The sequence below is a fragment of the Triticum urartu genome, chromosome 4 (genome assembly GCF_003073215.2).
Source record: "Triticum urartu cultivar G1812 chromosome 4, Tu2.1, whole genome shotgun sequence".
Taxonomy (NCBI): domain Eukaryota; kingdom Viridiplantae; phylum Streptophyta; class Magnoliopsida; order Poales; family Poaceae; genus Triticum; species Triticum urartu.
The window spans coordinates 358,124,153-358,196,241 of NC_053025.1; positions in this window are offsets into that span (position 1 = coordinate 358,124,153).

The window sequence follows — 72,089 nt, forward strand, 5'->3', positions numbered from 1 at the left end:
TTTGAGAGGAGATGGTGCTGGTGAAGATGTTGATGGAGATTGACCCCCTCCCGATGAGAGCATCGGTGGTGATGACGATGGTGACGATTTCCCCCTCCCGGAGGGATGTTTCCCCGGCAGAACAACTCTGCCAGAGCCCTAGATTGGTTCTGCCAAGGTTCCACCTCGAGACGGTGGCGCTTCATCCCGAAAGCTTCCTTCTCATTGTTTCAGGGCAAAAGACACCTTATAGCAGAAGATGGGCATCAGGGGGCTTCCCGGTGGCCCACGAGGTAGGGGGTGCGTCCAGGAGGGTAGGGCGCGCCCTCCACCCTCGTGGACGGTGGGCGGCCCCCCTCTGGTGCTTTCTTTGCCCAATATTTTTAATATATTCCAAAACTGACTTTCGTGGAGTTGCAGGACTTTTGGAGTTGTGCAGAATAGGTCTCTAATATTTGCTCCTTTTCAAGCCCAGAATTCCAGCTGCCGGCATTCTCCCTCTTCATGTAAACCTTGTAAAATAAGAGAGAAAATGCATAAATATTGTGACATAATGTGTAATAACAGCCCATAATGCAATAAACATTGATATAAAAGCATGATGCAAAATGGACGTATCAACAGTCCGCCGTGCAAGCAGACGGGGAGGCGTGCATGTAGGTGTGTGAATTGACGGGGAGGCGTGGAAGTAGCTGTGTGAAATGATGGTAGGAATGGCAGACGTCCGCCGTGCAGGCTCACCGGGAGGCGAGAAAACTTTTGACCACAGCCTGCCTCGCTCCCACTGGTCCGTATAAATTGCCCACTCGAGCTGCCGGCCATAATAGTCGGCCGCACCACCGGTCCACAGTGGTCACCAACGTCTGGACTCTGGAGTGTATGATGATGCCGCCGAAGCGCACCATCAGAGGTAGTGGTGACGCTGGGACTGGTGAAGCACCCGTTCAATGCGCGAAGCTGGCCATAGAGGTTTCTGTCGCCGCCGACAAGGTCTCGCGCGGGCAGCAGCATGACCTTGACTTCATCGGTGCCGTCGTGCCCCCCCAGCCAGAGCCGGAGGTCAACAACAACTCCGATAACAACTACGACTCCGACGGAAAACCGGTTAGTCATATATATACCCATTTGTGTGGCAAACATGTTAGATGCACGTAGTGTATTGATTGTTTGAATGTTATCCGTATAGAGTTAGTTATTAATTGTTTGTTCTATACAAATAATTTTTGCTAATAATCAAACTAGGGTTAGCTTGCGTCCTTATAATTCGTGGCCAGATCTTGAGAATTGATTTTGAATGTCCTACATATATGTTTGTGCCTTTTTTTCTTCCTGATCTTGAGAATTGATTGCGAATGTCCTACTTGTTATGCCATTTTTTCTTTCAGATTGGTATGTACACACATGAGGCTCCGACCAGCGCCACCACCGGATGTAGATCTTGGACCCGGCTGTGTGGCCAGAAGCGCCCCTGGACCTGAGGAACCAGTAGAATCTTCGGCGGACCGCATCAGCGATCTCCCGGATGGAATCCTTGGGGAGATCATCTCCCTTCTCCCCACCAAGGATGGCTACCGCACACAAGTCCTTGCATCTCGGTGGTGCACTCTATGGTGCACCGCGCCTCTTAATCTCGACTGTCGTCAGCTATCTGTCGACGATGATTCTGAACTCCCCGGATCCATCATCTCCTCCCACGAGGGCTCCATTCAATGCATCTGCATCCTGGCATGCTACCTGCTGGACATACCCTGCACGGTGGCCGCCTGGCTGACATCCCGTCAATTCAATAAGCTCCAACAGCTTGAGTTCTACCATGACTATGTATGTAACATACCACGAAGCAATGTATCTATGCCCTCACCACATATGTCCATCATGTGGTTTTCCTCCTCTCTCCACACTGCCACCTTTGCCTGGTGCAATCTAGCAGACAATCTGGTACAAATTCTTTGACTCCCACTGCTAAAAAAACTTGCACTTGTGGTGGTTGATCTATCGGAGGCTGCACTTCACAACATCGTCCACTCCAGCTGCACAGCATCATCCGCTCCAGCTTCTCATCATCGAAGATGCCCCTTCACTTCAAATGTTTGCTCCTTGATTCTAGTATAGTACCTTCGCAAATAACTATGGTCTCTGCGCCTAAACTGGAGACCTTGGGTGCAATTCGTGATCCTTTTAGATGGTTCAAGATGGTGTTTGGCTGCACACCTATTGAGGTACTGTATATTATTCACGTAAACTTTTGTAATCTTCCTTTTTCATTTGTGTGCATAAGCTAAGTATCATCTTGGAGTACACTTTTGGTACTAATATTATGTTCTATCCTCAATGAAGAGCTTGTCCATCCTATCAGTGGTGGTGGATTCTGTCAAGACCTTACATATCATTATGTGGTGTTTTGATCTGAACATGATTGTTGGCTTGTTGCAATGCTTTCCATGTCTGGATAATTTGTATATAAAGGTGATGAGTTCACACACATTGAAAGCCCATATGTAATGTACTATAATTAATCATCGTGCTATCACTCTTTCAACATAATCTTTTTAGACATTAACTGTTTTCAATCTTCATCTCTATTTAGGCACTAACACATGGAGAAAAAGGTATAACCAATTGATGGTTGAAGAAGCACCGGGATTTTCTCAGATCTCATGACATTCACTTGAAGATAGTAACACTGGAAGGATATGAATCCAACAATGCATGCACTAGCTTTGTCACATTCTTCATGTTGAATGCGAGGGCACTATTGTCCGTGAGGATTAAGTTTTTCGACAAGAAATTTCTTACGGCTCCAAGTGTTGAACAACATAAAAAGAAGTTTCAGGTGGACCTAAGGGCTTCTGATCGTGCTCGGCTTCTATTTACAACAACTTGTCATCATCTACCAGTAGAATTTCTGGCCGGGGATCTTGATTTTATGGATCAGACCGATCCATTTGATTGTGCCTGCCAAAAACTTTGGTTTAGTTACATGCCATTGTCCTGTTCAATCTGGATTTTGTCTAAACCTGATGAGCAATTAATCCTCGTGCTTTTGTACTGTTTGTAAGCTGGAGTTAGATATTGTTTCCCTTTTCAACTCGGGTTTGATCCATATTTTCTTTCTTTTTACTGGGCCAATGGCTTGCCATTTCTTTCATTAAGACATAAATATTACAAGCATTCACAACATTGGGAAAAAACATCACTCTCGCGGGATCCTCAAGATCTTTGTTCATTATAGAACCCAAAAGTTCTTAGCGCCCACCAGCACCCAAAAACTTATTTTCAGCTAGCACACCAAATGGGATGTAATTCTTAAGGAGAAAAGTAGCATGGTAGTGATAGATTTGTTTTTGTCATTCGGGACCAACGAGGAAAAAGCCTATCGAGGGCGGTGTCAACTCGACAACGAAGATTGAGAAACCTGGTTTTAAAATTACTGTAAATCCAAAACTCGCGCTCAAAATCATGAAACTCGGCATGGTGTTATGACACAATAGCAACATGTTGTGGTAAAAAATTAGTCCAATTTGGGACAAGTTTTGGTACAAACTTCTTACAAACCGGAGCTTCTCTCAAAAAGGCTGATGGTTCCGAGAGGGACCTTGTCACCTATGTGTGCGAAACGACATACGCTGTATTTTCCCGCCTTGATTTATTTTATAGAGGCAACATGCAACTATATATAGTAGTGTCGTCCTAAAATATGAAATTATTCACGGTTCGTTTTGCCTTTTTATACATTATTTGAGTTTCCTAGGCATTTTGGAACGTACTTTTGTGTGTGCAAAGATCATGTGTGTACTAGCCACATATGTAATTCGATGTTTAATCTGTTTATGGAATCAAGTCCTTATAAGTTATAAGTACATATGTTGTTGTTCTGTGTGCAATGACATTGCACATGGACCATACTAGGGAACCCGTCGGTGATGATTTCATCAATCGCTGACAATTGTATACCACCAAGCGTTTTCCCACAACACACACGGCTTATTAGCAGCAATCGTCTATGTTATTATCGATCTTCGCAGACATTTCTGATTACAGACCTATTTGCCACGCATCACACACATCTTGTTATATTGAACCATTTTTGTTCTCTTGGCTCAAAGCAAACAGTTCATCCGAGTGAACCACATGTCGTATATCGCACACACCTTCATCTGGTTGACCGTTTCTTTTATGTTGCCTAATCGCAAACAGTTCATCCGAGTGAACTGTATGCTGTATATCGCACACACCTTCATCTGGATGCACATTTCTTTTGTTCCTCATCATCACAAACAGTTCATTGAACTGAACCATATGCCTTGCATTGCACACGCAACTAAAATCTGAACCGTTTTTGATGCATCCTCCATCGCAAATGTTTTGCACATTTTTTGATGGTTTTTTTTACATCCCCGTTTGTGATTAGTGCATCGCACTGATCGTAGTGTCGCGTTAGCAGCATCCTGTAGTAGTGTCTACATCTCTGTCAGGTGGAATACCTGGCAGTTCCTCTGGAAAGACATCCAGAAAGTCACGGACTACCGGGAGATCTTCAAGGTCTAGAAAAGGGCTGGCATTAAGAGAATAGAGTTGACACTTTGCAACTCTGGTGGAGACAGTGACTATCTTGCCTTATGGGTGTGTAAGTTGATCAGACCTAGTGTAGCAATCAATCTTGGGATAATGAGCTTTCATCCAGTCCATACCCAAGCTGATGTTAATATATGTCGACTTGAGGGCTATAAGTGATGCAAGAAATACAAGTCTGTCAACAAGGATTTCATTACCATGGCTTACACTAGAAGTTTGCCATTTGGATCCAGGAGTTTGAATGACTAGTGGAGAGGGCATATCACAAAATGAAATTTTGTGCAAGTTAGCATAGCTTTCAGAAATGAAGGAGTGAGATGCTCCAGTATCGAACCGAACCGATGTTGGATGACAGTTGACAAGGAGTGTACCAAGAATGACATCCAGATCATCATGAGCGTTTTAGTTGAGATGTGATGCACACGTCCACGTTCAGTGGGAGCTGACTTGAAACTATTCATCTTGAGTGATGGCTTACCACGGCCAACAGACTTCTTAGGCCGGGATGGAGCATAGTTGTCTTGAGAGCAGTCATGTGCATAGTGTCATGGCTTTCCGCATGTGAAACAAGTCCCTGGAGTACTATGTGGACCCGCATTGGAAGGCGGTCTACCAACAGGCTTGGGTGGAGAATACTACTGAACTGAGTGAGGTGCCACATAAGATCGCCTCGGTGAATATTCGGGTGGAATAGCGAAGTTCGGAACCCAAATCCAACGCTTCTGAGAGCTAGAGCCGGAGGAAGAACCCAAATCACGGGTGTGGTTATGATACTCCTCGTAAGTGAGTCGAGCTATGTCTGCATTAATGGCCTTATTCATAAGAGCCTGGAATGTATTGCAATGGTGCAGGTGAAGATCACAACGCAACTTGGGGTTGAGACCCTTCCGGAACCTAGCCTGCTTCTTGGCATTCGTGGACACCTCCTCTGTAGCATAGCGGACGAGGTTCTCAAACTCTCTACTGTAAGCATAAACAACCATCTTACTCTAGGTGAAACTACAGGACTCTTCTCTCTTGTGATCAATGAGTGCTTGAGGAATGTGATGCTCGCAAAAAGCCTCAGTGAAATCTCTCCAGGTAGGTATCTAGCCAGCTGGAAGCATAGCCTCATAGTTCTGCCACCAAAGACTAGCAGGACCCTCCAGGTGATATGTAGCATAGGTCACCTTGTCACATTCAGATATGCTCACGGAACGCAGCTTGTGAGTGATACTACGGAGCCATTCATCTGCATCGAGTGGCTCAATGGAATGATGGAAGGTGGGTGGGTTCAGGCTAATGAAGTCGGTGATGGAAACCAACTCATTACGCTGATGGGCGGTGTTCTGCTCAATACGTGCCAACAAGAGGTTAGACCCACTCTTGTTCCTCTCAATCTCTAACATGAACTTTGCCAACAAAGAGTGGTCGGGAGGATCCTCATCCCTACCATCTCCGTGGTTCATGCTACGAGCACCAAAAACTTCGCTTAACTTACGACATCCTAAGAACGAAACCAAGGACGGAGTCAGCATCAACTAAAGGGTGTAGAATGTAGCACAAGGAAATTAGTATCTCTCAAACTCCTAGGACAATTCCGGCAACATAACTGCAGTAAAATGCTCAAAATGAGACATCCTGCAAACGATGGGGTAGTACCATACTCGATATCATCACTGAAGGTTCTGTGATAGTACTAAACAGACTACACCAGAAGTACTTGAAAACAGAAGTATGACTTTGAGCAACCAATCCTATGAGACTACGGGGTAGTAACTCATGATCCTGATGGATGGAAGAGAAAGCCTAGTTCCTTAACCCCGTAGGAAAGATAGGATGACTCTGATCAGAAGGGCATAAGGTATAAGGAGTAAAAAGAGCCTTACGTTCCCTTCCACAATCAATTCCCTTATATAAATAAAGAATTTCTAGACTCAACTTCGATCAGTCTGGCTTAGTAATCCTACAAGCAGTCAGGCTCTGATACCAAAGCTGTCGGGACCCTGATCCTAAGTCACACCAGTCTAGCATGTAACACATCATATCACTTTGCGGCCTCACGCACGGTATTCCCGTGGCTGGAGCCTTACCTTGGCCGGGACCGTTCGCACGTTTTGGCTCACGTATATGATTGTGTCGCTAGCATCCATATGACAGAGAACCCGGGCCGACATGACTAGTCGTAAACCCAAGGTGGCACAAACTTATAGGGATAGGCTACATAACCTAGCAATGAACGTGTCGGTCATCAACGTATGAACCCAAGTCGTAGCAAGCAACAAGGACTTAAAGGAATAACGCGTGACATTTCCCTGATGGGAGAGATGCAGGAACAAAGAAGGATACATGCCGTCCAACCCAAGTGTTCTGGAGCAGTGGCGAACTACCATGGCTCAGTGGAAGCACTAGGAGACATTTCCCCGTAAGGAAGGTGTCGGACCCCACACATAGCAATACACATTACACGTATGCATAACATGCATGATATGTGTAGATATAACATGGAATCACAACAAAACTCAACAACTCATATAGATAAAGGCCCATAAGAGCCATCATAGTATTTATTACAAACAGGGGTCAAATGACTCATCAAATAGAGCATACGAGCAACGGAAGCATAACATGTCTGAGTACAGACGACTACAAATGAAAAAGGCTGAGAATCCTGACTATTTACAAGACCCTCCCAAGGGTACAAGATCGTAGATGAGGTAACAAGCTATTCGTCGAAGTCCAAGTGTAACTACTTGTGAGACAGAAGTCTCATCTGCAAAACATAAATTAAGCAAACGTGAGTACAAAGGTACTCATCAAGACTTACATCAGAGTCTATCATACATGAATTAGTATCAAGAAGGCAATGTGCAGTTTGGCTGCAGCAAGCCAGCTTTGACTCGGTGGCTATACTGAACTATGACTATCAGTAAATTCCTTTAGGTGAGGAAGTGCAGACGAGTCGACTAATCACCACACAATACACTACTATGGATTCTTTCCCGTCTCCCTACAAGAAAGCCATCCATAGCACTCACACTTGTCTTGAGCATTTTAGCGTAACCACTTCAAGTTGTCTATGTAACACATAAGCATCCAAGTAGTCTATATCCGTGGACACGGTTATTCGAATAGATCATGATAACACTTCAGGGGTGTACTTCTTCACACACGCTCTCGCCACTTACCGCCATGTACACGTCATGTATCTCGGCAACCTTCAAGGAGAAGCCTGGTGAGGGTGTCGGCCACGACCTGACTAACCACGCTAGTCTCTAGTCCGGGTTTATCGCCAATCCGAGGTCGAACCCGCAAAGGAATTCCGATCAAAGTTTCCATCACGGCCCCAAATGATGTGAGAAGGGTTCCCAAGCCCACCATATGGGTTCCACTTGGTACACCGTGCCACTATGCCTAGTCTGTCCCAAGCCCACCCTGCCGGGTGCCACTCGGTAGAAAAATAGCACTACCGACAAACACCAGAAACTATTTGCAACTCCTGGATAGAGATCAAGTCGGTTAATAAGTCGAAAGGGGCCCGTAAGCATTCCAACATGTGGTAGTAACTAGTCATGGACAACATACACAGAACTTAGTTCTTAAGGACGGTTCCAGTGAGACAACCCACCATGTACTCCTACGTGGCCTCTCACCACTACCTTTACCAAATCATGTTCACACGCTTAACCTCAGCATTAGAACATGGAATAACACTCCAATTCATTCCCAATGAATCAGACCTGACACAATTCTAAGCAATAGCAGGCATGGCATGGTAGGAACACAACATGGCTCAATCAACTCGTACACGTGCTAGTGGTTTCAACTATTTTCTGTGGCAATGGCAGGTCATGCAGAGGAATAGGTTCAACTACCGCATCATAAAGTAGCAGTTGAATCGTTGTTGTCCTAATGCAATAAAAGAGAGCAGGAGCAAGAGAGTGGGGTTGTATCGGAATGAACAAGGCGGTTTGCTTGCCTGGTAGATCAACATGGGGCACTGCTCCTCTGACAGTTACTTTGGAACGGTCTCCGGAGCAAGACCTATCGAGAAGGACATTGCCGGCAATCAGTATACAACCATATGCAACAATATGATGCATGATCATGGCATGTAGATCTGATGTGGTTTGTGCTAATGCATCTAGCATTCATTTTGGATAAAGTTCATTTGAACGAAAGGTTCAAATGCAAGTCTAGTTCAAGCCTCTTTAAAAGCCATTATCATGTTTCACTTATACAGTAGGTATAATTTGGTTTTTCATGCATGAAACTGGTACATATGGATAGATTTAATTTTTCTGATAATTTTTCATATATAAATTAGTTCAATCTGAGCTACGGTTGAATTTATATGAATTTTTGAATTTTTGCTAATTTTCTAGAATATCCAAAATAGAAATAATCTAGAAAATCATTTGTTGCGTTAGCACAGCATCATGCCTACGTCAGCAGGTCAACAGCGCTGACCAGTTAAACTTGACGTGTGGGGTCCACACGTAAGTGACACAGAGTTAACAGGGAGGTTATCTTAGCCTAACTAATGATTAGGGGCGCGGGGCCCATCTGTCAGTGTGAGGGGTTTAGTTAACTGGTGATTAGCCTTAAGCTAATCACCTGGCAGGCCGGGCCCGCATGCTAGGGCTCAGGCGGTTGGGCTCGTAGCCAGCGACCTGTGGTCACGTCGGAGTCCGTGTTGCCAGCCACGGGAGCAGCGTATGAGGGCACCGGGCCGTAGCCCGGGCTCGCCCGCATCCAGGGGAGTTGAAGGGAGGACATAGGGTGGCCGGAGCTCACCGGAGCAGAGCTCGTGGTGACGGCCGGAGTTCAGCTTTGAGCGACGCAGCAGCTAGGGCGGGCAAGCAAACATGGGAGCAAGGGGGGATGGTGGCGATGGTCATAGCGGATCCAGAGGCATCGTCGGCGCGCTCGGGGAAGGTCCGGTTCGGCCGGAACGATGACGATGATCTCAAGCGGCTGACAATGAAGACGCCAGCGGGGATGGCTCCATGGGCTCTCGGCGACACATGGCTTGACGGTTTGGTAGCAGGCGATGTGGTGGAGCTTGGGGACAACTCGGGCGGCACGAAGATGACGGTGGCTACCTCTGCGAGGGGCGTCATGCGGCGAGGTGCTCGGCCATGGAGGCGGGAAGCGAGGCAGAGGCGAGGGGAAGACTGAGGGGGGTCATCCCGATACGGACGGTAGTGGCGACGTCAGCCAGCTTGTCACGCTGCACGGGAGGGCAGGCAGGCAGCTCGCGTGGTGCGCGGAGCATGCGTGCTCGCCGGGCACGCACCTCGCCTACACGCGCGAGGTGAGGGACGGCGCGGTGTCCTGTTGGGGTGGGCCAGAGTAGCAACAGGCCAGGTAAGTCAGCCCAGGTAAAGTCCCTCTCTCTCTCCCTTTTCCTATTTCTGTTCTATTTTCTATTCGTGACATTTCTTTTTATTTAGTTTAGGCACTAAATCATTTTATAAATTTCTAAAACTTTTTGTGGGCACTAGTACAATTATCCCAGAGGCCCTCACAAGTTTCTAGAATTATTGGATTAACTCAAATGCCCAAAATAAATATTTCTGAGCTACTAATAATATTTTTTAGAACTTTACCTCTGACCAATATTTTTAGAGAAATACGGGAACATTTTCTTGGACCTAGTTGAAGCATTTTTTATCTTGGTTATTTCCAAAATGATTTCTGAGGCTTCCAAATGTCCCCAATCTAACTTTAATTGAAATTTAAACATGTCGCAAGCAAGATGACAACACTTATCATTACTAGAAGCTAGGGATGTGACAGATCCTATACGAGAGGGACTCAAACATACCACCAAGGATAGAGCCGCATATTGAAGACACTTTTGCAAGGTGGATATCATTACATCGTACCATATACAACTTAAATGGGGATACATACAAAGGCATACAATTTCCGCATGAATACATCAAACATCATACAAAAGAGCATCATCTGACTACGGATGAAAAACAATCGGAAAACAAGAACGACATCCACCCTGCTAGCCCAGGAAACCGACCAGGAACCTATCCCTCGATCGAAGAAGATGTAGGAGAAGAACTCCAAAACAAGCAAACATCGCTCTCATGTCATATCATTGCATTACATGTACATGCATCTATTGTTGTAGTAATTGGTGAGCGACGAGGACTCAGCAATCCCATTACCATGGGTATCAAAACTAGCAAAGCTTAATGTGTATAGAATGGTTAACTAGAGAGGTTGCAGCAAGCACAATGCTTGTATGGTGGCTAATTTATGAGTACAAGAATAAGAAGAGTAAGTACGCATAATGGTCACAAAGTAGTAATGATCAAGAAGTGATCCTAAACTACTTACGATTCAATCATAACCCCACCGTGTTCTGTTCTCAAACTTTCTCGAAAAGAGACGGTCACGGTTATGCACATGGTTGGTGTATTTTAATTAGGATTTCATGTCAAGTTCTCTACAACCGATGGTTATAAATATCCAAGTGCCACATAACCATAGGCCCGGCTTCGCATACGATTTAACCCTGCAGGGGTGTTCCAACCTGGTCCATCACAAACCTACAGAAGCTGTGGTGGAAATACCTCAACCTCAAGAAAAAATCGATCATCCTCGAGTCAGGCCAAAGTATCCTCGGAATCCCTGTGCATAAGACAATTTGACAATGGTAACACAAGTACAACATGACCTCCCAAGGTGTCGACACCCTGATAGGAGCCGGCATATCTCGTTCTTAGGACACAACCGGATGAGCGGTACGTACATTTACCAAAAAACCATAGTTGCCCACGAAGGTACCACAAGTGGATCTCGTTTGGTCCAGCACCATCATCACTGGTCCCCTGTATTATGTGGAATAAGGAATTCTCGGGTTCATGACACCCTATGAGTTAATTAATTAATTCAGAATTATTATGTTGTCAAATGTTAAAACCAATGTTGGGCCTTGCTGGAAGCGGTAATTCAAAGTGAACTGTCAAGAGGGTCCCATTCCCCTGAGTGTGTTAGGAATGATAATCAAGGATAATTACCCACCATTACCGAAACTAGGGTGGCATGAGTGGAACACCCCACCTAGCAAAACACCGAGCCTTCCACCCAAAACCAAGTATATAGATATATTAATTAAATAATAGATATTGTGATATCCCATGAAATCCATGTCCCAACATGGAATAACCTACAACACACTTGCAACTAGCAACACTATAAGAAAGGGGCTGAGCAAAGTGGTAACGTAGCCAAACAACGGTTTGCTGGGTAAGGGTGGTTACAGGCGTTATCATGGAATATGGGAGGCTGACATGTATGTGGTAGGAAGCGCGATGTAGCGATAGCAACGAGAATACTAGCAAGCAAATGTAGTAAAAATATCCAAGGTTATGGTCATCTTGCCTGAAATCCCACTTGGAAGAAGAATGAGTCCATGATGTAGACGAACCAACATAGTCGAACGCATTCTCACAATCGCAACAAAACCGGGAACTATCGAGAAGAAGCACAACCGGAAGGAAGCAAGCAGCACGGTAAACACACAAGCATAAACATGGCATGATGCACTACCAAGTATTATGCATGACAGGATTAAATGATGTTACTCATGGCAAAAGATGATGCATAGAAGAACCCCACATCAAAGCAAGTTTAAATGAGGCCAGAAACAACACATAACTATTTCGGAAGGTCCCCATATGCAAATTTCGAATTTTCTACTGTTCTGAACAAAGCCTTATGTTAAAGTTGCTAAACAACAAGTTTAAGTGCACCATGATGATCTACACATTTTTCTACTCAAGTTACATATGTAGACCATTTAATTCGGAGCTACGGTCTAAAAGATATGAGCTAAACAAGTTTAACCTGGAATTGATGCAAAATGCATGTAAACACAATCACAGACACTCCAAAACATGGATGCAACCAGACATTATGAAAGTACATGCAAATCTAAGCAATTTTCATATAGAACATGATCAAAACGGAGCAACGGTTCAACACATACACACAAGACATGTTATAATGACAATCTGCCCAAAATAGCAACTAGGCATATTGCAAGCATCAAATCAACATGCTACAGGAAACATATGGACACAAACTTGATATGAACTTAAAGTACAGATAACATACTTCAAATCATCTTTACGATTCAGGTTCATAAGCATCATGGTTAATTTACTATGATCCATGCAAAATGCAATGTTCTGCTACAGGTTAGGACTTGCTGAAAAACTGGTCATATATGACAGTAGAGTTACAATGATGCATGTTGGAGGCATGAAATAAATATGCTATAGTGCTATAACATGGCATCAAATGGAATAGCATCCTAGTACATATCATGGAGCTCAACTCATACAACATGGAATATACATAGGAGCAACAAGTTCATGGGAATCAACAAAACAATATGCAACCGTGATATAGCAGATATTAGACTGGGTGAAAATCTTGGAATGCAAAATAGCAACATCATGATGCTGATTTGGAGGCACATACCAGCAATCATAGCAATTCTAAAATTTATGTGGATGACATGGGCATGTAGTGGAGATAGTATACTCCAAGTTGCTCCTTGGGCACAACTTCATATGATTCATAGATTAATTACAATGTTTTTTACGAAATGGAACATGCTGTTAATAGGTTGACAGTTTTTGGATGATGGCAACTTGAGAGAAAAAAGAGACATGCTACAACAAGTTTACATGGCAACCAAGGGCATGGCATCATATTACACATTACATGGACCAAGTCACATGAAAGAATCATATGCATCTGAGCAATGGATTAGTGGAAAACATCATGGAAACTTGACAAGTTTTATAACAGGTAGTTTCAGACTTAGTAGTTCAACAAGTGTAAAACAGCAACAATATCATAGCATGTTTGCAAGCTTGTTACAGTGCCTAAATATGTTTATCAAGGCATGGGAAAAAATACTAGCAGCAAGTATACATGAAACTGCACCAAACACAAGTAGAAAGTTTATTCATATGATGCTTGCATTAAATCACATGAAAATAACAAAATGACAAGTTTTAACAGTTTCAACATTGAACATCAGGATGCACTTTTGCAACGAATATTATGACATGAAGATGAACCCTATCATGAATGCAAAAGCCACAATCAAGTAGGGAACAAAGAGTATATGATTTTACATACATAAATCATTCCAATCGGATAGATATGCACAGTGGTACACACACCACAAGAATTCAAAATGATGATATTTCAGAAAAGGACAGCAAGAAAACAAGGGCGCGCGGGATAGCTACTTAACACACTGGGCGAGGCGACCGTTTGGGCCGGCAGATGGGCCCTGTCAGCAGGCCGGCCGACACGGGCGCCGGCGGCGCTTGAGGCGTCGTGTCCCTGCCGATCCGACTAGATCAAGGCAGGGATGAGCAAGGCGGCAGCAATGCAGGTCATAGGGCGGCTCAAAGGGAGCTGGATCTGGGCGAGAGTACTTCTCTGGCTAGATCCGGGCCTGAGGCGGACGTGGGCGGGTTCAGCGTGGAGCTCCGACGGGGGTGACGAGGTAGCTCATGGTGGCGGCTCTCCCCAGAAGGAGACCGAGAGGAGGGGTGAGGTGAGGAAAGTGTGGTGAGGGGGAGAACAAGGAGGGGGGAAAGGGCTTGGTCGGAGGTCATCGCCAGCGGCGGTACGACGAGGCGGTGGGGTCGCGTGGCAGCGGGCAAAGCCGGGAGGCTCGAGCAGGGACAGAGGAGTGCTCGGGCTCGTGAGGTGTGGCTTCCGATGGCTCGGGCCTAGAAGGGGGGCCCAGGGTGGGCCGTGGATGGGCCTGCAGGGCCGCGGCACTAGCGGAGTTGAAGGGGTGACGTGGAGGCGCCCTGTTGGCTGCGGCCCTCGGTTGGGCGGCAGCTGGCCCGTCGAATAGCGCCAAGTGGCGGTGGAAGGTTGGCCAGCATGGAAAATGAGGCAAGGACGGGGTGGTGACTACTGAGAGGTGGGAGGAGGCTAGGGGTAGAGTTTAGCCAAATTTGGAAGGAGGGGGTTTCCTTAGATAGCCGGGGTTAGGGTTTGAGAGTTTTGCGGGGTGTTCGGAGCCCTCCGTTCGCGACCGTGCGGCTCCGATGAGAGGGCGGTTAGGTGGGCTGCAGATGGGCTATGTAGGGAGTCTTGTGGCTGAGTAGAGAGGGAGGATGGCAGCTCGACATAGTTTTCGGATACCGAAAACGTTTGACGTTTGGTCGACTATAGTACCGCTATACTTATCCGTTAGGGCATCAAACGGACTCTGAATGCGATTAAATTTGGCACGCGGTCTACCGACAGTAAAACGAGCCCGTGCGCCAACTTCCAACCCATTCCAAGAACATTTTATCCCACTATAAAATAAAATTTCGGAGGTGCCGCTGGCGCGTGCGAGAGTGGTTGGACATAGAACGGACAACAGAATGAACCGGGAGGAGCTGACAACTACGAATGAATGCAAGTTTTGAAAAACATGCGGATGAAATGCACATGATGACATGGCAAGGTGCAACATGAAAGCGAATGACATGGCGATGGCGGGGAATAACTGGAAGACATCTGGAGCATCGGTCTCGGGGCGTCACAACTCTCCTCCACTAACAGAAGATCTTGACGTGAGATCTTAGGAAGGCAACGGGAGAGGAAGAGGAAGATGAAGAGGTAAAGCAAAGATCAAGAGAGAACATGAACGAAGTCCAGAGCACTTGGGTAGAAAAGAGGAACAAGGAATATGATGAGAATCAAAAGCTGAAGGAACAAGATAGACTATGAAACCACTCTGGTTATGACAAGATAGAAAAGGAATATACACGAAAGAATTTGGATAGCATCTGGGTAAAAAAGCAGAGGTTGACAAGATGCAAGACTGGAAAAGAGGATGCAACACTCCGGTAAAATGGATTAGCAAGGAAAGAACAAGCTCTTTGTGAAACAAGGTGATGGGTGAAAAGTGCAACACCACAATGCCACCGGAACGAAAGGTTAGAAGCAAAATTGTTTGAAGGAATAGAAAGGGGAAGCAAAAGACAACTTCCACCATAACTGAATTGAGGAGCATCCTTATAAGGAAGGATTCAATGGAGTTGTTGGAAATTCAACAATGAAAAGAATAAGCTTGTTGTGGGTAATGGAAAACATCTCAAAATTATGAGGTGATAACCGGCCACAAACGGAAACGATTGTTAAATGTGAAACAACATGTCCGAAACATAAGGAAGAATTAGTTGCACTTTGGTATGCAAGAGGAGGGATACTTGAGCTCCAACACGATTCTTTACGGACTTGAATAATGAATAAATCCTTGACGAGAATGAGTTAAATCCTTTATGAACCACCATGAAGAACACCGGTAAAAAAGGATTAAAGAAACGAAAGTTGTAAAGAATAAGATGAAGCCTTGGAATGATTTATATGGAGCTCCACGATGAGATAACCGAGAAAACTCGGAACTCCGGAAAAGAAAAGATGGACAACTTAGAACTGAGAGTTTATTCATCATGAACAAGCTCCAAAGGAAGGAATTACTTCACCATGATGAAATAAGAATAAGAATTACATTATGCTTATCCTCATCAAATTTAATTGATGACAAACGGATTTGGCATGCAACTTATTCCTCTTGAAAAGGATTGAGAGACATATAGCGCAAACTTCGAAAGGTCTTCAACAAACCACCGCAAGAAATGAGAACGATAAAAAAAGAGAATGAATTGCCGGGAATAATTAGAAGTGTAAATATGCTTGAGGGGATTTAGATACAAGAGAACGAAGAGATCGCGAGTTGATTAAACAAAACTTGAATGAAGCACTGGAAGAATTTGAGAACATGTTTGGGATATAACCCCGCTGTATAACTAGTCCTAAAATGGCCGGGTTAGACCGTTGGCGACATAAGGAGATGGGCCTTTGAAGAGACAAGACAACCAAGATGTAGCATTAAGGAGGCGGTTCACAAGATAGGATGGCTTAGGCTTAAGTTCAGAAGATGGCCCAGAGGAGTAACCCGCCATGTATTGATCTACCTTGTAATGCAAGGTGACTTGGAGTATGGTTCGGTCACGTATCGTAACCCGACCCGGACTCTTGTAAGCTGGCAGCCTTGACCTGTATATAAATATGAGTCCCCGACAGAGAATAATCAGGTTAGAATCGATCGATACCTAGGTCAAGCGAATCTGCTCCCTTGTATTCGATTGTGAGGGGCCGAACCAGGGTAAACTCGTGCCTCTTGTCCCACTCAACCACGATAAGCAAATCACTATTGCGATGGTTTCACGCTTAAGTCCTTTTACTAGGACAACTGTCGTGGCAAAACAATGACAGTTGGCGCCCACGGTGGGGCCAGAGCACGGTGGTTTTGATTTCTTGAAGGGCTCTTTTCTAGGGATCGAGGGATACGCCATTGGCAGGATGACCAAGAGTCACCGCAGCAAGCTCTACATTGATGATGATGGCTAGGGCCCCGAGGGTTACTCAATCGAGTACGGGTACCGGGCCCCCTTCGGCGGAATCCACGTCTTCATCAACAAGATTGCCGGGTCAGAGCTTGAGCCAGACTTCTGCACCGACATCATCGAGTCGGCTCGGTGCACGCAACCCGCCCGGGTCTAAGCTGGGCGGAGGTTTGCTTTCATGGGCTTCACGTAAGGATGGAACTTGCGGAAAATTCCGCGTCTGGAGGAGAGATCTCGTATATTCAGGTGATGACTCCTCAACCAGCTTGACAAAATCAATCTATCAGCTTTAGGATGGCGGGTTTGGGGGCTATTCCGATGGTCACAGTATTCCGGACCCTTATGAGCCACCGTGTAGGGATGCTATCTTCTTCATGGCTGGCACATGCCCGGCTCTCAATTCTTCAATGGCGGATGCAACGGCCTCTGACTTGGCGGATGCAAGTGTTGGTGGATCTGGTTTAGCTAGGCCGGTAGCTCAGGTGTTGTTGGATCTCATGGGCACCTTGACAACTTTATTGGCAACGGAGGTCACTTCAGCATATTAGGCAGAGCGCAGCGCGGAAATTGCAAAGATTCATGAGGAGATATCCAAGGACCAAGAGGATATTGTGGCTAAGAATATCCAAAAAGTTGTGCTGAAAGATGAGATTGACGGAGAGGCGGATCGTGTGAAGGCAAAAGCCCGATGCTCAAATCTGGACCAGAACGCATCCAATGCAGTGTTCCAGAGAAGGCACCAGAGTCATCTGCCATTGATGTATGACACGAGGCAATTTTTAACACTCTTGGAGCAGGTCCAAGTACTCCCGGTGCATGGGTGAATCCCTAGTTAAACCCAAACATGGCAGGAAGTCGGGCAGCGGCTCAACCTCATCAGCCTGAGCCGGCATAGATGGAAGAGCAGGCACCTAACATGCCCCCAATCAAACGCTGCCTCAACGTTTCCTGACGCCACCATGGAGTTTTTCTAACTCTATGGATAACATGTTAGCAGCAATGACTCGACTGGCGGCAATTCCTATTGCTAGCGAGTCACCGGCTGTGGTGGAAACTCATAATGCGGTTGAGCTCCTGTAGACAACCATTGCTCAGCAGGCCGCCTACTCATACAGTCGTGATAGTGTGCACTCACTACAAAAAATACACTTCCGTGATGATACATGTTTGTCACAGTAGGTCACGTTTTCTGTCATGCATGTACATCGATGACGATTTATTGACAGAATCAAGATAGTCATACATGTGTTGTCGTAGAAGTGTTCCATGACATTACCAAAATTATCATCACGGAAGTGTCTACTTCCTTGACGATAAAATCCTGCGTCACAAAAGTTCTTTCGTCAAGGGTGACCGACACGTGGCATCCAGCGTAACGGGTCCCCGTTAAGCTATCGAGTTCTGGTTTGGATCCGATAACACATTAACATCCCAGACCAATGGGGATTTTCCACGTGTAAAATTCTGAATGGCTAGAGTAACCACGTGTCGGCTCACCGTTGGGACAGATGTCATCCACTCATTGGACCGAAGGCGCCTATGATTCATCGACAGGTGGCACGGCCCAACAGAGGTCCATTCTAGTGAAAAGACCGGCCCGTTTGAATGGGTCAAAAGGTGGCGGGCCAGCCCACAGAAATCCTGTTAACGACATGTTTGCATATAGCCCATTTATAGCCCGCTAACTCACGACCTACCGAAATTTGGGCCAGTAGCGTCATCTGGGCCATCCAATATGATACCAGCCCGTTGTAACTTCCGGTCCATGTATGGCCCATGACGTCTTTCAGCCCATAGGAGGCCCTTTGTAACTCTAGGCCCATTAAAGGCCCGAGATGAAACTGGCCCATAATGAACAATGTATCGCTTTATACCCATTATTTCGTCGGCCGTTTCCAGCCCGTGTTAACTATCGGCCTTCTAAGGGCCCATTTATTCTTGGGCTCAATTTTAGAATTCGGTAAGTTACGGTCCGTTCCTGGCCTGTTCCATTTGTGGGCCAAATTTAGCCTGTGGATACATTTAGCTCGGTTGTGGCCTATTAACCTATTGGGCTATTTTCACAGCGTTATCAAATATGGCCTATTAACGGCTCGTTATGGTCCATGAATAGTATGACACATGTTTGGCAAAATGATTATACATCCCGTATAAGGCCCATGGATCCTACGGCCCATAGAAGGCCAATGGATCCTACGGCCTGTAGAAGGCCTATGGATCATACGACCCGTAGAAGGCCCATGGATCCTATGATCCGTAGAAGGCCCATGGATCCTACGGCCCATAGAAGGCCCATGGATCCTACGGCCTGCAGGAGGCCCATGTTTACAACAGTCCATGTGTTGCCCTGGTTATTGCGGCCTAGTTACCCAAAATAGGTTATTGTGGCCACTAGAAAAACGCAGAAAAAGAACTGCAGTGAATACAAGCAAACAACTAAACAAGACAATAAGGAAATAAATAAGCAAGCAACTAATGGTAGGCTATTTCAGCTATTACACATATTACATCCACTGGGCATCAAAGTTCGCCGCCAGTGCAAATATATAAAACAAAGCAGCATATTACACACATTGGCCGTCTAAATTGGCAACCAGTGCAAATAAACGCGACAGCAAAACAAGTCCATAACTGAAACAACTTCAGAAGAGCTCGAGAAACATTATCCTGGGTATCCACACATGCTGGCAACGAGCTTAGCAAGCTTATTAGCTTTGTCCTGTTTGGCGCTAAAATCCTCCAACGCTTGTTGTTGCACCAAAAATTATGCATCTGAATGCTCCAGGGACTTCCATAGTACTTCCTCTTCTTTTCGCAGCTCAGATGATCGATGTCTTTCAGCTAGTAGTTGGGACTCAATAAATTGAAATGATTCAGACAGTGAGTTTGAATAGCTTGTGCCAGCGGTAGTGGCCAGTAACTCGAACACTAAACCAAGACAGGACTTTGGGGTTGTCTCACTGTCTTCAAGATAGTTTTCCTTAGTTGTTTTATTAGCTTTGTTGGAGACCAACAAGGATGTCTCACTCTCATGAACCTTATGTGCACTACTTCCTTTACCATTTCTTAATAAGGCATTCTTCCCCAATATTCTGTCAGCATTCTAAAAGAAGAAACAAGCAGACACATAACAGGTTTAGCATGTACTAGTATATGAAACTCATTTTGGTGAACCATTTCATTAGTAAGGTGGACAAGATTAAACTACAAAGTCTTGTATTGCCAAGTAGTACATTATAAAAGCATCAAACAAACATATATCTATGTCCTATGGTCACTTCATTGTCTTTCTAAATCAAAATAAAGACATGGTTCAAATCATACCAGTTCAAGAGAAAGCAGCACTAAAAGAATACAAAGTGTGGGAAACTACACGACACAACAAGATTTCAGATGGGTACCACGGGTCTACATGTACAACAACACTATTTGCTCTGTTGTGATGCTAGTAATGTGCATGATATGAGAAGTCAACTACATGCACAAGTGAAATTGAAATCAACATAGCTATTTATAAGATCAAACCTGTTAAAGAAACATGCAAAAACATACTTGTTCTTCCATTGGAGTTTTGATTGGATCCTTCAATTTAAAATAAGTTTGTATGAGTAAATAGAGTGATACAAGAGCAAAGCAGTATGCACAATAGCAATGGAATCTTAAATGAGAACATTTGTTCTTCAGGTTTAATCACTTGTTCTACATGAAAAGAGTACAGTAAGATATAAGCATATAGTACTTAAAAGAATGAGCACATAGACCTTACCACATTCTTGGTTCGGGACTAGTACAGAACAAGGCGTTCACAGTCATCGTCCAGTAAATCTGTCTCGGGAGAACGTAAGGGAATTTGATGAGTTTCTTTGCTAGTGAAGTACATTATCTTCAGGTAATTCCGATACTGCCACCAAGCATTCTTGAATATAGCAAAGGTATTAGCACAGGTACCTCATCCCGAGTTTCCAAATCGGTCCTTCTCTATAGAGAAAAATGGGAAATTTTGTTATATTATAACCATCATGGAGGTAGAATGTATGGGACAAAGCAAAGTAATTGCCATGAATAACATTACTTACACATAACTCCTAGAAAAACACCTGCAACTGGCATTTTCCTTCATCTTCAATATAATATTTCCATGATTGGAAGATACACACACAAGATTTAACGACATCAAATGTCATATATGCTTAACTACGAATGGTTGGTTGTGTTTCCTCCAAAGGTATAGGTGTACTAACTGGTGGAGTTGGGGTTCGCCGTGGTAGTACTGGCGCTTTGGGCACTGGAGCTGCCTTACTAACTGCTCTTGGTTGGCAGCTCTATGGTAGATATGGAGTTGTGTCAACAGGAACTGGGTTACTATCTGCTGGGGTTGGGGTTAGATTGGGTGAAGCTAGTTCTCTGTCCATCGCAGTAGGGGTACAATCAGCGAGTCTGGGTTATGTGTGGTAGGGCTGGTTCTCGTGCATGTACAACCGGGGTGCGTCCACTAATAGGTAAGATTGTTTTATTTGAAGACCGTGTTTTTACTCCGCTAGATACTGCCATCACCCACTCCAATTGAAATGGCTGATAAACAGGAAACGTAGTTGAATGTATAGACATTGCATGAGAGATAGATGCAATAGATAGTGTGGAAAAAAGAGGGCATGAAATAGTTGACATGTATATTGTTTAACTAAAATGGATAGCATGACATAATTTCACATATATGATGTTTATCTAAACTGGATAGCATAGCATAACATAATTCAAAGATATGATGACTAACTAAATAGGACTGCATGACATAATTTACATACATGTTATCTAAGTAATCAGGATCACATGATTTAATTCACATATGTGATTTATATGCTAAGCAGAGGCCATTCACATATATGTTGTATGAACTAAGAACACGGTGTTGAATATCGTGTATATGATGTCTAAACTATGCAATGCAAGACACCACATGCATGATATGAGCAGTATAACCGTGCCAAGTTAGAGCATACACCTTGGTGGGGGAATAGGACTGGTCATGTGTCTCTGAATCCATCTCTCGGGAGCTATCAGGACCCAGCAAGAGATCTGCTTCGACATGTAGCATTTTCTGCTCTGAAGGCCTTGTTTTCACTCTAGATTTTTCCATCACCCACTCAAATGGCTGATTCACAGGAAGAGTAGTTTAATGTACAAACATTGTCAACAAATGGAAATGTAATGAAGAAAAGGATGGCCAAGATATCATTCAAATATATGATGCCTGGTTAAACAGGATGGCATTGCGCATTTCACATATATTATGGTTGGCTAAAAGACATGAGACTGCATAATTCCCATATATGATATAGAAACTAAACAGGTGGCATTACAAAACATATCTAAACTAAGAAGATGACATATATGATGTAGAAAGTAGGCACTGGAAGGAAACATATGCATGATATGACTAACATCATGATGCCAAGTTAGAGCAAACACCTTGGGGGTAAATAGGAGTGGTCAGCTGCGTCTGAATCCGCCTTAGAATATATATCTTCCTCTGTGTTACAACCTGGAGAGGGGGAGGGTTTGCCATTGAAACCACCAGGGAGCGATGTCTGCATGACATTGTATTGCCACACAAAACTCTTCTCTTTTTCTCTACATGTTCAGCATGACTGTGTACAATATCTGGCATGCATACGAAAAAAATATAGTGAGATTATGTAAGGAGAGCATGCAGAAATCTAGTGTGATGGTAACAACCAGTGGATGGATCCAAAAATAATGACAGCAGGCTGATGATTGCTTTAATTTATTTAAAAGATAGATGATGATTGCTTTACTATTTGTTTCCCACCCAAGATGAATGACATAGGCATACCCTAGGTGAACCAGATATTGGACATAGATACTATTCATTGCTGCCTCAATATGTGCCCCACAACTAATTTAGAACTAAAGTTTGAACATTAATTTGGACCTGACTTGGAGTCTAAGAGGTGAACAGGACGATAAAGTAGCAGGTAATATTAAGCAATGCATACAATAATTAGAACCAAAAGAGTGCGACCTCTCTTGTGGACCCGTGTACTCCTCAGGTTCATCTGCTGAGTTGATGTTGATGCCGTTGTGGTCGGTGTCGGTGGAGGGGAAGGAGATCTGAGGCGACGAACGATGGTCAGGAGTCGTGATGTCTGGTTTGGTGGATGCTTCTATCGAAGGAGCAGCTCAGCTGAGGCGGACGACATCGTGCTAGGAGCAGGACAAATCACACAAAGTTTTCTTCGACACCTACCCGTAACTGAAGTAATTCTGTAAGGGCTCCTTTGGCTTCCGTGATTCTAAAAATGCAGGGATAGGAAAAACACCGTAATAGGAGAGGAATGCACATGGGAAACAAAGCATTTGTAAACACATGATTTTCTGTCAACTTGGGTGTTTGGTTCACAGGAATTGGAAGAGCAGGGGACTGCAAAGAAATAGGGCCAAATTAAAGTGAAACCATATGAAAGTGTGTACAGTTAGAATGTTATTCTGCCACTAATGCACTTGGTCTTGTTTTCATGCATAGGACTTTGAAAAGTAGGTCCTGTGGTTGTTTTGCTACATTCCTTTCAACAAAATGCATGAATAATTGAATAGTAGAGTGCCATTAGAAAATTTCCTATTGCTATGTTTTTCCTTTGAACCAAAATAGCCCTAATGGATTGACATGAATGTAGAATAATAAGTGATGCGACAAGTGTACAACCTCTTTGTCATAGCCATGTCGACCTCAGCATCAATGGGTTGGTCGCTGAAGAAGTTGAGGCAGAGGTGGCTATCCGAGGTGTGGTGGAATATCTGAGGAATATGTAGACGGCGTCCAGGGCATTGCTCTATTGTGATGGATGGTTCCGTCGTTGGAGCAGCTCCGGCAAGCCATTAGACGTCGAGGCTAAAGCAGTACAAGACATACATCATTAATCTCGAGTGGGATTCTCATAGCATCTCCAATAGATAATGTAAAATACATTACCAAAAAGTGATAGATGTAAAATTTACATCACCAAAAAACACCTGACTACAACAGATGAGGTAAAAACTGTTAACTCTAAAGTAAACCATCGGAACTGAAATTTACTGTGGAATCTGAATGTTACTGTCGAAACTGAACGCAGTGGTAGCAGAGAGGAACTTCACATAAAATTTAGGGAGGGTATGAAGTTCATCATCAACCTGCACCCCCCTGAGCCACCAGCCACCAAAAGCCGGCCCCGCAGCTAGCGGCGCTCCCGCACGGCCTTGCCGCCCGAAACCACTCCCCACCGCCGGTCCGCCACCGCCCCGGCCGGCCCTCTAGGCCCCCATGTCGGTGTAAAAACCAGCAGATATCGGGTAGGGGTCCCGAAATGTGTGTCTAAGGATCGATGGTAACTGGAGATAGGGGACATGATGTTTACCCAGGTTCAGGCCCTCTTGATGGACGTAATACCCTACTTCCTGCTTGATTGACTTTGATGACTATAGCGGTTACAAGAGTTGATCTACCATGAGTCGTAATGGCTAAACCCTAGATGTCTAGCCTATATGATTATGATTGTCTCTACAGACTAAACCCTCCGGTTTATATGGACACCGGTGGGGATTAGGGTTTGCATAGAGTCGGTTTACAGAAAAGGAATCTTAATATCCGTACACCAAGCTTGCCTTCCACGTCAAGGAGAGTCCCATCTGGACACGGGGGAAAGCCTTCTGTCTTGTGTCTTCACGGCCCATTAGTCCGTCCCATATCACATAGCCCGGACACCCGAGGACCCCATAATCCTGGACTCCCTCAGTAGCTCCTGGTATGTATGCGGCTACTCGGATGCGGATGCGTTACAAATGTGACTGGGAAACGGTCCTTCGTGTAATACGGAAAAATTGCTAAGGATTGTAATGAATCGCCGAGTGGCTAACCAACTCTCGTCGCATCATGATAGTCAGTTTTCGGCTTTCTCTACTAAGGTGCTTAACCGGACGAACCAGAAACACAATCGCAGTAGTTCTCCCTTTACTACCCTAGCCGATCAGACGGAACATAAGGTAGCAAGCACAGGAGCCGGGCAACCCAACTATTGACCAAAGACATGGTTCAGAGCCGATGCATATAATGCCAAGCTTGGGACACCGAATTGTGCTGTAAGCTGTTCGGACTTTTGTTTGACAACACATATGTTGCCTTATAGAGCCCCTGGCAATTTTATGTCGGGGTGTGTACGTGAGACCACTTGACAGGCGGAATAGTGTCTATAAGTAAGAACGATACCAAATAAGAATTTTGGTTCACTGAAATCTGATTGATACATCAAAACATAATCTTATAGAAGGAACCATAATCACCAAGGCCATTTTACACGCTGGGGGTCTAGGGCTAAGGGAAAGCTCTATACAGGTTCTTGAACAAAGTTGTGGTCTGCAAAATGCTTTGCACGTTCCTGCCGCACGTCTGCACTGCTTTTTCCCAAATAAGAAAGATTCCTTTGAAGGAATGGTCTTCAGCCATGTATACGGAACCGGGGTCGGAAAGAGTCATCGTGGGTCCGAGGAATGAGTAGGTTTTGATTCACCTATGGTAAAAAAAGGATGATTAAATAAAGGGTAAGGCCGTATAAGTTCGAACCTTTTTATAGGCCTGTCTGTATATTGCCTCTGCCGATGCCCAAGGTATTTTGAGTGCATAATTGTGCACGCACGGTACGAATTCCGCTGATGTACGTGGCGGTCGATAGAGGCTAGGCTGCTAATCCATCCCTGAAGTTGTCGAACTGCCGGTATGTAGGACTGACCGGTCTTGCGTGGAGAAGTCCGGTGGCCTAATAGCCAAGGAGGTATGCAGCTTGATAGGGTCGCTTTGTACTTCGGCCGCAATGGCCGCTTTATGCTCCTTAATATGTAGGGAGCGCTCCATGTGTTCCATTGATTGTAATGACACCACATGGACCAGGCATCTTGAGCTTCAAATAGGCGCAATGCGGGACCGCATTGAAGCGGGCAAAAGTGGTTCGTCCGAGCAGTGCACGATAGCCACTGTGGAAGGGGACGATGTTGAAGATCAGGTCTTCGCTTCAGAAGTTGTCCGGCGAGCCAAAGACTACTTCCAGCATGATTGAGCCCGTACAGCAGGCCTCTTTGCCAGGTATTACTCCTTTGAAGGTAGTTTTATTTGGCTTGATTCTTGACGGATCAATACCCATTTTGCGGGCAGTGTCTTGATAAAGTAGATTGAGACTGCTTCCACCGTCTATGAGGACTCGAGTGAGATGGAATCCGTCAATGATTGGACCGAGGACCAGGGCTGCCAAACCTTCATGATGGATACTCGTTGGGTGGTCCCTTCAATCGAAGATGATCGGGCAAGCCAACTATGGGTTGAATTTTGGGACGACCGGCTCTGTGGCGTAGACGTCCCGTAGTGTGCGTTTGCGCTCCCTCTTAGGGATATGTGTGACATATATCATATTCACTATTTTTACCTCAGGGGGAAATTGCTTCCGTCCACCTGTGTTCGGATGACGAGGTTCTTAGTCATCATCGTTGCTTGGTGACCCTTTTCCCTTGTGGTCAGCGTTAAGCTTGCCGGCTTGTTTGAAGACCCAACAATTTCTGTTGGTATGGTTGGCGGGTTTATTGGGCGTACCATGAATCTGGCAAGGCCGATCAAGTATTCTGTCTAGACTGGATGGGCCATTTTGTTTGCCTTAAATGACTTTTTCCATTGACTGGGTTTGGAGCCGCTGAATCCGGCATTAACCGTCGAGTCTTGCGTTCCTTCATTGTTGTTTCAACGCTTATGATTGTCGCATCATGGCTTGCCATTGCCGTCCTTGGTTTCGGAGTTACCAGGGTCACTGGTAGTATTGCTTCTTCGAGCAAGCCAGTTATCTTCTCTCACACAAAAACGGGTCATAAGTGTGGTGAGGGCTGCCATGGACTTCGGCTTTTCTTGGCCGAGGTGTTGGGCGAGCCACTCATCTCGGACGCTATGTTTGAACGCCGTGAGGGCCTCTGTGTCTGGACAATCCACAATCTGGTTCTTTTTTATTAGGAACCTTCTCCAAAGCTGTCGGGCCGATTCCTCGGGTTGCTGGATTATGTGGCTAAGGTCATCGGCATCTGGGGGTCGAATGTAGGTACCTTGGAAGTTGTCTCTGAATGCATCCTCTAGGTCCTCCCACCTACCAATAGAATTTTCTGGTAGATTGTTCAGCCAGTGGCGTGCTGGTCCCTTAAGTTTGAGGGGAAGGTATTTGATGGCGTGTAGATCGTCACCGCGAGCCATGTGAATGTGGAGAAGAAAGTCTTCAATCCATACTGCAGGATCTGTTGTGCCATCGTATGAATCGATGTTCATGGGTTTGAACCCTTCTGGGAATTGGTGTTCCATTACTTCATCGGTGAAGCATAAGGGGTGTGCAGCACCCCTATATCGGGTCATGTCACGGTGCAATTCGGATGAGGTCCGTATGCGGTTTTCGGCCGGGGCGTGGTTGTACTTGCCGCACCGGGATTGCTAACCGTCCTCTCGTGCCGGGGCGTTCCCCCGTGATCCATAGATTGATCTGGACTGACCTTCTATATTCTCCATGTCTTGTCATAGGTCATATGTGTATTCTCCAGCTGTTGTTTCTCTGCTTTTACGGCGAGGTGGAGTGGGCTGGTGTTCGGCTTGAGTTGCCGTTCTGCCCTGGCCATGTGGTGGTCGGTTGGGTCTGACAGCCGCATTGCGTGCGGGCCGTATGGGCTCCAGCGCCTCGTCGTCGAATTGGGGTAGCAGCTTACGCTTCGAGTAACTCTTTGTTGGGTGTTCGAGTCCGTACTCTTCGGTCGCAAGGACATTAGTCCATCTGTCATTGAGCAGATCTTGGTTAGCATGAAGCTGTTGCTGTTAATTTTTTAGGCTTCTAGCCATAGCTATTAGTCGGCGCTTGAAGCGCTCTTGTTCGAGGGGTTCCTCTGGCACGATAAAATTTTCATCACTGAGGCTCACGTCATCCTCAGAGAGTGGAAAATAGTTGCTGTCCTCCGAGTCTTCATTCCCTGCTTGCTCGTCGGGCTCAATTTTCCCGTCCTCCCGATCGTCCTGTTCGGATGTTGGCTCGATGGGGTCTTCTTGTTCTTCGGCGTTCTCCGGAGTATCATTGTCTTCAGTGCCGGTATTGTTGTTCTTACCGTGACGCAATTTAGAGTGGCACTGCTGACGTCGACGTTTTGGCGGTATCTCAGGAGGTTCGTCCTCGACTGGGTTTTTCTCGTCAGCGTCGTCACCGTTTTTAGGTGTATCCACCTGTATACGTCATACGAGGAGGTGGCCGTCCAATGTCCGGTGACCAGCGGGTTTTGGGCCTGCTCCTCTCCAGCATCATCGTCCATACCATCGATGTCTTCGAAGGCGTAATCAAGCATGTCGGTTAAATCCTCGACAGTGGCTATGAAGTGGGTGGTGGGTGGGAAGTAAAATTCCCTATTTCCAGCCACTAGTCCGGGCTGGGCGTCATTCGGAAGCGGTTCCTCTATGATGATGAGGGATCGCATTAGGTCCAAAGCCTCGTTTAAGAGCGGGGTTTGGACGGGGTCAGAAGTTTCTGGGCCGAGCTCACATGATGCGGGCCTCCAGGGTTCGGAATTAGTGTCCGGAGAAGAGTCTGGCTTTGCAATGATTGCCGAAGGCCCTATTCTCTTCGGATCTCTAGTATTGAGCTGTATAGCTGCAGAGAGTCTGGCGGGCTCTAGACTCCCGTCTTCGGACCTGATGACGCGCTCCGGATCTAAGGCTGGAGGGGTGGTTGGGGCCGCGAACCCCAGGAAGACCGAGTCTCATCGGGTGTCAGCGACATACTTTAGGTTTCCAAAACTGATCTGGTGACCAGGGGCGTAGCTGTCGATCTACTCCAGATGGCCAACCGAGTTGGCACGCAGTGCGAAGCCACCGAATACAAAGATCTGGCCGGGGAGAAAAATCTCCTTCGCGGCAGCGTTGTTGTAGATTTTTGATGGAGCCATCGAGCCTTTTGACGACGACACAGTGGAACTCTCAATGAAAGCACCAATGTCAGTGTCAAAACCGGCAGATCTCGGAGGGGGTCCTAAACTGTGCATCTAAGGATCGATGGTAACAGGAGACAGGGGACACGATGTTTACCCATGTTCGGCCCCTCTTAATGGACGTAATACCCTACTTCCTGCTTGATTGACTTTGATGAGTATAGGGGTTACAAGAGTTGATCTACCACGAGATCGTAATGGCTAAACCCTAGATGTCTAGCCTATATGATTATGATTGCCTCTACAGACTAAACCCTCCGGTTTATATAGACACCAGAGGGGGCTAGAGTTTGTACAGAGTCCATTTATAAAAAAAGGAATCTTCATATCCGTACGCCAAGTAGAGTCCCATCCAGACACGGGGGAAAGCCTTCCGTCTTGTGTCTTCACAGCCCATTTGTCCGGCCCATATCACATAGCCCGGACGCCCGAGGACCCCATAATCCTGGACTCCCTCACTCCCCCCACGCACCGAGCTTTTTATCAGGCGATCCCCACGCCACCGCCCCGCCAGCGCGCCCTCCCACCGCTGGCGACCACCGCCCCCACCCTAAACCCTAAGATAGATAGAAGGGTACCTCTCCAGTGAGACACCCTCCCAGCCGTGGGTGGTTCTTCCTTAACTTTGGCAAGCCCCCCCTGAGGGAGTCCAGGATTATGGGGTTCTCGGGCGTCCGGGCTATGTGATATGGGCCGGGCTAATGGGCCATGATGAAACAAGACAGAAGACCTTCTCTGTGTCCGGATGGGACTCTCCTTGGCGTGGAAGGCAAGCTTAGCGTGCAGATATGAACATTCCTGTTTCTGTAAACCGACTATGTACAAACCCTAGTCCCCTCCGGTGTCTATATAAACTGGAGGGTTTAGTCCATAGAGGCAATCATAATCATACAGGCTAGACAATTAGGGTTTAGCCATTATGATCTCGTGGTAGATCAACTCTTGTAACCCCCATACTCATCAAAGTCAATCAAGCAGGAAGTAGGGTATTACCTCCATCAAGAGGGCCTGAATCTGGGTAAACATTGTGTCCCTTGCCAATTGTTACCATCGATCCTTAGACGCATAGTTCGGGACCCCCTACCCGAGATCTGCCGGTTTTGACACCGACATTGGTGCTTTCATTGAGAGTTCCACTGTGCTGTCATCGAAAGGCTCGATGGCTCCATCAATCATCTACAACAATGCTGCTGCGAAGGAAATTTTTCTCCCCGGCTAGATCTTTGTATTCGGCGGCTTCGCACTGCGTGCCAACTCGGTTGGCCACCTGGAGCAGATCGACAGCTACACCCCTGGTTACTACATCAGTTTTGGAAATCTAAACTATATGTTGCTGACAACCGAGGAGACTCGATCTTCCAAGGGTTCGCGGCCCCAACCACCGCTCTGGCCTTAGATCGAAGCGCGTCATCATGTCCGAAGATTGGAGTCTAGAGCCCGCCGGACTCTTTGCGGCCTTAGAGCTCAACACCGGAAAACCAGAGAGAATAGCGCCTCCGGTAATCATTGCAAAGTCGGACTCTTCTCCGGACACTGATTCCGAACCCTGGAGGCCTGTGTCATGTGAGCTCGGCCCAGAAACTTCTGACCCCACCCAAACCCTGCTCTTAAGCGAGGCTCTGGACTTAATGCGATCCCTTGTCATCACAGAGGAACCACTTCTAAATCACGCCTAGCCCGGACTAGGGGATGGAAATAAGGAATTTTACTTCCCATCCACCACCCACTTCATAGCCACTATCGAGGATTTAACCGACATGCTTGATTACGCCTCTGAAGACATCGACGGTATGGATGAAGATGCCGGAGAGGAGCAGGCCCAAAACCCGCCGGTCACTGGACGTTGGACGGCCACCTCCTCGTATGACGTATACATTGTGGATACACATAAAAACGGCGACGACGATGATGAGAAAAACCCAGTCGAGGACGAACCTCCTGAGATACCGCCGAAACATCGTCGTCAGCGGCGCCACTCTAAATCACGTCGCGGTAAGAACAGCAATACCGGCACCAAAGACAATGATACTGTGGAGAACGCCGAAGACCAAGAAGACTCCATCGAGCCAACATCCAAAAAGGACGATCGGGAGAACGGGCAAATTGATCCTGACAAGCAAGCAGGGAACGATGACTCGGAGGACAACAACTATTTGCCACTCTCCGAGGACGACGTGAGCCTCGGCGACGAAGATTTTATCATGCCAGGGGAACCCCTCGAACAAGAGCGCTTCAAGTGCCGACTAATAGCTACGGCTAGAAGCCTAAAAAAGAAACATCAATAGCTTCATGCTGACCAAGATCTGCCCAACGAGAGATGGACTAATGTCCTGGCAACCAAAGAGTACGGACTCGAATGCCTAACAAAGAGTTACCCGAAGCGTAAGCTGCTACCCCAATTCCACGACAAGGCACTGGAGTCCATGCCGCTCGCACGCAATGCGGCTGCAGGACCCAACCGGCCACCACGTGGCCAGGGAAGAACGACAACTCAAGCCGAACACCAGCCCGCTCCACATCGCCATAAAAGGAGAGAAACAACAGCTCGAGGATAAACATATGACCTACGACAAGACCTGGAGAATAAAGCAGGTCAGACCAGATCAATCTATGGATCAAGGGGGCACGCCCCGGCGCGAGAGGACGGTTACCAATCCTGGCGCGGCAAGTACAACCACGCCTCGCCTGAAAACCGCATACGGACCTCATCCGAACTGCGCCGTGACACGACCCGATATAGGGGCGCCACAGACCCCATATGCTTCACTGATGAAGTAATGGAGCACCAATTACCAGAAGGGTTCAAACCCATGAGCATTGAATCATACGACGGCACAACAGATCTAGCAGTCTGGATTGAACACTTTCTTCTCCACATTCACATGGCTCGCGGTGACGATCTACACGCCATCAAATACCTTCCCCTAAAACTTAAGGGACCAGCACGACACTGGCTGAATAGTCTACCAGAAAATTCTATTGGTAGCTGGGAGGACCTGGAGGATGCATTCAGAGACAACTTCCAAGGTACCTATGTTCGACCCCAGATACCGATGACCTTAGCCACATAATCCAGCAACCCGCGGAATCGGCCCGATAGCTTTTGACAAGGTGCCTAACCAAAAAGAACCATATTGTGGATTGTATGGACGCAGAGACCCTGCGGCCTTCAAACATAGAGTCCGAGACGAGTGGATTGCCCGACACCTCGGCCAAGAATAGCTGAAGTCAATGGCAGCCCTCACCACACTTATGACCCGTTTTTGCGCCGGAGAAGACAGATGGCTTGCTCGCAGAAGCAATAGCACCAGCGACCCTGGTACCACCGAAACCAGGGACGGAAATGACAGGCCATGACACAACAAGCATAAGCATTGAAACAACTATGAAGGAATTCAAGACAAGGCGGTTAATGTCGGATTCAGCGGCTCCAATCCCAGTCAACGGAAAAAGCCATTTAAGGCAAACAAAGATGGCCCATCCAGTCTAGACAGAATACTTGATCGGCCTAGCCAGATTCATGGTACCCCCGATAAACCTGCCAACCATGATACGTCCATTCTGCATCATGCTTTTATATCTATATTTATTGCATTATGGGATGTTATTACACATTATGTCACAATACTTATGCCTATTCTCTCTTATTTTACAAGGTTTACGTAAAGAGGGAGAATGCCGGCAGCTGGGATTCTGGGCTGGAAAAGGAGCAAATATTAGAGACCTATTCTACACAGCTCCAAAAGTCCTGAAACTTGACGGAAGTCATTTTCAGAATATATAAAAAATACTTAGTGCAAGAAGTTCCAGAGGGGGGCCACACCCTGGCCACGAGGGTGGGGGGCGCGCCCTACCCCCTGGGCGCGCCCCCCTGCCTCGTGGGCCCCCTGGTGGCCCTCCGATGCCCTTCTTATGGTATATAGAGTCTTTCTTTGAGAAAAACTCATAAGCAAGCTTTCGGGACGAGACTCCGCCGCCACGAGGCGGAACCTTGGCGGAACCAATCTAGGGCTCTGGCGGAGCTGTTCTGCCGGGGAAACTTCCCTCCGGGAGGGGGGAATCATCGCCATCGTCATCACCAACGATCCTCTCATCGGGAGGGGGTCAATCTCCATCAACATCTTCACCAGCACCATCTCCTCTCAAACCCTAGTTCATCTCTTGTATCCAATTCTTGTCTCCAAGTCTGTGATTGGTACCTGTGGGTTGCTAGTAGTGTTAATTAGTCCTTGTAGTTGATGCTAGTTGGTTTATTTGGTGGAAGATCATATGTTCAGATCCTATATGCATATTAATACTCTGATAATGAACATGAATATGCTTTGTGAGTAGTTACGTTTATTCTTGAGGACATGGGAGAAGTGTTGCTATTAGTAGTCATATGAATTTGGTATTCGTTCGATATTTTGATGAGATGTATGTTGTCTCTCCTCTAGTGGTGTTATGTGAACATCGACTACATGACACTTCACCAGTAATAAGTAGATGATGGGTTGCTAGAGTGACAAGCTTAAACCCTAGTTTATGCGTTGCTTCGTAAGGGGCTGATTTTGATCCATATGTTTCATGCTATGGTTAGGTTTACCTTAATACTTTTGTTGTAGTTGTGAATGCTTGCAATAGAGGTTAATCATAAGTGGGATGCTTGTCCAAGTAAGGACAGCACCCAAGCACTGGTCCACTCACATATCAGATTATCAAAGTACCGCACATGAATCATATGATTGTGATGAAACCTAGCTTGACGATAATTCCCATGTGTCCTCGGGAGCGCTTTTCTCTATATAAGAATTTGTCCAGGCTTGTCCTTTGCTACAAAAAAGGATTGGGCCACCTTGCTGCACTTTATTTACTTTTGTTACTTGTTGCTCGTTACAAATTATCTTATCACAAAACTATCTATTACCTATAATTTCAGTGCTTGCAGAGAATACCTTGCTGAAAACCGCTTATCATTTCCTTCAGCTCCTCATTGGGTTCGACACTCTTACTTATCAAAAGGACTACGATAGATCCCCTATACTTGTGGGTTATCAAGACTCTTTTCTGGTGCCGTTGCCGGGGAGTGAAGCACCTTTGATAGGTGGAATTTGGTAAGGAAAAATTTATATAATGTGCTGAAATTTACTATCACTTATTACTATGGAAAGTAATCCTCCGAGGGGCTTGTTCGGGGTATCTTAACCCCGACCAGTAGAGCAAAGAGTTGCTTCCCAACCTACTGAACCTATTGAACCTACTGAAAATGAAAATGTCTGCTTTGAAATTCCTTCGGGTATGATAAAAAAACTTCTCGCTAATCCTTTTGCAGGAGATGGAACATTACATCCTGATGATCACCTAATATATGTGGATGAAGTTTCTGGATTATTTAAGCTTGCAGGTATGCCCGATGATGTTATCAAGAAAAAGGTCTTCCATTTATCTTTGAAGGGAGATGCATTGACATGGTATAGGCTATGTGATGATATGGGATCATGGAACTACAAACGATTGAAATTGGAATTTCATCAAAAGTTTTATCCTATGCATCTTGTTCATCGTGATTGCAATTATATATATAATTCTTGGCCTCGCGAAGGAGAAAGCATCGCTCAAGCTTGGGGGAGGCTTAAATCAATGTTATATTCATGCCCCAATCATGAGATCTCAAGAGAAATGATTATCCGAAAAATTTATGCTCTGCTTTCTGATAACAACCGCACCATGCTCGATACTTCTTCTGCTGGCTCTTTTATGATGAAGACTATTGAATTCAAATGGGATTTATTGGAAAGAATTAAACACAACTCTGAAGATTGGGATCTCAAGGAAGGTAAGAAGTCAGGTAAGACACCTAAGTTCGATTGCGTTAAGTCTTTTATGGATACTGATGTTTTTCATAAATTTAGCACTAAATATGGACTTGACTCTGAAATAGTAGCTTCTTTCTGTGAATCTTTTGCTACTCATATTGATCTCCCTAAAGAGAAGTGGTTTAAATATCATCCTCCCATAGAAGTAAAAGTAGTTGCACCTATTAAAGTTGAAGAAAAGACTATAACTTATAATGATCCTATTGTTCCTACTGCTTATGTTGAGAAACCACCTTTTCCTGTTAGGATAAAAGATCATGCTAAAGCTTCAACTGTGGTTCGTAAAAGCAATATTAGAACCTATACACCTCCTGAACAAGTTAAAGTTGAACCTAATGTTGCTATTGTTAAGGATCTCTTGGCTGATAATATTGACGGGCATGTTATTTATTTCTGTGATGAAACTACTAGAATTGATAAACCTTGTGCTAAAGATAAACATAGACCTATGGTAGGCATGCCTGTTATTTCTGTTAAAATAGGAGATCAATGTTATCATGGCTTGTGTGATATGGGTGCTAGTGCTAGTGCAATACCTATTGACTTATACAGAGAAATTATGCATGATATTGCACCTGCTGAGTTAGAAGAAATTGATGTCAGCATTAAACTTGCCAATAGAGATACTATTTCACCAATGGGAATTGTTAGAGATGTTGAAGTTTCATGTGGGAAAACTAAATATCCTGCTGATTTTCTTGTTCTCGGTTCCCCACAAGATAGCTTTTGCCCCATTATATTTGGTAGACCCTTCTTGAACACTGTTAAAGCTAGGATAGACTGCAAAAAGGATGTTATTACTATTGGTTTAGGTGATATGTCTCATGAGTTCAACTTTTGTAAATTTCATAGACAACACTGTGAAGAAGAATTGCCTAGTAAAGATGAAATTATTGGTATTGCTTCTATTGCCGTACCTCCTAGTGATCCTTCAGAACAATATTTGCTAGACCATGAAAATGATATGTATATGAATGAAAGAAGGGAAACGGATGAAGTGTTCTTTAAACAGGGACCTATTTTGAAACACAACTTGCCTGTTGAAATCTTAGGATATCCTCCTCCACCAAAGGGTGATCCCGTGTTTGATCTTAAACCTTTGCCTGATACTCTTAAATATGCTTATCTTGATGAAAAGAAGATATATCCTATTATTATTAGTGCTAACCTTTCAGAGAAGGAGGAAGAAAAATTATTGAAAACTCTGAATAAGCACCGTGATGCTATTGGATATACTCTTGATGATCTTAAGGGCATTAGTCCCACTCTATGTCAACACAAAATAAATTTGGACAAAGATGCCAAACCAGTTATTGATCATCAATGACGGCTGAATCCTAAGATGAAAGAAGTGGTAAGAAAAGAAATACTAAAGCTCCTTGAGGCAGGTATAATTTATCTCGTTGCTGATAGTAAGTGGGTAAGTCCTGTCCATTGTGTTCCTAAGAAGGGAGGTATTACTGTCGTTCCTAATGATAAAGATGAATTGATTCCACAAAGAATTATTACAGGTTATAGGATGGTAATTGATTTCCACAAATTAAATAAGGCTACTAAAAAAGATCATTACCCCTTACTTTTATTAATCAAATACTAGAAAGATTATACAAACGTACACATTTTTGCTTTCTAGATGGTTATTCTGGTTTCTCTCAAATACCTGTGTCAGTTGATGATCAATCTAAGACCACTTTTACTTGCCCTTTTGGTAGTTTTGATTATAGACGTATGCCTTTTGGTTTATGTAATGCACCTACTACCTTTCAACGATGCATGATGGCTATATTTTCTGATTTTTGTGAAAAGATATGTGAGGTATTCATGGATGATTTCTCCGTTTATGGATCCTATTTTGATGATTGCTTAAGCAACCTTGATCGAGGTTTGCAGAGATGTGAAGAAACTAACCTTGTCCTGAATTGGGAGAAATGCCACTTTATGGTTAATGAAGGTATTGTCTTGGGGCACAAAATTTATGAAAGGGGCATTGAAGTTGATAAACCTAAAGTTGATGCTATTAAAAAGATGTCGTGTCCCAAGGACATCAAAGGTATAAGAAGTTTCCTTGCTCATGCCGGTTTTTATAGGAGGTTCATTAAGGACTTCTCAAAAAATTCTCGGCCTCTGACTAATTTTTATTACAAAAAGATATACCATTCGTCTTTGATGATGATTGTGCAGATGCCTTTGAAATACTTAAGAAAGCATTAATCTCCGCACCTATTGTTCAGCCACCTGATCGGAATTTACCTTTTGAAATTATGTGTGATGCTAGTGATTATGCTGTAGGTGTTGTTCTAGGGCAAAGAATTGATAAGAAATTAAATGTTATTCAATATGCTAGTAAAACTCTAGACAATGCCCAGAGAAATTATGCTACAACTGAAAAAGAATTCTTCACAGTTGTATTTGCTTGTGATAAGTTCAGACCTTATATTGTTGATTCTAAAGTAACTATTCACACGGATCATGCTCCTATTAAATATCTTATGGAAAAGAAAGATGCTAAACCTAGACTTATTAGATGGGTTCTCCTCCTACAAGAATTGATCTGCATATTATTGATAGAAAGGGAGCTGGGAACCCCGTTGCAGACAACTTGTCTAGATTAGAAAATGTTCTTGATGACCCACTACCTATTGATGATAGCTTTCCTGATGAACAATTAAATGTCATAAATGCTTCTCATACTGCTCCATGGTATGCTGATTATGCTAATTACATTGTTGCTAAATTTATACCACCTAGTTTCACATACCAACAAAAGAAAAAGTTTTTCTACGATTTAAGGCATTACTTCTGGGATGATCCACATCTTTATAAAGAAGGAGTAGATGGTGTTATTAGGCTTTGTGTACCTGAGCATGAACAGGAACAGATCCTACGCAAGTGTCACTCCGAGGCTTATGGAGGACACCATGCTGGAGATAGAACTGCACACAAGGTATTGCAATCCGGTTTTTATTGGCCTACTCTCTTCAAGGATGCCCGTAAGTTTGTCTTGTCTTGTGATGAATATCAAGGAATTGGTAATATTAGTAGACGTCAACAAATGCCTATGTATTCTTCACTTGTTATTGAACCATTTGATGTTTGGGGCTTTGATTATATGGGACCTTTTCCTGCCTCTAATGGATATACACATATTTTAGTTGCTGTTGATTACGTTACTAAGTGGGTAGAAGCTATTCCAACTAGTAGTGCTGATCATAACACCTCTATTAAGATGCTTAAAGAAGTTATTTTTCCGAGGTTTGGAGTCCCTAGATATTTAATGACTGATGGTGGTTCAGATTTTATTCATGGTGCTTTCCGTAAAATGCTTGCTAAGTATGATATTAATCATAGAATTGCATCTCCTTATCACCCACAGTCGAGTGGTCAAGTAGAATTGAGTAATAGAGAACTCAAATTAATTTTGCAAAAGACTATTAATAGATCTAGAAAGAATTGGTCCAAGAAACTTGATGATGCATTATGGGCCTATAGAACTGCATATAAAAATCCTATGGGTATGTCTCCATATAAAATGGTTTATGGAAAAGCATGTCACTTACCTCTCGAACTAGAACATAAGGCTTATTGGGCTATTGAAGAGCTCAATTATGATTTTAAACTTGCCGGTGAGAAAAGGTTATTTGACATTAGCTCACTCGATGAATGGAGAACCCAAGCCTATGAAAATGCCAAATTGTTTAAAGAAAAGGTTAAAAGATGGCATGACAAAAGGATACAAGAGTTTAATGTAGGTGATTATGTATTGCTATACATCTCTCGTTTAAGATTTTTTGCAGGAAAGCTTCTCTCTAAATGGGAAGGTCCTTACGTTATCGAGGAGGTCTATCGTTCCGGTGCCATAAAAATCAACAACTTCGAAGGCACAAACCCGAAGGTGGTGAATGGTCAAAGAATCAAACATTATATCTCAGGTAATCCTATAAATGTTGAAACCAATGTTATTGAAACCGTAACCCCGGAGGAATACATAAGGGACACTTTCTGGAACATTTCAGACTCTGAAAAGGAATAGGGACTCCAAAACAATTCTAATGGCAATTTTTCTCCGTTTTGGAATATTTAGAAAAATAGAAAAATAAGAAGCAGTCCGGGAAGGACACAAGGGCTCCACGAGGGTGGAGGGCGCGCCCTACCCCCATGGGCGAGCCCCCCTGCCTCGTGGGCACCTCGTGTGCTCTCCGGGCTCCGTTTTCTTTCATGATACTTCTTTTGGTCTGTAAAAATTCATTATATAATCTCCCGAAGGTTTTGACTCCCGAATCACGCAAAAATCTCATGTTCTTGTTTTGAGCTGCGTCCCCCTCCTCCTCCAACAATGAGGGCAATGATTCTTGGCTAATGAAGATAGAGCTGAAGAGAGAAGAACCCATGGAGATCAACAAGGATAAAGGGATGAAGAAGACCACGGAGGACCAAGTTCCGGCAACAGAACACATCCTTCAACTTGATCACAATCTTCTTACCCCAACTAAGATCGAAGCTTTCAAGATGATTGAGTTAGCTCGTATACAAAATAAGTATCTCACACGTGAAAATATTTTGTTGAAGGAGCATATCATCGCACCCAAAGGCATTATCCGCAAGTTAGAAGACCTCCTACACTCGATGTGCAACTATCCATCATCACCACCATCTTCTTCACCAACAAAAGAGATATAATCACATGGGTATGGTCACTCCCCTTAGCAACTGCTAAGCTTGGGGAAGTGCCCCGGTATCGTGTCACCATCACTTCTATCTTTACCGTTTTTCATAGTTCGATCCTTTTGGTAATATCTTGATCTAGTAGCATAAAGTTTTGGTATGATCTAGTTGTGAATTTTTCTTCATGATCCTTCTATGTAATTGAGTCCGTGAGCTATATATAATAAAGATTAGTGTTGAGTCAAGGGCTTGATTATTTTGCCATAATCTTGAGTCAATAAAACAAAAGAGAAAGAAATAAAAAGAAACAAAGAGATCATATGGATCTTATGGAGAGTAATGAGCTCACATAGAAAGAGTATGATGAATAAAAGTTGTTGAGAGTCGACAAACATAGTTTTGGTCATCGTTGCAATTAATAGGAAATAATAAAGAAAGAGAGGTCTTCACATATAAATACAATATCTTGGACATCTTTTATGATTGTGAGCACTCATTAAAATATGACATGCTAAAGAGTTGACGTTGGACAAGGAAGACAACGTAATGGGTTATGTTTTCTTACATCTGAGATAAATTATATTGTCATGGATCATCCAACATGATTGAGCTTGCCTTTCCCCCTCATGCTAGCCATATTCATTGCACCAAGTAGAGATACTACTTGTGCTTCCAAACACCCTTAAACCAGTTTTGCCATGAGAGTCCACCATACCTACCTATGGATTGAGTAAGATCCCTCAAGTAAGTTGTCATCGATGCAAGCAATAAAAATTGCCCTCTAAATATGTATGACGTATTAGTGTGGGAGAAAATAAGCTTTATACGATCGTGTGATACGGAAGAAATAAAAGCGACGGACTGCATAATAAAGGTCCATATCACAAGTGGCAATATAAAGTGACGTTCTTTCGCATCAAGATTTTGTCCATCCAACCATAAAAGCGCATGACAACCTCTCCTTCCCTCTGCGAAGGGCCTATCTTTTACTTTTATCTCCTACCTTGCCTAAGAGTCATGGTGATCTTTACCCTTCCTTTTACATTTTACCTTTTGACAAGCACAACATGTTGGAAAGATCCTGGTATATATGGCTAATTGGATGTGAGTTTTCATGAACTATTATTGTTGACATTACCCTTGAGGTAAAACGTTGGGAGGCAAAACTATAAGCCCCTATCTTTATCTGTGTCCGATTAAAACTCCATACCCATAAGTATTGCGTGAGTGTTAGCAATTGTGAAATACTATATGATAGTTGAGTATGTGGACCTACTGAAAAGCTCTTATATTGACTCTTTCCTATGTTATGATAAATTTCAATTGCTCCAATGACTGAGATTATAGTTCGTTAGTTTTCAATGAAGTTTATGATTCATACTTGAAATTGTGATTGAATTGTTACTCTAGCATAAGAGACCATATGACAAGAATTACATAGTGTAACATCCCAAAATTCTAAATGTTGGAATGTTATAATAAATAGATAGGTTGGATGGATTGTTTGATTGATTGTCTGAAAGTGAGTGAATTCGAAACTTTTGAAAGTTAAATGAGAGGGAATAAAAGGACTTTCCCAAACTTGCATATTTGCTTTCTGATCTCCATGAATTCAAATTCTTTTCAACACAAAACCCTAGAGAGAAGATGACATGACTTCTTCCATTTAAAATGAAAAGGGTGTTTGAAAAATATTTGAATTCCATTGGGAAATATTTTCCACTTCAGAAACTTTATGCAACTCAATGATTTTCATGAGAGAAGATAAAATGACTTCTTCAAATTATATGAAATATGAGTTGGTAGTTTCAAAGAATTAAATTCAAAGTTCTTTTGAATTTATTTTCAATTTGGATTTATTTGAGTTTTATTCAAATTATTTTTCTCCAAAAATAAAATATATGGAAATTAGGGAAACATGATTCCCTACATTAGAAAATTGGAGAAAAATTAATTTGAAATCATTTTGTTATTTTAAAAATGATTTTTACTGGATTTTAATAGACCAGCAGCACTCTTTGAATTATCTATTTTTGTGTGTATTTTATTTAATGCTAGAAAAATGTTCATGTCGTAGAAAATATTTTTCCTGAAAATTTTGGTATATAATATGCCTATATAAAATTTTAGTTATTTTGTTTTGTTTATTTTTCTGATGTCTGGAAAATGTTTTTAAAAAAAAAAAAAAATCCCGACTGGGCCGACCCAGCCGAAGCCAGGCCAAGGCCCAGCTCCGCGCCGCCTTCCCCGTCGTCCCCGACCGGGACTCTCCCCGGAGTCCGCGCCGCCCCCTCCACCCTCGCCCAAGCCGCCCTCGCCTCCCCCCTTTAAATCCGGAGCCCCGGGCCCCTCTCTCCTCTCCCCGCAACCGCCGCCTCCCGCCGCTGCTTGCTGCCCGCGCCGCCGACGCACATCGCCGCCGCCGCCGCTAGCTGCTGCTGCCGCCGCCGCCTCGCCCCGTGCCGCACCACCGCACCGCTCGCCCGCCGGAGCCGCTGCTGCACCGCCACCGCGCCGCGCCACCGCCACCGCCACCGCGCCGCTCTCCGCCGGCTTGCCTCGCCCCGCTCGCCGGAGCCGCACGCCCTCGCCGGAGTTCAACCTCGCCGCCGCGATTTTCTCTCGAACCAAACCTCCTCTGCGAACCGGTATAAACCGACCCCGGTTCTTTTCTTTAAGTTCGGTTTTTTTAAAAAGAAAAAAAACCTAGACTAGATCTGTTTTTTTTAGGTTTTATTAAACAGCGAACGTCCACTGTTTAGACCATATAAGTGAGCGTTCGCCTTTTAGTCTTTTTCTTTTTCTGTTATTTTCGGCCAGGGACCTAGTTATGAATACTTTATTTACAGAATAGTCCCTGTACTTCAAATGACTATAACTTTTTACCTGTTAGTCCAAATTCAACGAAACCAACGCTCACGTCTTCGTTATGATCCCCTCTACCCATTAATCCAACTCAAACATGTTTTCGAAAACTTTAAAATTTGAATTAGATCAGTTTTGAATTCAAACTTTGTTTGATCATAACTTGAGTTTCGTAGCTCCGTTTGAGTTGATTCTTTTTGCAAATCAAAGCTCTTGACTTAAACATTCTAATAAGGCCAAATTCACATAATTTTGGTGCTGTTAGAAATTGTTTTATGTTGCAAGAGTTATTTGCTTGGTTTTGATGTTTTCCGAATCGACTTCTTCGATCTTTCTGATCTTTGAGTGATTGCTTATGTGTGGTTACTATTGCTTGCTTACGATAGATTGACCGGAGTGTGACGAGTAGATCTATCAAGAGTTTTGAGTGCGAATCATCTTCATCAACATTGCAGGCAAGTTCACACTTTGATCATACCTTTTCTACAACCCAGTTTTATTGCATTAGATCAATCCTCACATTGCATGATTAGGATCTAATTAAATTGTGGGATGGGAAGTAGATGAGGTAGTACCTATTACCTGTATTATTATCGAAACCTTTGGGAGTTACTTCTACGTTTGCTTATTATGCCATGCTATGCTAGTAGACGTGGATTGGGTGAGTGATATCCATGACAAATGTGAGTTGATAATTTTAATGGTTTATCTAAGGTGGCAACTTAAACACACATCTGGGTGGATTGAGGCACCTGATGTCTATCAGGACTTGCCTGTTTTTTTTGGACCGCCACCCAGGCTCAAAGGGATCATAAGATCATTCATGCTAGAAACTTCCGTGTGCAGCCACATGCTACTATGGGCTCTGGCATAGTTGACTAAGTTGTGCGAACTCTTACGGGGTGGACTAGCAGATGTAGGGGTTGTAGGTGGTACGGTCTACCCCACATGTAAGGTGCTAGCGCTTCTGAAAGACTATGTCTCGGTCATCCGTTTCTCAAACACCATGTAGTGCGAGAAAACAAACGGAGGCGATCGAGTCATGTGGGGAAAAGTGCGCAAACCTCTGCAGAGTGTACAAACTAATCATGATTAGCCGTGTCCCCGGTTATGGACAACTTGAGTATCTAGTACTTGAATATCATGTGAATCTCAACATGTTACTTATAATTAATGTTGTTGGGTTTTAATTGTTCACTTAATTGGGATCGGAATGCTGTCAACCATTCTCGATGTTTAACAACTACCATGATAGTTAAATAAATTTATTCCTTTGCCAGTAGGGAAAAACTGGCTTTACGCAAAACAGTAACCATAGAGCTTTTCCACCAGCCATATATGCATATAGTGATAGCCATTGTTCATCATTTTCTCTATGGTGTGAATTTGCCAGTACATTCAATGTACTGACCCGTTTCGGGCTGCAACGTCTCATGTTGCAGGTTTCTTATGATGAGTAAGTGATACGTTAGGGTTACGATTTCTACACTCAACTTTGCCGTTGGTGTTGATGGGAATCCACAACCTTGTTGCTTCCGCTATATGGATTGAGGTAATAGTATTTACGTTACTTTATACATGTGATTTACCTCTGTTATAAATCCTTCGAGTACTGTGTGTGTCAGCATACCGATCCAGGGATGACACTTAAGCACAGAGACTTGATCCATTCGGGTCAGGTCGCTACAAGATGGTATCAGAGCACATGTTGACTGTAGGACGTGACCCTAGAAATTGGCAAGCCCATAGCAAAGATTTTTCTCTACAACTTTCCCGTTTCAAAAAGATCTTTTACCTCTCTTCTCTTCTGAGCTTATTCAAAAAAATTCTCTTTAGTGAGACTATACCCTTTTCCCTTTTGACCACACGAAGGATTCCACCGATGAGACCACCCCAAGAAGTACGAGATATCGGACAACTAAGAGTATTTTCCGTGCATCTGAATAATGGAAACTACAATGGTTGAAGGCCGGAGACAAGTTGAATTGGAAGGCTCTGAAGAATCCCCAGATTTGTATGACCTAGGAATGCTCCCCTTATGGAACTTGGCAGACTATGGAAGTTGTCAATACCCGAGATCAAGGTGTATTGGAGAAAGACCGGAGCATGGAGAGTTAAAAACTCAAAGTTCTGCCAAGGAAAACCCTAAGGCAGGAGATATCAACTATCGAATGATAGCTCGAGAAAATGACAAGGGCAGAAACACGGCTATCCATGATGTTATCGCCCGCTTATGCTATTGTCACCGTGCTGAGTTAAGCATCCATATGCATGGAAGGATTGGATGGTAGAAGGCTAATGGAGCATCTGTCAGCAAAAGATGAAGTTTTAACCTTAGCCGGTGTATCACCAGGATCTGGAGTATTACATCAAGAAGTTAAGATGGAGCCACAAGAAGCCGTATTTGAAAGGAAGCATTTCATGAAGAACTTAGGTCCAAGAAGCTGAAGTAGCAAGCTAGAGGAGCAAAACTCGAGAAACCGGAGATTCGTCAGGAATTATACCATGGTTCATATGAAGGATGTTGAAACCTAGAAGTTTGGAATGCAACTCCAGAAATATTGAAGGACGCCACGATAGACTTTGCGTCAATAGAGATGATCTGGAAAAAGAACTTGAGAAAGACAAGTATGATCGGAAGAAGCCATTGGAGGCATGAACAAGGCTTGAAGAGTTTGGAGACGTTGAAGATTTATTGACCTTTAGAAGACCAAACCCCTGTTATATGCCTACGTTAGATGCGACGTTTGTGAGCTGTCATTTGTTTGATGTTTTTCGACAGCCACAATAAAATCTATCTTTTCAAAACTGTTGTTTGCATTGTGTGCATCCCTCTCCCTCTCTCTTATCTCACCCCAAAACCCATGGACCTAATAGAGGATGAATGGAGATGAGCTTGTATTTTCGGGACCGATGAGTCAATTGGAGACAGACCGATGGATTCATAACATGGAGGATCATATGGAGAAAAACCCTATAGTCGGAAAGGATATGGCCCAGCATGCTCTTCAATGCTTTGAAAGAGGTGCTGCTACTTGGTGGAGGATGTACCAAACCATCAATGGATGGTAAGGAGTAACCACTTGGAAGGAATTTAAGTTGACTTTGCTAAAGTCTCAGTTTGTGTCCCAGAAATTGAAGCCTTATGGAAAGGATATGAAGAAAACTTATGCATGCATGCTTTGTGGAGAAATAGGACACAACCATAAAGAACACAAGGATGAATGACCTAATTGTGAAGGAAGTCACCCAGTTGAAGAATGCCCAATTAAGCAGATTACTTGTTTCTTGTGTGAAGGGACTACCCACTATCCTGCTCAGTGTCACATTTACCCCATGGTACAACGAACCATCCAGCAGAAGAAAGAAGTAAAGAAAGGAGCCCTTATGGGAATTTTAAAAGAACCTGCGATGAAGGACGAGGTGGAGGCCACACCCAAAGAAGAACCAATTAAACCCTGCACCAAGTCTTGCTATTCATGTGGAGAAGAAGGACACATCTCCCAGAATTGTATGAATGGGGATCTAGTAGAATTCCCGACGGAGGAAGTAGATTATGACCCACAGGAAATAGAAGCCCTGATTGGAATGGAAAAGTCCAGGAAGAGAAGTAGATTGGATCCCAGGAACAAACCAATTTCTACAAAGAAAGACCTGAGTCATATCACATGTTTCAGGTGCAAAAATTCAGGACACTACTTCAATGATTGCCCAAAAGGGAAGATGAGGACCCCAGGAGGCTATATAATCACAAGGAAACCTCGAAACTTGTCAGAAGTAATATGTTTCCGTTGTAATGAAGCAGGGCACTTTGCCAGAGAATGCCTCAAGGAGAAGGAAACCTGTGCTAGATAGTTGAGTTTGCAACAGAAGTAATGGAGTAGTAGAAGTGAGAACATTTTCTTAAGGTGTTGAGTTGAGACATGTAATGGAAAAGCGAGGGATTGTAATTAATTGAGAGTAAATAAAGTTAGCATCATTGGTACTGATATGGATCTTATGAGTTGTTACTCTATGAAGAAGAATTTTGACCCTTTTGAGGATAAGAGAAATATGGTCTATGGAAAATTTGTGCATTTTAAGGGTGGTAGTACCCTGTAATGGACTTCGGACAAAATGAATACGAGTTTTGTCTCGATATGTGTGATGCCCCAAGAGTATGTGGGATGAAGTTGGAGACCGCCAGCTGTTTGGACCGAATGTGATAAAGGAGTCAGACGAGAATATTAAGTTGATTCGAGATAGACTGAAGGTAGCTCAGTCCAGGCAGAAGAGTTATGTAGACTCAAAAACGCAAAGACGTAGTCTATGAAATTGGAGATAGAGCATGTCTTCGTGTGACCCCTCTACGAGGAGTTAAACGATTTGGAGTTAAGGGACAGTTAGCCCAGAGATTTGTAGGACCATACCGAGTTTTGGAGCGTATGAGAGAAGTGGCCTACAAGTTGGAGTTATCCGAAGGACTGTCAGGAGTTCAGGATGTGTTTCACGTTTCCCAGTTGAAGAAGTGCCATGCAGAGATGGCCAATATTCCCCTGTAAGGACGCTTGACCCTGGAAAGGATAATGATGTTCCACGAAGTAGAGTATGGACTTCATAAGTATAAGTTTTTATCTCGGTATGTGGAATAACCAACGAGGATGAAGAGATGAAGTACTATTGGATATAAAGGAGGTATGATGTTGGTAATATGGAGCAATGGCAACCCCATGACAAGTCTTAGTACTCACGTCTTAGTTTGGTGCCAATAGAAGGAAGGAAGACAGTACAATTGGATGGATTTAAGAATACTAGGAATTTGGAAGATGGAATAATGATAAGTTGCCCAATGATAAGTTCAAGGATTACATGTGACGAGATGGGCCATAACCCACAGGCCCCAGGACCTGCCAAGAAGCAAGCACATTCTTGCTGAAGGAAGAACCCTGGAAGAGGATATACCTTTGTCGACAGACGATTTTATAGGAGTTTACGCAAAACCTGAGAGTTGTGAAGGAACGATAGATGTTTGTCTGGCTTGCAGAATCAATGGATTATTCCGAAACTTGGTTCGTCGACGAGAGAAATTCTGCAATGCTTGTGAGGATGACCGAGTGTTACAATGCAAGATTCGCTAAACTGTATACAAGGTAATGATTTGGGTGCGGGATGGATTGATCACCATACCGACTTACTCTTATTATTCGCCTTGCTATATGGGATGGTAAATCTGAGTGACTTGCCTATAGTAGAGAGACGACGATATTAAACCTTGTTAAACCTTAGAATGGTATAAGAATTTTTCCCTTGTACACGGCAGCTTTTGCCAACCGTAGGTTATACGGTGAGGATCAACCCAGACCCATTTCCTGCAGGAGAAACCATAAATTGTTGACCACCATGAGATATCGATAGTTGTTTAGTTTTGGCGCTCGACCCGTCAGCTAAGAAGACCCAATCTTGGAATAATCTTACCAAGAGGAAAGGACAGAAGAATTGAGGAAAAGGTTATGCCACTACCGGAAGAGCCAGAGAAGGAATTTTCCGAGGATTTGAGAAGACCGACACTGTTAACAATATGGATGAAGTATATGAGTTTCGATGGAGCTGTAACCATGCTTCTAAGGGTGGTAGCACCCCAGACCCCGGAGACGATTGATGGATTTTTTAGGAGACCCCAACCCTAACCTATTTCTTTCTAGCCTCTCCGAATCTCGAGGACGAGATTCATTTTAAGGGTGGTAGGTTTGTAACATCCCAAGATTCTAAATTTTGGAACGTTATAATAAATAGATAGGTTGGATGGATTGTTTGATTGATTGTCTGAAAGTGAGTGAATTCGAAACTTTTGAAAGTTAAATGAGAGGGAATAAAAGGACTTTCCCAAACTTTCATATTTGCTTTCTGATCTCCATGAATTCAAATTCTTTTCAACACAAAACCCTAGAGAGAAGATGACATGACTTCTTCCATTTAAAATGAAAAGGGTGTTTGAAAAATATTTGAATTCCATTGGGAAATATTTTCCACTTCAGAAACTTTATGCAACTCAATGATTTTCATGAGAGAAGATAAAATGACTTCTTCAAATTATATGAAATATGAGTTGGGAGTTTCAAAGAATTAAATTCAAAGTTCTTTTGAATTTATTTTCAATTTGGATTCATTTGAGTTTTATTCAAATTATTTTTCTCCAAAAATAAAATATATGGAAATTAGGGAAACATGATTCCCTACATTAGAAAATTGGAGAAAAATTAATTTGAAATCATTTTGGTATTTTTAAAATGATTTTTACTGGATTTTAATAAACCAGCAGCACACTTTGAATTATCTGCTTTTGTGTGTATTTTATTTAATGCTAGAAAAATGTTCATGTCGTAGAAAATATTTTTCTGAAAATTTTGGTATATAATATGCCTATATAAAATTTTAGTTATTTTGTTTTATTTATTTTTCTGATGTCTGGAAAATCTTTAAAAAAAAACTCACTCCGCCGAACTGGGCCGACCCAGCCGAAGCCAGGCCAAGGCCCCGCTCCACGCCGCCTTCCCCGTCGTCCCCGACCGGGACTCTCCCCGGAGTCCGGCGCCGCCCCGCCACCATTGCCCCTCGCCCAAGCCGCCCTCGCCTCCCCCTCCTTAAATCAGGAGCCCCGGGCCCCTATCCCTCTCCTCTCCCCGCAACCGCCGCCTCCCGCCGCTGCTTGCTGCCCGCGCCGCCGACGCACATCGCCGCCGCCGCCGCCAGCCGCTGCCGCCGCCGCCTGCACCGCCACCGCGCCGCTCTCCGCCGCGCCGCCCGCCCGCCGAAGCCGCTGCGGCACCGCCCGCCGTAGCCGCTGCTGCACCGCCACCGCGCCGCTCTCCGCCGGCTTGCCTCGCCCCGCTCGCCGAAGCCGCACGGCCCTCGCCGGAGTTCAACCTTGCCGCCGCCGATTTTCTCTCGAAAACCACCAAACCTCTGCGAACCGGTATAAACCGACCCCGGTTCTTTTCTTTAAGTTCGTTTTTTTTAAAAAGAAAAAAAACCTAGACTAGATCTGTTTTTTTTAGGTTTTATTAAACAGCGAACGTCCACTGTTTAGACCATATAAGCGAGCGTTCGCCTTTTAGTCTTTTTCTTTTTCTGTTATTTTCGGCCAGGGACCTAGTTGTGAATACTTTATTTACAGAATAGTCCCTCTACTTCAAATGACTATAACTTTTTACCTGTTAGTCCAAATTCAACGAAACCAACGCTCACGTCTTCGTTATGATCCCCTCTACCCTTTAATCCAACTCAAACATGTTTTCGAAAACTTTAAAATTTGAATTAGATCAGTTTTGAATTCAAACTTTGTTTGATCATAACTTGAGTTTCGTAGCTCCGTTTGAGTTGATTCTTTTTGCAAATCAAAGCTCTTGACTTAAACATTCTAATAAGGCCTAATTCACATAATTTTGGTGCTGTTAGAAATTGTTTTATGTTGCAAGAGTTATTTGCTTGGTTTTGATGTTTTCGAATCGTCTTCTTCGATCTTTCTGATCTTTTGAGTGATTGCTTATGTGTGGTTACTATTGCTTGCTTATGATAGATTGACCGGAGTGTGACGAGTAGATCTATCAAGAGTTTTTGAGTGCGAATCATCTTCATCAACATTGCAGGCAAGTTCACACTTTGATCATACCTTTTTCTACAACCCAGTTTTATTGCATCAGATCAATCCTCACACATTGCATGATTAGGATCTAATTAAATTGTGGGATGGGAAGTAGATGAGGTAGTACCTATTACCAGTTTATTATCAAACCTTTGGGAGTTACTTCTACGTTTGCTTATTATGCCATGCTATGCTAGTAGACGTGGATTGGGTGAGTGATATCCATGACAAATGTGAGTTGATAATTTTTAATGGTTTATCTAAGGTGGCCACTTAAACACACATCTGGGTGGATTGAGGCACCTGATGTCTATCAGGACTTGCCTGTTTTATTTTGGACCGCCACCCAGGCTCAAAAGGGATCATAAGATAATTCATGCTAGAAACTTCCGTGTGCAGCCACATGCTACTATGGGCTCTGGCATAGTTGACTAAGTTGTGCAAACTCTTACGGGGTGGACTAGCAGATGTAGGGGTTGTAGGTGGTACGGTCTACCCCACATGTAAGGTGCTAGCGCTTCTGAAAGACTATGTCTCGGTCATCCGTTTCTCAAACACCATGTAGTGCGAGAAAACAAACGGAGGCGATCGAGTCATGCGGGGAAAAGTGTGCAAACCTCTGCAGAGTGTACAAACTAATCATGATTAGCCGTGTCCCCGGTTATGGACAACTTGAGTATCTAGTACTTGAATATCATGTGAATCTCAACATGTTACTTATAATTAATGTTGTTGGGTTTAATTGTTCACTTAATTGGGATCGGAATGCTGTCAACCATTCTCGATGTTTAACAACTACCATGATAGTTAAATAAATTTATTCCTTTGCAGTAGGGAAAAACTGGCTTTACGCAAAACAGTAACCATAGAGCTTTTCCACCAGCCATATATGCATATAGTGATAGCCATTGTTCATCATTTTCTCTATGGTGTGAATTTGCCAGTACATTCAATGTACTGACCCGTTTCGGGCTGCAACGTCTCATGTTGCAGGTTTCTTACGACGAGTAAGTGATACGTTAGGGTTACGATTTCTACACTCAACTTTGCCGTTGGTGTTGATGGGAATCCACAACCTTGTTGCTTCCGCTATATGGATTGAGGTAATAGTATTTACGTTACTTTATACATGTGATTTACCTCTGTTATAAATCCTTCGAGTACTGTGTGTGTCAGCATACCGATCCAGGGATGACACTTAAGCACAGAGACTTGATCCATTTGGGTCAGGTCGCTACACATAAGTTTTTGTTCTAAGAATGACCGTGATGCCCTCATGTACGTATTTTATTTTTATCGACACCTCTATCTCTAAACATGTGGAAATATTTTTTGATTTCGGTTTTCGCTTGAGGACATGCGAGGTCTAAGCTTGGGGGAGTTCATACGTCCATATTCAATCATGCTTTTATATCGATATTTATTGCATTATGGATTGTTATTACACATTATGACACAATACTTATGCCTATTCTCTCTTATTTTACAAGGTTTACATAAAGATGGAGAATGCCGGCAGCTGGGATTCTGGGCTGGAAAAGGAGCAAATATTAGAGACCTATTATGCACAGCTCCAAAAGTCCTGAAACTTCACGAAAGTCATTTTCAGAATATATAAAAAATACAGAGTGCAAGAAGTTCCAGAGGGGGGCCACACCGTGGCCACGAGGGTGGGGGCGCGCCCTACGCCCCTGGGCGCGCCCCCTGCCATGTGGGCCCCCTGGTGGACCTCCGATGCCCATCTTCTGCTATATGGAGTCTTTCGTTGAGAAAAACATCATAAGCAAGCTTTTGGGATGAGACTCCGCCGCCACGAGGCGGAACCTTGGCGGAACCAATCTAGGGTTCTGGCGGAGCTGTTCTGCCGGGGAAACTTTCCTCCGGGAGGGGGAAATCATCGCTAACGTCATCACCAACGATCCTCTCATCTTGGAGGGGGTCAATCTGCATCAACATCTTCACCAACACCATCTCCTCTCAAACCCTAGTTCATCTCTTGTATCCAATTCTTGTCTCCAAGTCTAGGACTGGTACCTGTGGGTTGCTAGTAGTGTTAATTACACCTTGTAGTTGATGCTAGTTGGTTTATTTGGTGGAAGATCATATGTTTAGATCCTATATGCATATTAATACTCCTCTGATTATGAACATGAATATGTGTTGTGAGTAGTTACGTTTGTTCCTGAGGACATGGGAGAAGTCTTGCTATTAGTAGTCATGTGAATTTGGTATTCGTTCGATATTTTGATGAGATGTATGCTGTCTCTCCTCTAGTGGTGTTATGTGAACATCGACTACATGACACTTCACCATTATTTGGGCCTAGAGGAAGGCATTGGGTAGTAAAAAGTAGATGATGGGTTGCTAGAGTGACAGAAGCTTAAACCCTAGTTTATGCGTTGCTTCGTAAGGGGCTGATTTTGATCCATATGTTTCATGCTATGGTTAGGTTTACCTTAATACTTTTGTTGTAGTTGCGGATGCTTGCAATAGAGGTTATTCATAAGTGGGATGCTTGTCCAAGTAAGGACAGCACCCAAGCACCGCTCCACCCACATATCAGATTATCAAAGTACCGAACACGAATCATATGATCGTGATGAAAACTAGCTTGACGATAATTCCCATGTTTTCTCGGGAGCGCTTTTCTCTATATAAGAAATTGTCCAGGCCTGTCCTTTTCTACAAAAAGGATTGGGCCACCTTGCTGCACTTTATTTACTTTTGTTACTTGTTGCTCGTTACAAGTTATCTTATCACAAAACTATCTATTACCTACAATTTCAGTGCTTGCAGAGAATACCTTGCTGAAAACCGCTTATCATTTCCTTCTGCTCCTTGTTGGGTTCGACACTATTACTTATCTAAAGGACTATGATAGATCCCCTATACTTGTGGGTTATCAAACCATACCAACAAAAAATGTTGGGTCTTCAAACAAGCCGACAAACTTAACATGGAAAACAAGGGAAAAGGGTCGTGAAGCGACGACGATGACCAAGAGCCTCATCAACCGAACACAGGGGGACAGAAGCAATTTGCCCTAGAGGTAAAAATAGTGAATATGATATATGTCAGACATATCCCTAAGAGGGAGCGCAAACTCGCACTATGAGATGTCTACATCATAGAGCCGGTTGCCCCAAAATTCAACCCATGGTCGGTTTGCCCGATCATCTTCGATCAAAGGGACAACCCAATGAGTATCTGTCATGGAGGTTCGGCAGCCAGGGTCCTCGATCCAATCATCGACGGATTCCACCTCACTCAAGTCCCCATGGACGGCGGCAGCAGTCTCAATCTACTTTATTAAGACATTGTCGGCAAAATGGGTATTGATCCGTCAAGAATCAAGCTCACTAAAACTACCTTCAAAGGAGTAATACCTGGCAAAGAGGCTCGCTGTATGTGCTCAATCACGCTGGAAGTAGTCTTCGGCTCGTCGGATAACTTCCGAAGTGAAGACCAGATCTTCAACATCGTCCCCTTTCGGAGTGGTTGTCATGCACTGCTCGGATGAACCGCTTTTGCGTACTTCAATGCGGTCCCGCATTATGCCTATTTGAAGCTCAAGATGCCCGGTCCACGTGGCATCATTACAATCAATGGAAACATGGAGAGCTCCCTCTGTACTAAGGAGCATACAGCGGCCATTGCAGCCAAAGTACAAAGCGGCCCTATCAAGCCGCACACCTCCTTGGATATTAGGCCACCAGACTTCTCCACGCAAGACCGGTCAGTCCTACATACCGGCAGTCCGACAACTTCAGGGCTGGATTAGCAGCCTAGCCTTCGTCGACCTCCACGTACATCAGCGGAATTCATACCGCGCGTGCACAATTATGCACTCAAAATACCTTGGTCATCGGCGGAGGCAATATACAGACATGCCTATAAAAAGGTTCGACCTTATACGGCCTTGCCCTTTATTTAATCATCATTTTTTACCACAGGTGAAGAAAAACCTACTCATTCTTCAGACTCACGAGGACTGTTTCCAAGCCCGGTTCCGTATACATGGCTGAAGACCATTCCTTCGAAGGAATCTTTCTTATTTGGGCGAAAGCGGCGCAGACGTGCGGCAGGAAGGTGCAAAGCAATTGGCAGACCACAACTTCGTTCAAGAACCTATATATAGCTTTCCCTTAGCCCTTGACCCCCGGCATGTAAAATGGCCTTGGTGGTTATGGTACCTTCTGTAAGATTACGTTTTAACGTATCAATTAGATTTCAGCAAACCAAAATTCTTATTATGTATCGTTCTTACTTATAGACACTATTCCGCCTGTCAAGTGGTCTCGCGTACACACCTCGGCATAAAATTTCTAGGGGCTCTATAAGGCAACATATGTATTTCCAAACAAAAGTTCGAACAGCTTTACAGCACAATTCGGCGTCCCGAGCTTGGCATTATATGCATCGGCTCTGAATCATGTATTTGGTCAATAGTTAGGTTGCCCGGCTCCTGTGCTTGCTACCTTATGTTTCATCTGATCGGCTAGGGTAGTAAAGGGAGAACTACTGCGATTGTGTTTCTGGTTCGTCCGGTTAAGCACCTCAATAGAGAAAGCCGAAAACTGACTGTCATGATGCGGCAAGAGCTTGTCAGCCACTCGGTGATTCATTACAATCCTTAGCGATTTTTCCGTATTACACGAAGGACCGTTTCCCGGTCACATATGTAATGCATCCACATCTGGATAGCTGCGTACATACCAGGGGCTACCTAATGGACCCATTGTCAAACTCCTATAGCTAAGTGAGAGCAATAAAACCGAATAGTCTGATTGCCTGGTTCGCCGCACTTACACCTCCTTCAAGGACCAAGACGTTGGGTTAAGAGTACTTATGTGCAATTCCAAACACCCCAGTAGCATCTACATGGGGGCTGAAGCCGACGACTGGGAACTCTCAGATATAATAAACGGCCGCATGGGAGGATAAAAACTTTTCATCAAGGAATGAATATATTACAAAAGACTTAGTTTATAACACAAATCCCTGGACAGTTTGAACTCTTTTATTCTAACACTACATCCTTAGTGCATTGGCCCTCTATAAGGCAAGCACCTTTTAGAACGTCCTCAAAATAGCGCTCTGGTGTGCAGTGGTCCTTGCTTTCGGGAGGACCCTCAACTGCCACCTTTTCGGCATTCATTTTCACCCAGTGCATCTTGACACAGGCGAAAGCCATACGTGCTCCTTCTATACAGGACCACCTCTTGACGGCGTCAATATGGGGTAGCGCATTGATAAGGCGCTTCACAAGGCCAAAGTAGCTAGGCGGAACGGCCTTGGTGGGTCATAACCGGACTATGACGTCCTTCATGGCTGCGTTGGACAATTTATGTAGCTCCGCCCATTCTGTCATCTAGTCATTTAGCAGAAGTGGGCGCTCCTACCCCACAAACTGCGACCAGAAGAGCTTCTCCATCGCGTACCCCTCTAGGCCTCGAAGAAGTTGGCGGCGTCCGCAACACTCTTCGGCAGATCCGCATAGATGTCTGGAGAACTCCAAAGTCGATTAAGCAAGGCATAATTCATGTCCCCAAATTTAGCGTGTAAAAGAAAAGGCTTACTAGCCGCTATCTGACTGTCTTGACGGATTTCCTCACGCGCTGCATGGGATTCGAACCGCGCTTCCGAAGCATCTTGAACGGCCTTGGCGAGTTTGATCCCGTTTGCCTTATTTTTTGTCTCCAAGGACTCGCACTTGGCGGCGGTGTCCTTGAGTTTTTGATCCATCTCGGTCACCTCTTCCTCAAAACGGCGCCGAGTGGCCTGTTCGGCCGTCAAGACCACATCCGCCTTATCGGCGGCTGCCTTGCTGACCCTTGCTTGCTCCTTGGCTTGAGCAAGCTCTCTTCGAAGGGTTTCCACTGCAGTGGCACCATTTGTACAAACACGCACATTGCAGCTCTTGAATTTCCATAGAAAACACGGACATAAAAAGGCATATAGTAAGATGTAGCTTGTACCTTGCACCTGGTCAAGCCGCGTGTTAACAAGGACTAGGTCCTCCTCGGCTCGCCCTAGTATCCGCTTGAGTTCGGAAGCTTCTGCAGATTGGGCAGTCGCCGCTAACAATGAAGCCTGTTTTAATCCAAATGAAACAGTGTGTTACCACCTGATAATTGATTATTGATCCTCCGCTCGCTCTTCTTTCAAAAAACCGAACAGAGTCTTAGGGTCTACTATCTGCGTACATGCATGTAGTTCACCACAATGATCAAAAAACATTACATTGCGTACCTCAAAACCTGCTAGCGGGATGGAGAAGGCTTCATTCAGCCCGCTCTTGGCAGATTGAATCTTCTCAGACACCGTGCCCATCAGGGTGCGGTGCTCGTCTAGGACGAATGCACTTTGAAGTGCACCCGCCATTGTATTCTGTCCCTCCGGATTAGTAGAGGTTGCCGCTCCCTCTTTGCCACAGGAGGTCGTTCACCAGACCTCGGGGCCGTATGGGTCTCTGGAGTAGTCTATGGTTGGGGGATAGATTGACCGGGGCCCTCGTCACCGGTCTTCATGGAGACCGTCCCCTCGGCCCTCCGGCAACCGAGGTATTACCCTCTGGCACAGTTAAATCGCCACCCCCCGCGTCTGTTCAAGGCCTAGGGAGGGCCTATGAGATGTCACCTCGGCGTCATCCGCCCTAGGCGGTGGGGAGGCTAATGGAGGCGACCCGCTCTCCATCATCTCCGATGGCATATCCCCGAGGACAAAGATAGTGGGGGAAGATCCTGGGCCGGACTAAAAGATAGAACTTAGAGTTACCATCACAGTTCATTAACTGAATAAGTGCGAAAAATCCCGGACCACTTACGAGTCGGCTTGGGGCTTAGTCCAGCGCCGGTGCTTTGGGACAACCTCGGCGTCTGACTCCGAGTCATCGGGGAGGGTAATTTTGTCCCTCTTGGATGCTTCGGCTTCCAGGTCTTCGAAGGCCGCCCTCTTTTTGCCATTGCGGCGAGGATCTTCTTCTTCCTCCTCCTCCTCGTCATTGTCATCACCCTCGTGACAGGAGTGGGCATGAACGTCTATGGACACCACGTCCGAAGTGCCCCCTCTTTTTTCTTATTCTTCTTGTCCTTCTTTGTCGGCGCCTGGTATGGCACCGGGACTAGCATCCTCATTAGAAGGGGATTGGATGGGTCTTCGGGGAGGGGAGCCGGACAACGGATCTACTCCGCCTTCTTAATCCAGACCTGTTTGGGGATGGATTACTTAGCACCTTGGGTTAACGAAGCCTATGGGTGTTTGGAGTTTTTAGAACTTACCTTAGAGGATGGATGGTTGCAGTCGAGGCCGGTGTCGTCTGAGGACCTTGGCCATGATTTGTGCTTCTTAAAAAGCAGTTTCCAGATCCCCTTATGCGTTGTACCGTAGAACCTTTGTAGGGTCCACGGCCATTTCGGATTGAACTCCCACATATTGAGGCGCCGCCTCTGGCAGGGAAGTGCTCGGCAGACAAGCATCACATGGATTACGTTGGCAAGGGTAACGTCCTTCGCTATCATGATCTTGACGTGTTTCTACAGCATCAGCACCTCAGGGACCGACCCCTAGTCCGGACCCTTGTCGGTCCAGGCTGTAAGCCTTAGCGGGGGTCCGGATCTAAAGGCTGGTGCAGGTGCCCACTTGGAGCCGCGGGGTTCTCTGATATAGAACCATTCCTGTTGCCTTATTTTGACAGTGTCCACAAAGACTCCCTTTGGACAATTGACTTTGGGGAGCTTGCTCACCATGGCGCCACCACAGTAGGCGTGTTTCCCATTGACCACCTTCGGTTTCACATTAAAACTCTTGAGCCATAAGCTGAAGTGTGGATGGACACGGAGGAAGGCTTCACACACGACAATAAATGTCGAGATGTGAAGGAATGAATTTGGGGCCAGATCGTGAAATTCCAGCCCGTAGTAGAACATGAGGCCCCTTATAAAGGGGTGAAGGGTGAATTCGAGCCCACGGAGGAAGTGGGGGATAAACACCACCCTCTCACCGGGTTCTGGAGTGGGGAAGACCTACGCCAGATCGGGAAGCCTATGCTTGATTTCTGCGGTCAAATACCGCGCTTCCCGCAGCTCCTTCATGTTTTCCTCCATGACAGAGGATGAGACCCACTTGCCATGAGAGTCGGCCATGGTCGGAGGAGTTGTCAAGGAGAGAAAAGCTTGGAGTTTGGGTGCTGGAGCTCGGGGACGGAGAGACAGAGAGAATGATGCGTGGGGTGGACCAGATGCGTTCTATCCACTTATATGGACTGCAAATATCAAGCGCCCCCCTCCTCGAGCCTTAAAACTCGCCTATTTCCCAGGGGTCATGCGAAACAACACGGTTGGGTTTCCCACACCCGTATTGATGAGAATCCGGTAATAAGGGGGCACGAACTCTGCTTTGACAAGACGTGTCACCGGTGGTTGCCTCTCGAAACGTGAAACAAGAGGCCAAAAAATGGTTTGAAATAATAAAATGGCCAGACGTAACGTCTCACTAGTGAAATCTTTAGAAGACAGAACTTATATGTATTCTGCCCTTGTGATTCAGAGATATGAGTGTTGTACTGACGATCAACTGCTTTGAAGTGTTCAGAGAAGGAACCCGCCTTGCAATGCCAAAGACAATCTACGCGCTGGACACATCGTCATTGAAGACTGGTTCATGGGATACTAAGGGAGTCTAGGATTATGGGGTCCTCGGGTGTCCAGGCTATGTGATATGGGCGGGACTAATGGGCCGTGAAGATACAAGACGGAAGGCTTTCCCCCGTGTCTGCATGGGACTCTCCTTGGCGTGGAAGGCAAGCTTGGCGTAGGGATATGAAGATTCCTTTTCTGTAAACCGACTCTACACAAACCCTAGTCCCCTCCGGTGTCTATATAAACCGGAGGGTTTAGTCCCTAGAGACAATCATAATCATATAGGCTAGACATCTAGGGTTTAGCCATTACGATCTTGTGGTAGATCAACACTTGTAACCCGTATACTCATCAAAGTCAATCAAGCAGGAAGTAGGGTATTACCTCCATCAAGAGGGCCTGAACCTGGGCAAACATCGTGTCCCCTGTCTCCTGTTACCATCGATCCTTATACACACAGTTCTGGACCCCCCTATCCGAGATCTGCCGGTTTTGACACCGGCAGCAGCTGAACCGGCAGGACATCGAGATGGACGACGGATCCACATCTGGGGAGGTGGATGTGGGATGTCGAGCTGTTGCGGTGGACGAAGTCGTCAGGGAAGAGGCTCCGGCTAGGCAGCGGTGAGTTGGCGAATGGAGGAGGGTGGGGTTTCACGGCTGGAGCAGGGAGGTTATGGCGTCCTGGGATTTCGAATGGCGAAAAGGAGGTGATGGGAGGGGGGAACCATGACTTAGGGATGCGCTTGTCCAAAATGTAGGGTGTGTTTCAAAAGTACACCCACCGATTTGAACTAGCGGCCCTTTCAGCTCAGGGTTAGAAGGGGGATTTTGCGTGTCGGGATTTGGCAGCTGGAGGGAGTTTTCGCGCATGTTGTAATTTTGGGATAGCGAGGCGCATGTTTTGGGAGCATGATCTATGAATTTTCGGGATATAACAAGGCGCGGGTTGAATTTTAGGGCAAGCCTAACGTATAATATTGTACTTGTACGTGCCAAATCAATTCTCACTTCCCTCAACGAAAAAATGAAAAAAATAAAACTATTTACACCACACAAAGAGAGAGTCTTGTCCCGTTTTACTATACAAATGCTATTCAAAGCTATGAATCCATGTTATGTACAATTAAATTTTTTCGCTGGCTGTATAATGCATGTAACCTACTCATACCAACATTTTAGTGCATTCCAAATGTCTATACTACTGCTGCAATTTGAACTAAATTTGAATTCATTTCTCTATTTGAATAAGAATCAACAGTCATGATTGTTGCAAACTTCAACCATCATTCGTGTATTACCTTAACAACACACCACATGATTACTATACACTACATGGAAAAGGGCTATAGATGAAATGGACACTAATGGCGCACCAGACATGTGGTGCGCCACTACTATATACTAATGGTGGACCATGTGTTGGTGCGCCATTAGTGTCCAAATACTAATGGCGCACCACATCCACGGTGCGCCATTAGTAAAAAAATTAAATTTTTTTCAAAACTACTAATGGCGCACCGTGGGAGTGGTGCGCCATTACTAGTTGAACTAGTAATGGCGCATCATGCCACGGTGCTCCATTAGTAACTTGGCCACCACTTCCACCGAATGCACCCCCCCCTGTGGACCGCCTTTTCAGTTTTTTTTTTAAAAAAATGATGGAAATGTCAAAAAAATAAAAGAAAATAAGTTTTCCATGTGATATGTGGTCTAGTTGTTGTGAAAATTTACAAATATGAATTTCGACTTTATTTGTAAAATCTCTCGAGAATTTGTAAAATGGGAACCCCGTTAAACATTTTCAAAATCCTCAAAAACCTAACAGAAAAAAAGTTACGGGGCTTTTAAGATCTGGGGAGGCAAAAAAATTCAAACTTACTAATGGCGCACCTGCCCATGGTGCGCCATTACTATCTTCCCGCCTTCAAAATTCAAAATAAGTCAAAAAGTTTTACTAATAGCGCACCTGCCCATGGTGCGCCATTAGTATCTTCCCGCCTTCAAAATTCAAAATAAATCAAAAAAATAAAATAAAAAGTTAGTAATGGCGCACCTGCCCGCAGTGCGCCATTACTATGCCGTATATATGGCTGGGCGTGGTCCTCTCCTCCTTACCTCTTCATTCTTCTCCTCCACTCCACCTCTCCTCCACTCCATCTCCTCCTCTCCTCCACTCCATCTTCCCTTCTCTCCTCCACCATACTACCCTCCTCCTCTCCGGCGACCTCCTCCTCCTCTCCTCTCTGGCGACCTCCTCCTCCTCTCCGGCAACCTCCTCCTCCCTCCTCTCCTCCCCTCCCCTCCCCTCACGGTTTCTCCTCCCTCCTCTCCGGTGAGCTCCTCCTCCCTCCTCTCCTCCAATCCCCTCATGGTTTCTCCTTCCTCCTCTCCGATGCTCCGGTGAACTCCTCTCCGGCGACCTCCTCCTCCTCCTCTCCGGCGATGTAGGCGAGCGCCTCTCCGGTGACCCCCTCCTCCTCTCCGGCGAACTCCTATCCGGTAAAAGAACACGGCAAAAGAATGTACAAGATCCAAAAACAGGAACAAAATTTGAAATAATATCGTGCCAAAAAACAAGCAAAAAACGAGCAAAAAATGGGCAAAAAAATCACAATCCAGATCCAAATTCAAAATCCAAAAATAGCAATGGCGCACGGTGGGGGTTAGACGGTGCTCCACTACTATTTTCCCGCCTTCAAAATTCAAAAATACTAATGGCGCACTAGTGGCCTATAGTAATGGCACACCGTGGCCTATAGTAATGGCGCACCAGTGGTGCGCCATTAGTATACCATATACTAATGGCGCACCACTGGTGCGCCATTAGTAAAAAATACTAGTGGCGTGATACTAATGGCGCACCAGTGATGCGCCATTAGTAGGCAAAACTGGTGCGCCATTAGTAGCCCTTTTGCTAGGAGTGATAGAGATAGATATGAACTATGTCTACTATATGAACTTGAATTCAATTTTTTGAATACACTTGATGTTGATTCCAAATAATAATACATTTGATGTACTAACTAGATGGTCATAATCTAAACCATGTTCCATACGTACACCATGTTTATCACACAAAGTATAGTGCCCCACCCCCTACATTATGACAAGTATTTCGCCCTTATCTGCAAAAGCCACACATTATCCCAAATTATAATCAATGTTCTATATATTATATGTAGTACTAGCAAGATGCCCATGCGTTGCATAGAACATTAAGATGATCGAGGGGAGTCCTTATTTGCAAATGTGGAGAGGGGTGTGGGTATCTTTTTTCAAAATTGCCATTGTTTCCTTCCTACCCGTCAGATATAAATCGGATGTCCGATGTGCAGGATGGCAGGCACACCATCATCACCAACTCTGTTTTTATATATATAAAATATATTATATGTAGTATAACATGTTCGTAACCACACCATGTGTATCACCGTTATATATATTTGCGCATGCCTCGGTTTAAAACACTATGATAAATTCTTCAAATATCCGAATTCACTTTTTATATCGAATTATGATCTCCATTCATCTTTTACACCCACACAATCCTCTTATCTTTGTAGCTAGCGCTAACTTTCTCTCGTGAAGCACACGCCCGCATCCCTCTCACCCTCCCTCATCATTCTCTAGCTCCATCGCGCAAATTTGTCTTTTCACTTTAGGTCGTTCACCCACGGTGTGTGTAAGCACCCCCAGCTCCTTCTTTACGGCACACATCGAACGATATGCCTCTCTAGCCTGGTGTGCCTACCACAACCACAAGCTTTCCCTCTTCTCTTCTCATCGTCCATGCCTCACTCCAGCCCCTCTTTTCATCGATCTCGTACTCGTACACTCCTTCCCCCTCGATATAGTATGCCTCTTGCACCACCTCCTAGCTGCATCCCTCTATCTCTCTACCCTTCTCTCCGGGCCTTATTTGCTTCTAACACATACATGCATGTATACCGATCGATCTCCCTACATATACGTAGGTCGACTTTAACTATTTTTCCCGACCCATCGATTGACGTACCTAACAAGTTATGTCTCTCCTTTCTCCTACAAAGAAAGATTGATCTTCCTATGTAGTTACGTCTGCTTACCACAGCCATATCGCCCCCTCATCATTCGTGCATGCCTCCTGACCCGTCTCTCACACGCACGTGCACAGACAGGCAGGCATCCCCTCTCTTATTGATATTGTAGGCGTTCCCTCCGTTTGTCTATCAAACCTCTCCCACCATTTGTTAGAAGTACCTCCACCATCAACCCCTCCGACACTCTAGCTCTGTCTCTCTCCCAACCTTATTCCTCTCCTACACCTTTTCATGGACGTCGATCGATCTCCCTCAATACATAAGGTAGGTCTCTCTCCTCGTCCACACATATACCGGCCATTGTACCTCTATATTTAGGTCACTCCCCCACCCCCCACACACCGATCGTCGAGCGTTGTAGGTAGGTATCCAAGCCACAGAGACAAAATGCACTTGTCCCCTCTCACATTCCAGTAGACCAGCCACCCTATATCTTTGACGTGGGCACACACAAATTCGATGCCACTCTTATCTGTCGCGCGCGCGCACACACACACGCACACACACACACACACACATCATCCCTCTCTTCGATTCTATGGAAACCTCACGGCGATGATACCTCCACTCTCTTCTCATGGATCGCCCCCTCTATATATATGATATATCCAGGACTCTATTTCACACACATTGCATATGTTACATTTTTTGATTGAAATATCATCGACACATCTTCCGTGTCTATCTCTCACCCCCCCCCCCAAAAACACTCACGAACCCACACACTATATATCTCTACATTTGTATCTCTCTGAAACAACCCCACGTAGGTGGTGTACATACACGAAGAGAATAGGTGCATGTACTCACGCTGCGAGCCCAGCCACACCCGCGTGGGTACACGGTGGAGCTCATTTATGCACAAAATAGCAGCCCATGTGCTAATTTGAGAGCGTGTAGCGGTTGTTTACCTACGGAGGTCGTGTACCACGCGTGCATGAAACAAAGTTCGACTTGATGCATTGGTGCGTTATTTTTAAATAATGTTATATCGCTCAATGGCACGTACACAGAATATAAAATGATTTTTATGGAGAAAAAGGTAGTCCGCCTTGTGTGAAATACAATGGAGCCTGCCTGCCGGGGTTTGTCTCCCTTCAGAGTATTTCACACAAGGCGTAGGTGGCCTCTCTCTCTCACTGTTGGTCACTGATCTGGCCGCATCTCATCCACCGGCGGAGAGGGAGGATGTGCATCGTTTCTCCATTTGACGGTGCCGAGGCAGCACGTCCCAATTTGTGGTACCCGTCGTTCTCTCTGACCAAACTCCGGTGCGGTAGGGCCTACGCCACTTCCTACCTGCCACAATATGGGCAGATACCACCCGCCGCCGCTCTCCTAGTTACATCCCGATGACCACCAGGTATCGCCTCCGGACTTGCTCCACTGCCCGTCTTCCCATGTCGCTGCATGTGGAAAATCTTGCATGTGGATCTTCCATAGTTCTTTGCCCAAAACGTAGCTCGTCCGACGTACTTTCCATATTGAAATCTCGTCCTCACACCATTTTAGACAAACACAACCATGTTGTTATCTTCCCTTAGGACAATAATATGCTTCTTTTCTGTCGTCGTATGTGTCATTAACTATTATTGGCCAGTAACTGTTTCCTTTCTACCTCATTTTCGCAAACATGGCAATCCATTTCACCTCGTTGATATTGCGACCTTTTGGTGAACTGCACAAATCACCTTTTTCTTGAGAGTGTTCTGTGAAGTTGTACTAAAATGTCACATGAGCAACGTCTCCACATTTCAGTGCGACTGCACAAAGGGAGATTGGTTTTTCTCTATCCTCCTCATCCAAGTCCGAGCCAAATTTTCTCCAACTATTTGCTTAATCTTCTCCAACTAGTTAGTCTTAAGAGAGACTTCAAAGGTGATCGGCTTCTAATTGTGTGTTTATTGTTTCATCGACAGTCTTCTATTATTGTAATCACACTTAATATCTTTGGAATAGGGACGCTCAGCTCTATTTTAGTAGAACTCCACAAAATGATCGGAATGTTACATGCTCCAGACAGCTACTTTTTTCCCCAACATGCCTTGTTGATTTAGAACGAGCTGGGGGTGGGGGGAGTTGCTACCGATGAAAGCATGGATCAATTTTAATTTAACACCTTCTCACAACTTTGTCTTCAGTTGTGATGTAAATATTAGCTCTGATCTTCTAATCATTGAGATGCATTAGCAAGGAAGTTAGTTTTTCATTTTTTCCGAAAGAGCATGGATGGCATGACACACGAAAGAAAAGCTGAAAGCTCAAAGCATTGTGCAAATTCATGTCGCTGGAAAATTATTTGTATAGTACGCCAATTATGTAAACAAATGCTGGAAGCTTGATAGCATTGCTAGAAGCCTCTTCAGCATCCGAGTCCATGTGCCATGCACAAAATTATACTCCCTCAATTCCTAAATATTTGTATTTTTTAGAAATTTCAACTGGACATATTTTAGAGTGTAGATTCACTCATTTTTCTTCATATGTAGTCACTCGTTGAAATCTCTAGAAAGACAAATACTCCATAGTATTTAAGAACGGAGGGAGTAGTGCATAACCGCATGGGAGACTCAGCCCGGTCGTTGCACCGCACTAATAGTGAGTAATGAATAGTCAAATCATGAGCCCCACCTTTCCCACTTTAAGTTGCTCGGAAGAAGCAACCATCAATACGCTCTTCTTTGAATCCGCTCATACTATTCCCTCTGTCACTGTTTATAGAGCGCGCTTCAACAATCTCTGGGACCAAGGCGACTAGCGATCGGCCTGAAAAATAGCATTGGTAATTATAGCACGACGTCTATTACTAGAGCAAATAATGCGTACAGACATGCATGCAGTGCTTCCACCCCGAGTACACACATGCATGCACTTACTCCACTCCACATACACATGTAGTACATCGAGAGAAAATTGTGGACTTGATTGCGGTTACCATGCCCTAATTAATTGAGCATTAAACCAAACGCGTCTAAAATCTCTCTGGTGGTGGAAATGCATGGAGAGAAATGCATGAGAATTAAGCGAGCCCTGTAAACTGTGATGGAGGGAGGAGTAGTATGAAGGTGCAAAACAAATACTCGTATGGCTAGTCGGTCAACGCACTTCCTCTTGGCATATCACTAACATGTGGGACCGGAGTATGAGCAAACCGATCTCAACTGACAGCAAAATGGCCAGCCCGCCGTTCCTTGAGAGAGATGAGGAGCGAGAACACACAGACGGGCTCGCACGGAGGCCAAGATATATTTGAGCATGGTTGATCGATATCATCTTTACATGTTCGATGTTTTTTAATACTACTATTAGGTTGCCATTTTTAGCACTTCTCCCGAATAAATGTGCACTTTATCAGAGATTAAAATAAAATAAGAGGGCAGACGCTCCACCATGCGATTCTAGTAGTAGTACAACTCGTACTACTAAACCTTGCACTTGGCTCTTCGCTTCTTCGTGAAGTCGAATAATGATGGTATTACAGTGTATGCCTCTGGCAATCTGACACTGAATGAACTGATGCATGTCCGCCACCTGGGCATGGGTAGGTTGCATTAGTCAAAAGCTTCTCCTCATCCTGTGAGCCACCAGACTTGAGGTAGACAGAGTGGGTGTAAGGCTGGTTGTAATGGGGAGTATCATATACTAGTATCATGCATATGATACTAGTATATGATACTACCTCCGTAATGCATAGTATCATAAGTTAGTATCTTAGGTGGCCTTATTTAATATGATATGGTATCATGATATGATACCACACCCTCTCTTTCCTCATTTAATTGTGTGCCATATCATCCAAAAAATCTAGTTGGCATGCATGATACTGATGTCGCTTGAAGCTACGTCAGTATTTCCCCAAAGAGGAAGGGATGATGCAGCACATCGGAGGTTGGTATTCCCCTCAGATATGAAACCAAGGTTATCGAACCACTAGGAGAACCAAGAAACACAACGTAAACAGCCCCTGCACACAGATAACAAATCCTCGCAACCCGACGTGTTAAAGGGGTTGTCAATCCCTTTCGGGTAAAAGTGCCAGAAATTGGTGCGTGATGGGAAAAAGGTTATAATAGATTGGATAAATAGATCGCAAATAAAATTAAGTGTAGCAAGATATTTTTGGTTTTTTGGATTAATAGATCTGAAAATAAAAGCAAATAAAAATACATCACAAAGGCAAATAATGTGAGAAATAAGACCAGGGGGGTCGTAGGTTTCACTAGTGGCTTCTCTCGAGAAAAATAGCAAAGTGGTGGGTTAACAAATTACTGTTGGGCAATTGATAGAACTTCAAATAATTAGGACGATATCCGGGCAATGATCATTATATAGGCATCACGTCCCAGATTAGTAGACCAACTCCTGCCTGCATCTACTACTATTACTCCACACATCGACCGCTATCCAGCAAGCATCTAGCGTATTAAGTTCATGGAGAAACGGAGTAATGCAATATGAACTATGACATGATGTAGACAATATCTATCTATGTAGAGATAGACCCCATTGTTTTATCCTTAGTAGCAACGATACATACGTGTTGTTTCCCTTTCTGTCACTGGGATCAAGCACCGTAAGATCGAACCCATTACAAAGCACATCTTCCCATTGCAAGATAAATACACCAAGTTGGCAAAAAAGAACCCCAATATCGGAGAAGAAATACGAGGCTATAAGCAATCATGCATAAAGGAGATCAAAGAAACTCAAATACTTTCATGGATATAAAAAGATAGATTTGATCATAAACTCGAAGTTCATCATATCCACACACCGCAAAAGAGTTACATCATATGGATCTCCAAGAGACCATTGTATAGAGAATCAAGAGAGAGAGATCAAGCCATCTAGCTACTAACTATGGACCTGAAGGTCTACAAAGAACTACTCACGCATCATCGGAGAGGCACCAATGGAGGTGGTGAACCCCATCCGAGATGGTGTCTAGATTGGATCTGGTGGTTCTGGACTCTACGGAGGCTGGATGAATATTTCATCGACTCCCCTAGGGTTCTGGAAGTACTGGGATATTTATAGAGCAAAGAGGCGATCCGGGGGGGCACCCGGGTTGGGCACAACCCACCAGGGCGCGCTTGGGGCTCCTCGCGCGCCCTAGTGGGTTGTCCCCTCCTCGGGACTCCCCCAGGTGCAACCAGGGCCCAACATGTTCCTTTTAGTCCATAAAAAATCTCTGTAAAATTTCGTGGCATTTGGACTCCGTATGATATTGATTTTCTCAATGTAAAAAGCACAGAAAAAATAGGAACTGGCACTTGGCACTATGTCAATAGGTTAGTACCAAAAAATGACATAAAATGACAATAAAATGATTATGAAACATCCAAGATTGATAATATAACAACATAGAACTATCAAAAAAATTATAGATACGTTGGAGATGTATCAGCGTCCCCAAGCTTAACTCCTACTCGTCCTCGAGTAAGTAAGTGATAAAAACATAATTTTTGATGTGGAATGCTGCCTATCATGTCATATCATATTCTTTTCTTTATAGTATGGACAATTGGACTTTTATTTGTTCAAAACAATAGTCTAGTTTTGACATGATAATTTAGATACTCAAGCATATCAACAAGCAACCATGTCTTTCAAAATATCAACGCTAAAATAAGTTATCCCTAGCCCATCATGCTCAAACATTGATCCATTCATGAAACACACTCGAATATTAGCTACACCAATACTTAAGGAAGATCATATTGCCTCCTAGTTGGTGCTTTTATAAGAGAAGATGGAGACTCAAATTCAAAAATAAAATTGCATAAAGTAAAAGAAAGGCCCTTCGCAGAGGGAAGCAGAGATTTGTAGATGTGCCAGAGCTCAAAGCGAAAAACTTAGAGATAAAAACATTTTGAGAGGTGTATCCAACCCACCAACGAAAACGACTTAGAGTTCCCAATACTTTCCATGCATAGATATATCATAGGTGGTTCCCAAATAGAAAATAAAGTTCATTCCTTTTTCCACCAGAACTTTTACTTTCCACGGTAACCGTATCCACGGGTGCCCTCCATACCAACACTTTTCAAGGAATTTATTATTTGACAACATAAATTAAATTCAATTTTTTGCATTTCAGGACTGGGCATTCCGAATACCTTTGCCTTACTCTCGTGCAATGATAAGTGAATAAACACTCATCTTGAGAATAACACATCTAGCATGGAAAATATTAGCCACCTCTCACCGCTCTGCGAGCGAAACAAGCACACAAAAGATAAGTTTATTTTGAAAATTACAGATCACACATGCAAAGTTTTCTTAGAACGGCAAAAGAATACCACATATAGGTAGATATAGTGGACTCATGTGGCAAAACTGGGTTAAAGGTTTTTGGATGCACAAGTAGTGATCATACTTAGTGAAAAATGGAGGCTAGAAAAAGATTGGGAAGCGACCAACTAAGAAATGAATAATTTCATAAGCAAGCATTAAACATAATTTACACTGAATAATGCACCATAAGTAGGATATAATTTCATTGCATGACTACTGACTTTCGTACTTGCATAGCGAATCACAAACCTTAACACCAATATTCTTACTAAAGCATAATTACTCATCAAATTGACTCACATATCACATCATCATATCTCAAAACTATTACTAAGAATCAAGTTTATTTTGTACAATGATCTTCATGAAAGTTTTTATTATATCCTTCTTGGATACTTATCACTTTGGGACTAATTTTCATGTGTTGCTTTTGACAAGCTCAAACAAATATAACTGAAGATCATGAGCATAATAAATTTTCTTTCTCTCAAATTAATTTAACTAAAGCAAGAGATAATTTCTTGAAAATTTTACTAACTCTCAACTCAATCTAAGTGAATCAAGAGAGAATTTCTTCAAAAATACTACAACACACCTTGCTCAAAAAGATATAAGTGAAGCACTAGAGCAAGTCCATTGCTCATAAAAATTGAAGTGAAGCATAGAGAGCAATTCTAACAAGTTATGACATAATTTTGGCTCTCTAAAATAGGTGTGTCCAACAAGGATTGATTACTTAAAACACAAAATAAAACAAGCAAAGACTCATATCATACAAGACGCTCCAAGCAAAACACATATCATGTGACGAATAAGAATATAGTTTCAAGTGGAATACCGATGATCATTGGAAGAAAGCGGGGATGCCACTCGGGGGTATCCCCAAGCTTAGTTGGTCGCTCATTTTTGGATAATATCTTGGGATGTCGGGGCATCCCCAAGCTTAGGCTCTTCCATCCTTCCTTCATCCATCTTAAGATAACCCAAAACTTGAAAACTTCAATCACACAAAACTCAACAAAACCTTCATGAGATCCTTTAGTATAGGAATAATAAACCACTACTATTAGTGTTGTATCAAACCAATTCATATTTTTTGTATTATATCTACGGTATTCCAACTTTTGTATGGCAAAAACTCATCAAAGAAAACCATAGAGCCATCAAAATAAGCACACAACACAAAGAAAACGGAATCTGTCAAAACAGAATAGTCTGTAGCAATCTGACTATCTCGAATACTTTTGTAACTCCAAAAATTCTTAAAAATTACGGAAGAGTCAGAAATTTGTATATTGATCTACTGCAAGTGGAATTGGTATTTCATTGCTCTCTGGTTAAAAATGAAAATTCATTTCGTCAGCGTAAATGTTTTTGGTTTTTTTAGCAAGATCAAACAACCATCACCCAAGAAGATCCTAAAGGCTTTACTTGGCACAAACACTAATAAAAACATAAAAAGCAGAATCATAACAGTAACATAATTGTGCTAACACAAAAGAACAGGGAGCAAAAATCAAAAATAAAATTTATTCATTGGGTTGCCACCCAACAAGTGCTATTGTTTTATGCCTGTAGCTAGGCATAAAGCAAGGATCTAAGTTTTGTCATCTTTGTCCAAGTCTTCAATCAAACACTTTGTATCCTTCAGAGATTTAACATAAAGATCTTCAATAACAATACTCCTAGGAATAAATTGAAAGATTTCATTCTTGCAAAAAGGATTTCTTATCACTTCAACAAAATTCGGGTGAACACTAATCATCTTAAGATCTCCATTATTACTACTACTAGAAATTGCACCCTTATTCTTGGATCTACCCCTCATTACGGGAGTTTTCTCAATAGGTTTAGCAAAAGCAAAATTCATGCTTAGATTACTAAAGATTTCTTCTAATTTATCAATCCGAGACAGGCTTTCTTCTATTCTTTTATGGATTAAGGTACCCTTCTCTTTTAACAAATTAATAATATCTCCCACTTTTGACCCAATATTGGTAGAAAAATTATGAATCTTTTTCTCTATAATTTCCATATGATCTTCGGTGATGATTTTCTTTTCAATAGCATCTACTATTTCCATAACATGCTCAAGAGTCAAAGTTGTTTCATTAATCATAAGTGGCGGTGAGCCCACTAAATTTCCCATAGCATTAAAGGCATCAAGAGAAGAACACATCAAGAAATTTCCATTGGTAATCGTATCAAGGACGAATCTATACCAAGTGGTCATGCCAACGTAAATGAAATGAAGAAGAACAGCGGTAGATTGCTTACGGGTCGAAGTATTATGAGCATTGCAAATCCTCTACCAAGCATCTTTTAAATTTTCTCCTCCCCTTTGTTTAAAGTTGAGAACCTCGTTCTCGGGAGTGCAAGCGTTAGAGGAAGAACTATCCACAATAATGGCAAACAAGGTTGCACACAAAAACATATCCGGCAAGAAAACGTCGAACGGAAAAGAGAGGCGAACAAAACGGTAATTTTTTGTGAAGTGGGGGACAGGAAAATGGGAGGCAAATGGCAAATAATGTAAATTGCAAGGAGATGAGATTTGTAATTATGAACCTGGTATATGTTGAGGATCCTCCCCGGCAACGGCGCCAGAAATGGCACGTGACCGGGAGACTATCTTGACTTGATCCTCCCCGGCAACGGCGCCAGAAATTCCTTTTGATGTCACTTGAAGCTATGTCAGTATTTCCCCAAAGAGGAAGGGATGATGCAGCACAATAGCAGTAGGTATTTCCCTCAGATATGAAACCAAGGTTATCGAACCAGTAGGAGAACCAAGCAACACAATGTAAACAACCCCTGCACACAGAAAACAAATCCTCGCAACCCAACGTGTTAAAGGGGTTGTCAATCCCTTTCGGGTAACGGTGCCAAAAATTGGTGCGTGGCGGGAAAAAGGTTATAATAGAATGGATAAATAGATCACAAATAAAATAAAGTGCAGCAACATATTTTTGGGTTTTTGGATTAATAGGTCTAAAAATAAAAGAAAAAAATAGATCGCAAAGGCATAT